General features: G+C 37.1%; 6 protein-coding genes, 2 non-coding genes and 1 pseudogene across 11 annotated transcripts in view; 5 read left to right on the forward strand and 4 right to left on the reverse strand.

Annotated features, from left to right (window-relative positions):
* Positions 1–1,153: 1,153 nt before the first annotated feature.
* On the reverse strand, positions 1,154–4,058 carry LOC137722506 (protein ABA DEFICIENT 4, chloroplastic). 2 transcript variants are annotated; one of them, XM_068461521.2, is made up of 6 exons: positions 3,771–4,058; positions 3,177–3,405; positions 2,195–2,295; positions 1,731–1,859; positions 1,555–1,643; positions 1,154–1,476 (listed from the first exon to the last, which is right to left on the reverse strand). In XM_068461521.2, exons 1-6 carry the CDS (start codon positions 3,819–3,821, stop codon positions 1,323–1,325), a joined length of 753 nt encoding a protein of 250 aa, XP_068317622.2. In that variant the 5' UTR covers positions 3,822–4,058; the 3' UTR covers positions 1,154–1,322. The 2 variants fall into 2 exon arrangements, with proteins under 2 accessions (XP_068317622.2, XP_088548506.1); XM_088692380.1 differs by having other exon boundaries at positions 1,731–1,880; positions 3,771–4,020.
* A 1,202-nt stretch (positions 4,059–5,260) lies between these two features.
* LOC148697329 (S-protein homolog 5-like) lies at positions 5,261–5,698 on the reverse strand. The gene has a single exon (XM_088693206.1). It carries the CDS (start codon positions 5,696–5,698, stop codon positions 5,261–5,263), a length of 438 nt encoding a protein of 145 aa, XP_088549332.1.
* A 1,660-nt stretch (positions 5,699–7,358) lies between these two features.
* On the reverse strand, positions 7,359–11,813 carry LOC137722496 (calcineurin B-like protein 1). Of its 2 annotated transcripts, none has more exons than XM_068461512.2 (9): positions 11,519–11,813; positions 10,705–10,851; positions 10,152–10,234; positions 9,691–9,750; positions 9,126–9,234; positions 8,950–9,002; positions 8,185–8,265; positions 7,817–7,929; positions 7,359–7,721 (listed from the first exon to the last, which is right to left on the reverse strand). In XM_068461512.2, exons 2-9 carry the CDS (start codon positions 10,781–10,783, stop codon positions 7,658–7,660), a joined length of 642 nt encoding a protein of 213 aa, XP_068317613.1. In that variant the 5' UTR covers positions 10,784–10,851; positions 11,519–11,813; the 3' UTR covers positions 7,359–7,657. The 2 variants fall into 2 exon arrangements, with proteins under 2 accessions (XP_068317613.1, XP_088548507.1); XM_088692381.1 differs by having other exon boundaries at positions 11,523–11,782.
* Positions 11,814–33,008: 21,195 nt separating this feature from the next.
* Positions 33,009–36,946, forward strand: LOC137722541 (serine/threonine-protein kinase SAPK3). Its single transcript, XM_068461569.2, has 9 exons — positions 33,009–33,705; positions 34,736–34,810; positions 35,068–35,169; positions 35,295–35,348; positions 35,460–35,552; positions 35,722–35,814; positions 36,002–36,106; positions 36,214–36,312; positions 36,451–36,946. The coding sequence occupies exons 1-9, from the start codon at positions 33,583–33,585 to the stop codon at positions 36,727–36,729; spliced, it is 1,023 nt and encodes a 340-aa protein (XP_068317670.1). The 5' UTR covers positions 33,009–33,582; the 3' UTR covers positions 36,730–36,946.
* Positions 36,947–37,648: 702 nt separating this feature from the next.
* Positions 37,649–37,720, forward strand: TRNAG-UCC (transfer RNA glycine (anticodon UCC)). Its single transcript has one exon. It is a non-coding gene; the product is annotated as a tRNA-Gly (tRNA).
* Positions 37,721–41,016: 3,296 nt separating this feature from the next.
* On the reverse strand, positions 41,017–45,612 carry LOC137721686 (TMV resistance protein N-like). Its single transcript, XM_068460712.2, has 5 exons — positions 44,967–45,612; positions 43,760–44,864; positions 43,386–43,661; positions 42,169–43,266; positions 41,017–42,051 (listed from the first exon to the last, which is right to left on the reverse strand). The coding sequence occupies exons 1-5, from the start codon at positions 45,482–45,484 to the stop codon at positions 41,494–41,496; spliced, it is 3,555 nt and encodes a 1,184-aa protein (XP_068316813.2). The 5' UTR covers positions 45,485–45,612; the 3' UTR covers positions 41,017–41,493.
* Positions 45,613–64,116: 18,504 nt separating this feature from the next.
* On the forward strand, positions 64,117–67,028 carry LOC137723282 (phospho-2-dehydro-3-deoxyheptonate aldolase 1, chloroplastic-like; annotated as a pseudogene). Its single transcript, XR_015961968.1, has 4 exons — positions 64,117–64,671; positions 65,820–66,165; positions 66,312–66,557; positions 66,667–67,028. The product of XR_015961968.1 is annotated as a phospho-2-dehydro-3-deoxyheptonate aldolase 1, chloroplastic-like (transcript).
* A 2,612-nt stretch (positions 67,029–69,640) lies between these two features.
* Positions 69,641–69,712, forward strand: TRNAW-CCA (transfer RNA tryptophan (anticodon CCA)). The gene has a single exon. It is a non-coding gene; the product is annotated as a tRNA-Trp (tRNA).
* A 128-nt stretch (positions 69,713–69,840) lies between these two features.
* The window catches only part of LOC137723284 (uncharacterized), a 1,871-nt gene continuing 886 nt past the window's right edge, over positions 69,841–70,825 (forward strand). Inside the window, exon 1 of the mRNA XM_068462440.2 lies at positions 69,841–70,825. This exon is cut by the window's right edge and continues 416 nt beyond it. Coding sequence (XP_068318541.2) covers positions 70,150–70,825 — 676 coding nt within the window. The 5' untranslated portion in view covers positions 69,841–70,149.

Consider the following 70,825-nt stretch of genomic DNA (forward strand, 5'->3'; position numbering starts at 1 on the left):
GAATGCATATCAATTATTAACGAGTGGATGAGTGAGTTAAATATCATAATGGCTAGTAGACTTAATAATTTGGGTTGAATTTGTTTTTAGCTAGAATCGAATCTAAAACTTCTTATTCACAAGTGAATAAGAATTCTAGTAGTACTAATTAAGTAGAAGAAGAGTTGCACTCACAAATTTAATTAAGTTGATTAGAACAGTGTGCTCTAAAAAAGAATTTAAGAGTGGCTCCCTCTCCGCTGCCTTGTCTTTTGACTCGTCTCGAGGTGAACTCTATCATCCGTAACATTGTTATAATAATATTATTTCTTGAAAGAAGCAAACGATTGAAATTAATACATTTTATCCCAAGAAAATCGTAAGAGGCTTTGGCTATAGAAACATCAATCTCTTATCATAAGATGTTATGAGCTATGGCTCTCCTCCAAACTCCAAGTCGGAAACAGGGAAGCACAAAAATGCTTGCCACTACAAGTTTTCTGACCTTCTTGTTCATTCATGGACTACTACTACTACAACTGCTAGTAGTAACGTCGCAGTCCAGTTACATGGCCGTGGCCGTGGCCGTGGCGATGGCGACGGCGACGGCCACTCCTCAAGGTTTTTCCAGCCTTCCCATGGACGAATTTAAAGTATCAAGAAGAGCTTACAGAAGAGCACCACCGCCGTCACCAAAATCTAATGTTCCGTTTCATTTCCTACCTCGACCGGAGCGGTCTCCGCCCCCACCGCGACCGAAATCTAGTTTTCCTGTTCAGTTCTTGCCACCACCAGAGCGATGTCCGCCGCCACCACCACGGGCATAAATTCTTAAGAACTTAGCAACATTATATTTCCCCATCAGCCTGTTCATGACTTTTAATATGATTCAGCATGCAATGTCCGTTTTGCTGTATGCATGTTATGTTGTTTTCTTTTCGTTAGTTTTATGGTTTTCTATTTGCAATGGAGTGCGTGCATTTCCTTTTCGGTATCATCTAGTATGCTTCGGAGTGTCCTACACACTGGTATTTTTGGCCTTTAGATCCGCGGTCAAGAATCCAATGACCAAGATCTAATAGCCGAAAATTCAGGTGTATGGTAGACCGGAGCATAGTAGAATGTTTGCTCCCCACGTGAAATCTAAAGTAATAATATATGCCAATCACACAAATGAATGACTTGTCAATGTATATGATCAAAGATTGTATAAGCTCTGTGCTTTCAAAGAAAACATATATGTAAATTGCTGACGAACTGAATCTTCATTCGTTCGTTCATTCAAATCAGGTTTTCTTTTCAACTTCCTAAAAATCGTGACTGTCGCGGAAAAACTTCGACTGTCAATGCATATTACGTCTGCTGGAACTTCCAGCACTTTTAGTCAGTGCTTTCGTAATAGCATGAGTAGCGATTCCAACAGGACAGCAAAAGAGGCAAAGAGAAACTGAATGTCGCGTCTCAATTTCATTGTCCAGTCCATCGCGAAAAACCTGCCTGGAAAAATGAATGCACTGAGTGTTAGAACCGAGAAACTCTTGGACACAGACAGCAAAGTGAGAGGAAGAGAGCTACCTTGCAGCAAAGAGATCAACAACCAATAAGTGAATCCAAGCAGAAGCTAATGTCATCTCGTTCGAGAACATCCTTCCTATACCAGGCAGCTGCAAATAATAGACAGGCAGGAAAGAAAGTTTCATGTAAGAGGTTCATAACTTATCAGAACTGAAAGTATATATGCTAATGCATACCTCAGGAAGCCAGTATTTACTTGCAAAAATCAACTGTAGCGTTTCGGGAGTCCAAGAGAGGTATAGCAGATAAGCATAGAGAACTCCCAGCACAATATACGGTATACTACTTTCCATGGAAATTTTCGTCTGCATTTCAAGTGACTTGAACTAATTAGGTGCATCAGTTTAAGTTCAGCAAATCATGATAAAAAAAGGGATCTTCAACCTACCGAAATAAGAGACGAGGAATTTAAAAGTCACAAAGACTAAATTTGAGATGAAATGTGCCATCAGTACAAGCATGTATGTCAGGGAAAGAGATGTAACGATTTGGGGAAAACACACACTTACACACAGGATTGAACACAATCATATAACAGCTTTCAAATATAAACGAGAATTATGATAATTAATCTACATGTTGAACAAAAATTGATACATTGAAAGAGAACCAGAGGACTGAGATAAATACAGAAACATACTAGTTCAGCTTTAGGTGCCAGAACCATAAGGGCATAGAATGGGAGAACTGCGGTTGTTCCGAAAGTAAAAGCAGTGCTAGCAATTTGAGAACTTGCCAACCCTGAAAAAAAAATAACAACATTAAACTTATTTTATCAGTAATATTTGAAACTAAGCCTACCTCCAGCCGCCCCATCCCCTTATCCTTGCACTAACATGAGGGGCACGACAGCAAACATGTTAAGTATGGATCACAAGAACATGAAATGGCTGAAAATTTTATTACAGGTTAGACAAAACTAATTAAGAAGATTTTCAACTCCTAAAGTTATCAAACCACCGTATGACACTGCTATTAGTAACTATTTATACAAATTATTCCAGGAGTTTCCGATAGAGAGAACAACAAACTTAAAAGGTAGGGGCGAAGTGTTAATATCAGATGTACCCAAATGCCAAAGGCATAAAACTAAAACAAAGAAATCACCAATCAATTAGATGGAAGGGGCTTGTAGAACTGGATGTTGCGGTCTCATGCAACATAGAACAAGTCATATGGGCAATAGATGATGGTTTTGTGTCTGGCTTTGATCTAGTCAGTTAGGCAGGCAACACTCACATTCAGCAGCTCAAACCTGGTGGTCTCTTAGTCACAGATTTTCTCTGTTCATAATACTACTCCTACATTGTTTTGCACATATGGGGCTACTTCAATGTCAGTACTCCCAAAACATGCTACGGACTTTCCAATCTGCGTAGTTTCGTTGGACTTAGGCATAGCATAAGTTACTTGCGCATTTTCATCCCAAAATTTGTACCTCAAAAACCTCTCTGCTAGGACTTCGTTACTAGAAACGTTTTAAGGAATAAACAAGTTACTAACAGGCATAAAACTACTTTCAAACATTGCAAGATACACATAAAGTTATATCAACCACGCAACGTTACAAATGATATTAAGAATAAACGACTAAAAGGAATTAAAGTTGCAGAGGGGGTCACATGAAGCATATACTCCAGAGACTTTTCGAAGCGGAACGAATCTCTCATGCTTTGGTCTCACAGTAACTCTCGAACCTCCGACAAAACTCCAGTTCATGTGTAAGTGAGCTCCCACGGTCACAAGCTGATGACCAAAGAGTTCAGTGTTACTACTTCTGAGCAGAAAAGGGAACCTTTGTTTCCTTCCATCAATACTCCGAGGTCCTACACTCTTCTTAGCGTAGTCAATCTATAAGAAACGAAGTTCAATCGTAAGAGAAGCCCCCAAACCAAACATGTTATGAATTATTTTACAGCAGAAGCACAATATAATTACACGAGCGACCCATCAAGCCGCAGCAGGCAGCAGAAATTAATCATATAAGCAGCCATAAAAGAAGAACAATTATGTAGCTTTAAGGTCAAGAAAAACAACGCTCAGCTGCAGCCAAACTGCAAATCCATGGACAAAACATAACTACTTTCAACCCGATATGCAAGATTAGAGATTACCCATTTCAAGAGAATCATAAATTCATCCAAAACTACCCAAAAAAAAAATAAAAAAGTTCTATAATTTAGGAAGAAAAGATTACAAGAACAAAAAAAGGATACCTTGGAAATGGAAGAGAGTGGAGAGAGGGAAAAGCAGGAAGAGAGGGCCATGTGCTCGTTTTGTTGCGAGAGCAGACAACCCAGGAAGACAACAATAATGGCAGATGCATTTCCTTGGGTTTTATTAGGAAAAGAAAACAAAAGAAAGGAAAACGGAACGTGGGAAGCTGAGTTGAATAATGGAGGTAGAGGAAAGTATGGGTTGGTTTCCACTGAGAGAAGCGCAGGACGGACAGCAAACTTGGGAGAGAGAGAGAAGCAACTACAAAAGGAAAGGCGGCAATAGCAACAGTGGTGGTTCATGTCATACATCAATCAATTTTGTATATTTCTCTTACGCTACACACTTTATTTTTCGGAAGTTATTCGTTTTTTTAATTACGATGTGATTTTATTTTACAAAGATTATATTCACACATCTTAAATTACTTCGTTCATACCTTTTTAACTTTTTAATATTTTTCTATCAACTGTTAATGGTTTGTAGATAATATTAAAATTTTAAAAGAGTGTGGAAGAAGAAGTGATTTGGGATGTGTGAATATAATATCTCTTATTTTAACGTATATAATGTTATAATGATCATTTAGTATTGTTAGTGATATTTTTTCTTATTTGTATATGAGAGGTTGTTTTAGGTTTAATTTTCGTCAAAGACGAATTTAAACTGTATTATTGCTAGTTTGTTAAGAACCTAAGCTCACATCTGTAGATAATATCGTTTATAAAATAAAAAATAAAAAAAACCTTCCACATCATCTTTTTTGAAGTTATTCTTATTATTATTTTAGTGTCCAAGTAAGCAATAAGTGAGATCCATTGTTGCTACATATATATTTAAAGTTGAAATTAATTGGAACTTAACGGATGTGATATTTTTAATAAATTATATACATGTTTGGAATGTTTAAAAAAATTAAGATCAATTTAAAATGATATTAAAAAATTAGAAGATTTTAAGTACTTAATTCTAAATAATAAAGTAATACAATAAATTGATTTTCTAAGAGTAATCGGGGCGCCTGACCAAGAGCCTTCTCGTGTGTATGGATGCGCTCTCATGTCCTCAATTCATTTTCAACTAAGGAGTACGTATATTAACCATTACCCTCCTCTATTAAATAAATAGGTAAATTAACATTCACACGTGCATTTATAAGAATCAAGATTCTCGTCGAATTCTCTTTGTAAGGATTCTAGAGATCTGTGATCATGTCTGTTCATCGTATATCATACGGTTAAAAATTATTTTAATTATTTTAATTTAAAATTAAACACAAATAGTACCTGACAAAAACTGATCGCACAATTTACGATAAACGAATATGATTCACAAATCTCAAGAATTATGAGAGGATCCTGTTGGCATTTATAATCAAGAAAACCTCAAATTAACTCAAATAAGCTGAACAAAAAAACGATGTGTATTAAATTAAGGACCAGTACTCATCATCGACGAATGAGAAAAACACAAAGTACGTAGTTTTCATTTAGGTCCAATTGTAGAGGTTTTCCCAAACGTCGTTCTTTATGCTGTAAGAAAAGAAGCCTTCTTCTGCAACCCGCCACTGGCAATGATTCATGCAACGTTCTTGATCCCTCTTGGCGTCGTATATGTCATGGGAGGTTTGGATCCATTTTCCCTCAGGATTTTTCCACTGAAAGTAGCAATAGAAAAGGGTTGTGTCCAGAGCGTTATTCTCGAATTTGAAGCTGTAAATCTTGCCATAGTCGAGTACATGGTTTTGCAGATCGTCGTCCCCGGACTTGCAATGAACTTCGATTTTAGCCTTCGAAGGGTCCATAACGTTTTGTATCTCGAGAAGGACCTCCCCGGCCAGCCATGCCGAGACCGGACGTGAAGATTGGCCCAGTGTGAGTACCACCACGGCAAAAAGAACGAACATAATACGGCTACTCCCAACCATTGTGTGACCAAACCTAATCGTTAATGCTTCCCGAGAGTGATGATTCTTGTTCATGTTGTATGTTATATATGCACGCACACATATCCGGACTACTCTTTTCCTTTTGGTTGGACATTAACATACCATGTATGGTTTTGGATTGAATCGGGAACATTAATCGGGTAAATTCAGATTTCATGTGTGCAGACTCAAATTTGTCACCGAAAAGTTATTACTTATTACCATGTAAAATTCTGATAAATTTGGGAAAATATATCCGACTGATTCATCCCTTTTCTTGGCATTCCATCCATATGCATCATCGCATGCTTGTTAAATTTTTAAGGTAGGCAATCAAGATTTATTGATTTGTCAATTTGGAGAGTACGAGATATTTAGGGTTTTTCAACCGTTAAATCTTTTGTCAAAAACACAAAAACCATAGAATTTCTCGTGACAGTTTCTCTCATTTAGTTTAAGGCTTATTTTTTGCTACACTCTCTAGAACTCGATTTCAATCCCACTTTGCCTTTTAAAACTCAAAAGTCATCAACTTACTCTCTGAAACTCGATTTTGATTCCACTTTGCCTCTTAAAACTCAAAAGTCGTCAGCTTACTCCTTGAAACTCGATTTTGATCCTGCTTTACTTCATGAAATCCAAAACTCATCACTTTACTCCTTGAAACTCAAAATTCGCTCAAAATTGTCTTTTTTTTTTAATTTTTATTTTCTATTTTTTAAAATAAATTCATCCATTCAAATTTTATAATTGGTAATATGTCAAATCACCCTTGAAATAATGAACAGTAAAAGAAAAAAAATATATATCTTTCTCTCTTCACCAGCCACATCCATTGAGAACACAAAAAATAACGAAATCAGTGGAACTTTGGTAAGATTGTTGGAGATGGAGCGAGAAGAGATGAATGTATGGATAACAACTAGAGAGAGATGGGAGAGAGAGGTCGGAGGGATGAAACCTAGGAATTGTTTTTGCTATTTTTTCTACTTTTCTTTTAATTTTTTAATATGTTATACAATGCTTACAAATTAATTATTATTATTTTTTTTTCAATCTAAACGAACTATTATGGCATGGAGTAAATCATAAAACCAAGCCAAAGTAAACTGAATATTGAGTTTCAAAAAGTAAAGCAATAACTTTTTGAGTTTTACAAGGCAAAGAGAGATCGACATCAAGTTCCGGAAAGCAAAATAATGACTTTTGAGTTCTAAGGAGCAAAGTAGCAACTTTCGAGTTTCAGAAGACAAAATGAGATCGAAATCAAGTTCCAGAGAGCACGGCTAAAAATAAACCTTAGTTTTTCAATCATCATCCTTCTGTAAGCCCCAGAACACTGGATGCTTTTATGGGAGGTGGATTGTCTACCCTCCCATTTCCATACTCTTCCCATGCTCTCTTGTGATGTGTGGTTACAGTTAAGTCACGTCAACATTTTATATTAATTTTTTATAGAATAATAAAACAAAAAGTAATAGGAATATAAAATGTTGACGTAACTTAACTGTAACCACACAAACAAAAGAGCATGGAAAGAGTAGGAAAATGAGAGGGCTAACGGGTGTTTTGAAAAGACATCTCAGAAATTCCAGGAGGCCGATAAACAAACTTGTCAAACGTCTTTTCGGACCCAAAACAAAGAAACAACCTACAAATCTACAGTTAAAAACATTAATCCGACTTCCCCAATCAAGTAAAAGTCGCCAACACCAAAAATGGCTAGAAATTTTCCATCATATGGATGGTGCTTTACAATCAATCACAAAGAAACTACTACCGAGGTGACTTTCCTTATGTCCGAACGCAGATAGCAGCTCTCTCCCCTTTCATCAACATACCACTTTCATTCCGTTTCTTTTCTTTTTTTTTTTTTTTTCTTCTGAACACTAGTCGATTAGTAAATATAAAAACTACAAGGAACTAAATTAAACACTATCCTTTCTAAACGATTGCCTCTCATGTAGCAATCTCATCAACCTCGGAATTAAATACAAAACTTGGAAATGTGGTAGTAATATCCCTGCATTCAGTCAAGAATAGAAAGATTTCAAAACTAGTGAATTTTTTACCAAACAACGACTTCTATGCATGAGATAGAAAAAAACCGTTCCATACCGAAGATAGGGGAGGGTCATGATCTTTAACAATGACGGATTCTTTGAGACAAAATTATTCCATTCATACTTGTCTATCTTCCCGTCTTGATTTACATCAGCTTCCAAGAAAGTCTGTCCACAAACATGAGAATCTAATAAATTTGTGATGCCAAATGGAAAAATTGGAAGAAAAAACATTGACAACTCTAAAAGGATGACTCTAAAATGTGTTTACTGTGAATCTCCACAAAATGCACCGAAATTGGTGTATAATATTTAGCGGATAAACAATCTGGAAGGCTTTGATGAGTTTCAAAAGACAAATGTATACACTTCTGTGTCACCTGAGGTGGTCAGGCATTTCATCGACGACAAATGACAACATACCTTATCGAGAATTATCTCAATGGTCTCATCAGCCAGCTTCATTTCAGATTCACAAAGAAGTGCAATTAACATTTGTTTGACCTGCCAAAACCAAAAACAATGAAGATGCATACAGGGAGGTTTAATATTATCGTAGGTGAATAGATTGCATTACCGTAGTGGAAAAGTGTTATAAGGGGAAAACACGTGAAAAGAAAAATTACAAAGACACTCAAAAACTTTAAAAGATCTGAAAATCTATATGGGAAGAAATTTAGCAGATTTGCGTATATTCATAAGGAGTTTCAGAATATGGAAGTGAAGTGGTACAAATTATAGTATATGCTCAAACATTTCCAGTGTATTATTCTCTTTTGGCTCAGATCTTTTTGCTCATATTCTCAGAGCTATAAAAAGAAAGAAAAAAAAATCAAAGAGTTTACAAGCTGCTGAAAATTTTGACATCCATTTTGTGAGAATTCTAACAAATTATCTGTCGATATCCTCATCCTTCTTCTGGTGTTTAATAAGATTAGCTTAATATAGTTTAATTTTCTAACCCATGCGTGCTGCTCAATCACCCCTGCAATAGTGTAATGTGTTGTAGTTTCACTCAATGAATGACAGAAAGATACTGATTACAGTCCCACTTCCTATGGGAACACAACTTTTAACCAGCCCTGCAATTCTGATTGTTTTATATCCTAACCCACTTCGGCATACCCAGATGAAGCATACAATGTAAAGAAAGGGGGAAAAAAAAGACGAAGATAAACACCAATATACCTCTTGGCGCTCAATAAAGCCCGTGCTATCCAAATCATAAAGCTTGAATGAAACTGCAACACAACATAAAAATACAAACTTTAGAATATAGTACAGGCATTAGAGGTTCTGTGGTAAATAAAGGAACTCTGTTCTTTGAAATACATTTAAGATATCTATGTGTTCATTCAACTTACAGTCAATCTTGTCTTCTAGTGAGGCATTGGGATGGAAAACATTGAGTGATCTCACAAAGTCGGTGAAGTCAATCACACCCTTCCGTTTAACATCAAACATATCAAATATCTGCATATAGAGTTGGTTCAAGAACAAAAGTCAAAACTTGAACCAAAACAGAAATTTAGAGAGAAAATGGTTAGATTCACCAGGTCATGTCATGATTCAGTGAAATATAGGAATTGAATACCTCCAATTACTCTAAATTTAAATTACATCTAGTTATTAATTTAGGCGGATGAAACTCATTTAACAACTGATGCACCTGCATAAAGTTAATTTGTTCACCACAATACAGAATGTGGACAAATAGATTGAGCATAAGTCAACAACCTATGCATAGCTGAAAGTTAAATTACTATCAGTCATCTAATGCATGAACTGTTAAAAAGTACACAAATTTCGAGAAATTAGTTTTATATGTTTCTGGAATATACTTAACAGCATGATTTCTATGTTTATACATACAGCATAATCTGCACACAATAAAAAACTACACTAATAATTAAAACTATAGATACATACCCGATTTGCAAAGAGATTTTCTTTCTTTCTATTCTTGAAAATGGCTAGCTGAAATTCTTCCTGCATATTCACCAAGAACACTCAAATGTCACATTTTCCTAACAAATATTTGCATATAAAGTTTGTAGTATTACGTTAGTAAATAAACGTTTATCAAAAACTTTTGACCAGACAGTATAAATAAATACAAATATTTTTTATGTATAAATATAATTGTAAACTGATTTTAAATATATATATTTGGAACCAAACTGTAAAAGCGAACCATCCTGTTACAACATGTAATACACTAACCAATACAGTTTAACACCGTTGAAACTTTCGATTGTAAAATGTTGTTAACATTAACTGTGATACAAACATTAGAAATCCAAGTCCTTTTCACTTTAATCAAAACTTGAAGTTCTACAATAAAGAAGGCTGGGAGAGAATTAGCATGATGGTTGCAAGAAGGTACATACCTTGTTTATCAACCCATCATCAATCACAGAACTGCTGATACTCTTATATAACTCAAAGAGTGCTTCAACTTCACTAACAGTAACTGGGGAACAAAACGAAAGCGTTAAACTGGTTTGAGAATGAAAGAGTAAGTTTGTGCATGTGCTTGAGAGAGAAAAGAGATGAAATGATCGGTTTAATTATATTATTATGTCAAAATATATTGTAGACAAATGCCTTGATTATCTTTTGAGGCCATAACCAATTAATTGAGGTAGAATATAAAGGTTCACATAGGAAACAAAGCCTAATGCCAGCAATTGAAACTCAGGAAGTAACATGAGATCAAGTGGTCTTATATTTTAGACACAAAAGATAAATATAATCGCTGAGAGAAACGAAACAAGGAGAAGAACCTATAAAACAAAAGGTCAAGATTAATAAACTGTGTACAGGGCCTTCATTGACAACCAAAAGATTACAACAAACTACGGGGCGTAAACACATGGTCATCATCGTTCAAAAGGAGAATGCAAAAAACACTAACAAGAAAGAGAACATTGAACAACTTACAAGCCGTTTGCGAAGCAAGACTCACGGGATCCTCGTGTCCAGGAAACTGCCGCCTTGCCTTAGAACTAAAGCAACCCATTTAGAGTATCTACCAACACCAAACTTCAACTCACCCTCCCCTCCCCAGGCCTTATGCCTCCTTTGAACCTAAAAAATGGAGACAACGGAACAGCACATTAGTGATCAAGGCAAAGGAGTAACTTAGAATATATCACCAAACCAGCCTGGAATAACACATGGTAAATCTTATCCCATAATTATCTTGATTTGTAGCTGTAATTGGTAAAAATCTATTGCATAAATGCACGAGGAGTAATTAGAACCATCTTTCAACTTGTTCAAAGAAAAAAACACAGTCAAGATGAACTCAATCGTAACAGACATTCAATACCTTTTAAAACAAATTAATTTTTAAATGTTTGCCAAATTGATTACAGTGAAAATAATAGGAAGTTTGGAATTGCTTTTGCATGCAAAGTTCAATGAATGTAAGTTCCATTTTTTTTCTCCTTAAATTCCTAAAAGCTAAATCAATAAATCATTTTCCATTTTCCTTTGCAAATACCAACCCAATGAAATAGTTGGATTAAAAACAAAAACATCAATGATTTTCCCAGCAACCAAACAAACAATTTCAGAGAAAAATAGAATAGAGAAACCCAAATCATAAAACCCCCCCAAGATCTTAGAAAAATCAGAACTTTCTCAAAAACACATCATAAAAACCAGAAATAAATTGAACCCACAATGAATAAGCAAAAAGAAGGAAACTTTATAGCACGGTAAAACGGGAAAGAAGGTAAAAACGACTTACCGACCAAGAATTTGGCCGGAAAAGCTTGGCTGCCAATTGTGGAGAGGGAAAAGGTAACGATACAGATTCGGAGAGGCAACGAACTGGAAGGGAGGTAGAAAAGGAGAGATGGGTTACTTCCGAAGAAAAAGAATAGGTAAATCGGACGGCTGAGGTTCAGTTTGATCACGAACGTCTCCGGAAATTCACGCTGATTTGTCTAAATAAAAGCTCTTTCCGAAAGCCAATGCGCGTGAGGGGCTTTTTGATTTTTAAAGAAGGGGACATTCTTCTTGGTAGAAATGAAAGGGATGTTAATTATGAGCTGCATACTTAGTTAAATTTTCGTTAAAAATGAATATGAATTATATAATTACTAGTTTATTATGAGGTTAAGTTTATTTTCCTCACATTTGGTATAAATAATATTGTTTTTTCAAAAGAAAACTAGCATTTGCCTACACACTTTGTGTGTATGAACACATTTTTTTTAGAAAATGAGAAGGAGAGAGGGGGGAGAGAGAGAGAGAGAGAGAAAGAGAACGTGGGGGGAGTGGAAGATTTTTGTTTTTGGGTTTTTTTTATTTTATTTTAAATATTAGATATATTTTAATATCATGTGACATCCCACATCGTCCAGGGGAGTGATTCTTAAATGTATATTCACATCCCTACCTAGCACGAGGCCTTTTGGGAGCTCACTGGCTTCGGGTTCCGTAGGAACTCCGAAGTTAAGCGAGAAGGAGGCTAGAGCAATCCCATGATGGGTGACCCACTGGGAAGTTGCTCGTGAATTCCCAAAAACAAAACCGCGAGGGAATGGTAACCCCAAAGCGGACAATATCGCGTGAATTCCCAAAAACAAAACCGCGAGGGAATGGTAACCCCAAAGCGGACAATATCGTGCTACGGTGGTGGAGCGAGCCCGGGAAGTGATCTGCCCCGGGCCGGGATGTGACAATCATCTGTAGGTGAGGTTTCAATAAAAAACAGTAAAATTTGAACCTGTGAAATTACATTATTGCCCTTTTTTGTGTGATAGAAGACTAAATTGTCTTTTCACCTTTTATTGACAAGGAGGGTTTCATTAATTAATAGAGATCATTTGAGTTAGGTCCTTTAAAAGGGAATTGTTATTAGCAATTTAAAATATAATTCATTAGATGTTGGTCCTGAAAAATCATGATTTCGAAACATAAACCCACATATAATTAAGCATCCAACAAAAACCCAAAAGTCAAATAAACTGCCGCATAAGAATATAAGTAACCTACTAATACAAATTATTTACAATTTTTGCCACACCAACACTTGAAAATTAGCTTCAATCGAGGGCCTTAAAATCTAATTAATCATCCTGACGTTTTTTCTATTTATTTATTTTTAATTTCTACAACAATCTAGTGCATTACTTTAAATAATAACTACATTATTATTTGGTGTAATTATTCTCCTTATATATAATAGTTAAACGTCCCTACTCTACCTATATAAATAATAATATTCTCATGTTTTGTTGGCATTTTCCCTAAATTATGCAAGTAGGTAAATTAATAGAATAGTAGGTAAATTATGCAAGTAGGTAAATTTCAATAATAGTATGTAAATTATGCACACGTGATTTACCTACATTTTTTATGTTAATCAAATATCTAGATTGTATATGTAAATAATTTACCTATAGTTGATTATTTTCTTTTTCTTTGTCCTAAAATTAATTTACCTGCAATTTTTATCTCCTTTAATTTATATATTTTTACTTTGACAACAATTTTTTATATATATTTTAAAGTACAATAACTTACCTATATATAATATGGACACGTTGTAATGGTAAATTGGAATTCAAGAGCCAAACTAACCAACAAATCCCTAAATTTATATGCAAAATATTTTTTTTGTAAAATCATTAATTCTGCCTTACAATTTACATAGAATTAATTGTGTACATTAACATTAAATAAGGGTGTTTTAGGCATCCGAAAATTTTTAAATGGGTAAAGCCAAACATAATTAATGAATTTTCTTATGTGGAGTCTAGTCAATGGATTTTATTTGAGCAAAAAAATTTACGTCGGATTTTATGTGAGTTTCACTTACTCACACTTTCTATTTTTGCACCCCTCCAAGTTCTAGTAGCAGAGTTCCGTATTGATGAGGATTTGTGGCACTTTTCAGTACATATGTTTTCTTATGATGGTATAATCATTATCTTACCTTACTATACTATACCTATGCTCTATATCATGCGTAAAATGGGTCCAGACCCGCCCATCGCGCACTCGTGTACTTAGGCACTTTTAGATTTTAATTTATTCACATTTTATACATTATCACACTTTATGGCTTCGTTACCTTCCTGATGTCTGCCAGCACGGCTCGATTCGGGGTCCTAGTGAACATTCCGGGTCGGGGTGTGTCTCGTGTCACCTCCATAATTTTCTTGATTATTTTTGGCTCCACACTAATAGCATATTATATTTGTTTATTTGCTTAAGTTTTAAAGAGTGTCAAACGCATTATTGTTTGTTCCCATGCATTTGGTATGATGATATGCATAGAAGTATGATTAGTTGATGTCCACTTTGTATAATTATAGCATATAAAACTTTATCTCAGTGACATAAAGTAATTATGCTTGCGCACCCTAGTGCGTGCGAGTTCCATCCCAATCGATTTGTCTTCCCTTAATAAATAACTAGTCATATGTGCACACGTTATACTTGTGTAATTAAATTTGTCTATTATTTGTCATAAAAATATTTATATCACTTCTTAAAAAATAAAATAAAATAAAAAATAAAAAAAACTCGAAAAAAATTTGGGCGTGGAACTTTGAAGAAGGGGGGTTAGGGGGTGGTTTTGAAGTGGGAGAAGTGGGTTTAAAAAATTTAAAAAAAAAAAAAAAAAAAACCCTCGTCCATTTTTTTTTTTTTTAAATAAGATATGTTTATTTGGTTGTGAGGTTCGTGTAAAAAGCAGAAATTTTGAGTGGTATGTAATTACTAAATTGCCAGGCCTTTTAACTTTGTTTATGACACACCCCGACCGAGATCAGGGCGTGCTGGCTACGTCACCTTCGTGTGACGGCCAGCACGCCCTGATCTCGGTCGGTGACGGCCAGCACGCCCTGATCTCGGTCGGGGTGTGTCAGTTTAGCTTTGATGAGAAGGTTAGAATAGTAATATCATGGAGTTTTGTTTGACAAAAAGAGTTTTATTAATAAGCAACTTAAATTATTTAACACACTAACGCTATCATTCTATTAAAAAATAAAACACTTTTGACCGACCAAAAACAAAATATTGTTTGTAAAGTAGTGTTTAATTATCTTAAACTATTAAACTAGGAGCTTTAGCAGTTAAATAATCAATGAGTATGTTTTCAAGCTTATGCTTTCCTTAAATGTCAATTCAAATTTTGTCACCTTTACATTATACGTTTCTAATCTTTATGCCAGTCTACTTTGTCACCTTCACTTTTCAAGCTTATTCCTAGCATGCATTCAAATTCGTTACCTACTTCTACTTTACGTCCGCATTTGCGTTTCTGTTTTGTTTACTTGAGAGAATATGCTACTAGGATCCTCTATAGGCGGTGTCTTTTGTCGGTTGGAGATCCATTGGCTTGCCAATGTCAATGTCTCCTAATCAGTTAGGGCTTCTTTTGTAAAAGAGATTCATATTATGAGGAGATTTTTTTTTTAACAGTTTTGGCATAATATTTTATAATATTGGTACGAAAATTAACGTTAAACTGTGAGGTCAAATAGAGTTCATAGAGAGTCTCACTTTGAGAGAGTTTTCTTAGCATCTTCTTTTGTGATTAAGAAGTCAAACAATGACAACGAATGAGAAGTGTTTGTTAGTTCATGCCGGATTACTAATGGAGTTTTTGAACATTAGTCCTTGCAAAAAATTATAATTATAAAGAAAAAACTTGATGCTAAATTACATATTCAATTTAATTCTTTGAAGTGTACTTTTATTAAAATGTATATTCTATTTTTGTTATTTAAAGTTTATTTTTATTTAACGTCTCCACATTAAAATTTTACTTTTATTAATATGCACATATTAGTTCTTTTAATTATAAATGAACATAAATGAGAAAATATTAAAAGAAATTAGTGACACACAAATATGTGTACATAAATGACTATATCGAAATGTTTGTACCGACATATATTATAATGAAACCTAAATGTATGTACCGAAATGTATTATATTGAATTTAATGGACCTATATATTTATCAATGCACATACCGAAATATATCAAATGAATTAATATATAAAAAAAATTAGTTCACCTAAATGTAGACATCAAAATATATTATGATGAATGAAATGAAATGAAAATGAAATGTAATTAATACATTAAAAATAAAGTAAATTGTAGCAATGGTCCCTTAACTTTAACTCAATTGGAGCAATGGTCCCCTCAACTAAAAATCTATTACCATTGGTCCCTCAACTCATCAAAATGTGCATATATGATCCCTCAACTAAAAATTCATTACCATTGGTGTAATACCTTGAAAATTTAAATATATGAATATGCGGAGAAAAATCGAAAATAAATCTATTTATGGGTATGAAAAGTTAAATTGAGAATGTAACATCCCACTTCGCCCAGGGGAGTGGATCCTATAAGCCTTATATGTATATTCTCATCTTTACCTAACACGAGGCCTTTTGGGACATCACTGGCTTCGGGTTCCATTGGAACTCCGAAGTTAAGTGAATTTGGGCGAGAGCATTCCCAGGATGGGTGACCTATTGGGAAGTTCTCGTATGAGTTCCCAGAAACAAAACCATGAGGGCGTGGTCGGGGCCCAAAGCGGAGAATACCGTGCTATAGTGGAGTCGAGCCCTGTATGTGGTGGGGGTCCGAGCCGAAATGTGACAATTTGGTATCAAAGCCCATCATTGGTCGGCAGTGTGCCGACGAGGACGTCGGACCCCTAAGGGGGGTGGATTGTAACATTCCACATCGCCCAGGGGAGTGGATCATTTATGCCTTATATGTATATTCTCATCTTTACCTAGCACGAGGCCTTTTGGGAGCTCACTGACTTCGGATTCCATCGGAACTCCGAAGTTAAGTGAGTTTGCATGATAGCAATCCCAGGATAGGTGACCCACTCGGAAGTTCTCGTGTAAGTTCCCAGAAACAAAACTGTGAGGGAGTGGTCGGGGCCCAAAGCGGACAATATCATGCTACGGTAGTGGAGTGAGCCCGGGATGTGGTGGACCCCGGCCCGGGATGTGACAATTTGGTATCATAGCCAATCCTTGGCCGGATGTGTGCCAACGAGGACGTCGGGCCCCTAAAGGGGGTGGATTGTAACATCCCACATCGCCCAGGGGAGTGGATCCTGTAAGCCTTATATGTATATTCTCATCTTTACTTAACACGAGACCTTTTGGGAGCTCACTGGCTTGGGGTTCGACCAGAACTCCGAAGTTAAGTGAGTTCGGGCAAGAGAATTCCTAGGATGAGCGACTTACTGGGAAGTTCTCGTATAAGTTCTCAGAAACAAACCGTGAGGGCGTGGTCGGAGCCCAAAGCAGACAATATCGTGCTATGGTAGAGTCGAGCCCGGGATGTTATGGGGACTTGGGCCGGGATGTGACAGAGAACTTTTAAAGTTTTGTTTCCAGAAATTATTATAATTTACATATTTGTATTATTGAGATTTTATATTATTTTTTGAGGATTTATATTACTTTATTTGAATTTAGATTTTAATTAAACTAGTTACGAAGAATGAAGTTTGGAAATTAATTATTTAAAATTTGTAGACCATTCGAGGTCACAATTTATATTTTTGACTAGAGATTGATCTCACGAATGCGTAGGCACAAACCGTTCATGAAACGAAGTTATAACGAAAGAATTATTAACGTTTAAAGTTGGGGACATTTTTGTAATTTTGGCTTGATCTAGAAGGCTCCAGGTTTCAGAAGCCATTATCTCTGATGACACATGGACGGCTGAGATGAAAAGAAAAGAAAAGAAAGGAGAGAAAGGATGGGGGGGGGGGGAGGACGAAATAGAAACGGAAGAAATGAAGGGAAATGAGGGGGAAAATGAGGGGAACCGGACGCCCCTTCGACTCGGTTCTATTGTTCCAACCCGACCCGTCCTTCTTCACCTCCTCCAATGGTTTTTCATTGGTTTTTTCGGGCGAACTATGTTACCAAACCACCTGAAAAATGTTCCATGACCTTCCCTCTACCTATTCCACCATAAATTAGATGAAGATTGGCCTTGAAATTGGGCAAACTACACCGTGGGTGCGTGAGTTCATAGGTGTCGATCCACCAAATCTGAAACAAATTCCTTCAATCACCACCAGATATAGCATCCTCTTGAGGCTTGGAACAAAGCCCAAACAAGTTTGGGGGCGGCGGATTTGTTAAGGAGTTGAATTGAGGACACCCAAATTTTAGGGTTTCGGCGGGTTCATGGCGATTTGAGGCTTTTCCCGACCAAATTGGCCTTGGCCACATTTATGAAACTTGCTCCACTCGAGATCTACATTTCTGTAAAATTTGGTAATTTTTGAAAATTTGGTAATTTTTGAAAATAGTGGACTTTTCTTGCGAGCCAGGGCGGCCGACCGCTACCTACGGCGGCGCGTGGCCAGTGAGCCGATGCCGTCTTTTTAAGCTAATTTGATGTTTTGAAACCAAATTTGATAAGCATTTGGTGTGACTCACTTGTTTGAAGCTAGTTGGTGATTGTTAGTCACTTGTATGAATTTCGAAATTTGATTGAATTTGAACTGGTGAACTACGAATGGCTTGATCCCTGTTCAAGGTATGTAGGCAGTCACGAGAAGTTTGATGTAGCCATAAAATAATTGAGGTTAATTAATCGAAAATAAATCTTTAGTTGGAATTTTGATCTAAGAGGAGAAAATGGTGATAAATTGAAAATATAATCGTATGTGTTGGTAAGAGAATTATGGTTTGATCATGTGTGGGATTAAGGAAATTTAATTAAAGAATCGCGAATAATAGTAGTTAAATAAACAAGAGTTTAGTTTGGGCTTATCACCGATATTACTTCCCGAAATAAATATTTCGGGGCGGGGTTTTACAATTGGCCCTCAACTTTAATCCAACTAGAGAAATGGTCTCTCAACTTTAATCCAATTAGAGCAATGGCCCCTCAACTTTAACCCAATTGTAGCAATGGTCCTTCCAGCATAACTCATTTTGACAAAATTCGGACGAAGTTGACGAAAATGACCATAGCTATACGTTTTGATGAGTTAAGGGATCCTAATTGTAGCAATGTTTCTTCCAACATAACTTATTTTAACAAAATTCTAACGAAATTGATGAAAATGACCATAGCTACACATTTTAATGAGTTGAGGAACCAATGGAAATGAATTTTTAGTTAAGGGACTATTGCTCCAATTTGATTAAAGTTGAGGGACTATTGCTACAATTTACTCTTAAAAATAGGAAATAAAAGAAATAAAATATCAAAATATAATTAATAAATGAGATGATTAAATGTAATAGGGACTCAAATTAGATTTTAATCTTACAGAAAATTATGGTCTAAAATTCATCTTTTTTAAGGATTAAAATAAAATTTTCTAATTACTAATTCACTGACAACCAATGAGCAGTTCTATTGAAAAGATGGGTTGCCTGTACAATCACGTAGAGTAAATACATTAAACAAGGACGAAAGAAGAAACGCTAGAAACTCTTCAATCAGCACACCAACACCTTACATCATAGAAAGAAAATTGGAAGGGCTTTGAATTAACATGTATATTTACTTAGACACGATAAGTTAAAACATGAGTGCACGAAAACACAACAATTCATCATTTTCGGCAATCATAAATTGAAAGGGTATATGAGAAGAGGTGTGTAATTAACATCACAAAAAAATATTATTTGCCTTAATCGGAGGGTTGGATGGTGTTCTATCTCAACCCTTTACACTGATTCTTTTGTAATCACAATATGATAGTGTTTTTTTTTTTTTTTTTTTTTTTTAATGGAGAATAATGATAGAGTTCGTTGTGGGATAAAAAAATGTGGAGACTGTTTGAATATAATTATGATAACATGATTTTTATAATGTGTGAGATTATGTGTGAAGGTATGCCATAATATTGATGTGGCGATATAAACCCAATCGTAGTGGAAATAAGTTAATTAATAATAAAATATATAATTGATTAATTAAATCTAAATAATATATGTCTTATGGAATGTTACTGAAAGGTTAGAACTCTCTATATGTAGATATCAACAGAAAAAGGATGAAAGGGAGAAGGGTTGAGAATCCGTCTATGGAATATAACTCAAAGGTTGTATATCCATTTGGAGAAGATATAACGTGTTCGGTGAAAATGCAACTTCTTCTAAAAGGGTATGAACTCTCTATATGCATTGAAGCCCTTGTCAGAAAAATATATTCCAGCGGATTATCTCTTCCATTGACTCATATCTTCCACACCACATTATGATCGATAAACGACATTGGTTTTCAATCCTTTTCTATATCCGTTTTCTACCAGAGACTTGTAGTAATCTAGGTAGACAAATGGGTTCCTTAGTCCTTCTTCCTTTTTGCATTTTCTTACATGTGTAATGGACAAAGTCATTTTCAATTCTATTTAAAATGGCTAGGGAGGTATTTTGCCTGTCAAATTGAAATGCATGCACATATCCTAACCTAGGGTTTCTTTGCGTTTGCATTTATTTTGAAAGAAATAATAAACACACATTTTTTTTTCAATTTCTCACACATTTTTTGTTTAATTATGTGCATTGTTTTCGTGTGATTTACTTCAACAATTAGAATAGAGAGGGATATGTACAAGGACGAAGCTAGAAAGTTAGTTGACCAGGGGCACACAATTAAGTAGTGGCTGATGCAAAACTCTATTCTCGTTGTGGTGAGGCATTTTGTCAAGCACTTGGCCATACCATTGTGTGCTTAGCGTACATCATTGCCCCTTAGTGTTTTTAATTGTGTCTTTATGTCAATATTGATATAGTCAATAAAACAAAGAGTTCAATCATATATGCATAGGTCCGGGAGCTCCAATTTATAAGACAATTAGGATAAAGGGTTAAAGGGTAAATTTTTTTAGAAAAATGACTAACTTTAAACTTTTCTCAAAAAATGTTGTCACTTATTTAAAAATATAAGGAAAACTAAGGAAAATAACTTGAAAACTTTGAGTTTTAACGATAAGTACAAAATAAAGGGTAAAATGAATAATACCATGATTGACTTTTTTAGTATAAAAATATAATTTTTCGTTAAAATAAACAATAATGGGAACTTTTCGTTAAAGTTCCCAAAAATATATAAGGTTTTCCTCTGTTCTTCTTCGTGAGCTTCCATAACCAACTCTGATAACCAACTCTGGTGGTATTAGATGAGAATCCAGGTTGCACTTAAGATATGTCAATGTTATTTAGTTTTTGTTGAACTTGTCTATTTCACGGAGAAAATTGAAGGAGAGATATTTTGTAAAATTGTTTAGAAATAATTAAATTTTTTCCAACAAAAAAAATTGAGATGGGGCACGTGCTTACTGGCCCTTCATCAGATCCACTACTAGGCCCTTCATCACCTTGCTTACTTGCGGTACTTCCATTTCATTTTTTTCTTCTTTGTAGAATTGTTTCTTTCCTTCACTTTTTATCAAAAGGGAAATCAGTTTTCAAATATCTACAACATATATTTTTATTACATACGATATTATCAACATAATTGGGTAAGGGATTTGGTTAAGTCCCACAATGGATTAACCACAATAATTTAGTTCAAATTCGCCTTTGATGAGAGTAAGACCTATTGTTAACAAGTGAAGAGAAACATTATTTGACCGTAATACTAAGTGAAAACCTTAAAACATATAATATTTGTTCTAAATTTTGTATATTTGTTACTGTTAGGGCACCCATTCCTTTGTAACCTCGTAATGTCTCCAAGTACTCGTAATATCACACGGCAGCTAAATTTTGGTTGGACACCTTGCGCGCCTTTGTTTTTTGGCACCCTGTTTCGTTATCACGGTTCGCAAATCCACAGTATTTATCCACGTAAGGAGAGAATAAAAAGGACTTCTGTGGTGTTTTAGGGGGTGGGAAGGTGTGGGAGGCTACTAAAAGAAGGGACTTTCTCTCCACTTCAGGAACTCTGGTTGAGGGAAATGGGCTTTTTAGTCTAAATACAAATTCTAACAAAAAATTTAGCTAAAATACCAGTTTAGGTACCAATGGAAAAGTCAACTAAAATAATCCTACAGATACTATTGACACACCCCGACTCTAGATCAGGGCATGCTGGCCGTCACGTGGAAGTGACGTAACCATGTGCACAGTGCGGAAGCTAATAAAATAATAATAGAAATAGTAATACGAATAAATAAAAAAAAACTAATTTTACATAAAGTAATAACACGTGCAATGTAAGTGCGACGCCTAGGTCAGAGCATAAAGCCTAAGCAGTCCAAAAGAAAATGATGCGACAACAGTACATCCGAAGGTGGCCCTACGCTGGTGATCGTCTGTCAGAAATGCCGGAAAAGTCCTCTGGGAAACCACCAAACCTGCTAATCAACTAGAACATGGAGGGGCGCAAAACAAAAGTGTGAGTGGGCAAAAACAAAGCTTTTCGAAAATCATTTAATAAATACGTTCTAACCCCTTGCCGTAAAACCTGTATACTTCCCAGAAAATAGACATACGTATATAAATATATACCAATAATGATCAAGAATACGCCATGCCAACACCTTAAAATGAAATGCAAGTGCTCAGGTATAAATCATATCAATAGCATGTAATCTGGCAGCCGGAGTCACCTAACGTGACCTGTACGGCTGAATCTAGAACTCAAATCTCAATATCAATAACTAGACCTGCACACGAGTCGGAACCACCTAAAGTGGTCTGTACGACAGGCCTGGGTGTAATACATATAAACGCTCAAGTGCTACGATCACGTAAAGGCTGGGTGAATAATCGCGGGTCACCTACGAGTCGGAATTACCTATAGTGGTCTGTACGACAGGACTGTGCACCTAACTTAGATCCAAGCTGAGCGTGTGGTGTAGGAGGTGAACATCACGTGAAGGACTGTGTCCTACTCTGGGCGGGAGCACTAACACCGGGGGTGCAGGTTATGAGCTCTTTATGCATCTCAAACCACTACTGAATGTAAACATGAATAACAATTACCTGGCACTTACCTGTGCGTCCACAGCACCAATACACACACATATATGCCAATGCAAGTAATTATGCATAACAAACGGCAATATAAAATATGGCATATAACTATTAAACATTTAAATCAATTTCTGGGAAAATATAAGTATATAGGTATATACAGAAAACCAAAAGCCCACTCACTGGTATGTGGAAGGGTCGTAGCCCCCCTGCCTCGAGTGACCACGCTCGTCCTCGGGATAGGTATCACCTATATGCGAAACAACTACAAAAACGTCAATTTTAAAGCACATAACCAACCTTTAGAAATAACTTCTCATACAATGCTCAAATGGGGTGTATGAATACACCAACGTGATCTACTCAACCTCAGGAACATCCCCATATTTTTAAAATAATTTTTCACCACCGCACGCGCCCCCACTCGCCGGCCAAGGCACGGCCACACGCGCCGGCCACGCGCAGACACATGCCTGGCACGCTGACGGCATCAACTGATGGAGTTAGGAATATTCCGTTATCTATAACGGTTTCCGTCAACGCTGTCAGGAATATTCTGTCGTCTTCTCCGGCAAGCCTCCGGCGCCGTCGCCGGTGTCGGAAAATTGGGAAATTTTCAAACTTTGATATCTTCTTCGTTTTTCACCCAAATTTCACAAAATTGGTACCAAAATGAAGCTTAGAACTAGAGGAACACAATCATACTACTTTCAAGGGCTAAAATCCACAAAATCTCACCTGAAAAATCAACCCAACTCCGGCCAACTTCGAAACTAGTGATCCCGAAGTCCAAAACCTTCAAACGAACCACTCCGAGCTTCCTAGGGACCTCACCAAGCTTCCTACAAGCTTGAAATTCCCTAAAACGTGAGAAATCACGTGTGCATGAACAGTATCAAAATCGGGGCATCGTGAGTTCGACGTGAAAACGAGGGTATTCTCACCTGAAAAAGGTATGGTTGGACTCTTACAAGCCTCACGAGCATGAATGTGGTCTTGGTTTCTTCGATCTGTGGAAGTTCAATGGGTTTGTGGGTGTGTCCGTACGTTTCAATGGAAATGGGAAAGGAATGGGGCTCGGGACAGTGTGCAGGAATAGGGAGGAAAGGTTGTGGGGTGTGGGAGAATGTGTGTGGCCTAAAACATGCCAACAAAACTCAAAAACAACCACAAAATGAAAAGGAAACGCACTAGGGGCAAAACTATCTTTTCACGCGTACGTTTTTAAAATTCTCGGAACGGGCTGTCATACTATTATGATTAAAAATAATTAAAAGATTGTCACTCAATAGTACTATGTTTTTCGACAAACTAATTTTTTTCTACGATCGACCAATCAATTTTCGCGCGACCAACTGATCAATTTTTCTGGTGTAAGGGTCACTATCTAACAATGACTTTCAAAAAACCCATGTAAAGTGATGAATTCTCTCATAGGGTTTGTATTGTTTTACGTGTGCATGTGAGGATATAATAAGCATAATGGAAGATGAAAAAGTTGAACCTATTAATTTTTTTTATGTCACTGTTGAACAATGACTTGAAATTTTTCCAACGATCGAAATATTTTTTTATCTCCAATGATGGTGGCCGACGGCAATTTCTAGCATTGGTGTCGGTGACCTGTAAGTGACGTGCAAGGGGTAATATAAAATTGTCCTATGCTTAAAAATGTCTTGGCCACCAAATTGTGACTTAATATAAATAAAATGGGTTGGGCTTGGTAATTTTCCTTAGAATTGAAATTTTTTCCTATGTTCAACTTGGTATTTAATCCTATTTACCTTAAAGCAAAAGCCGAATTGAAAACTAGTATTAAAGAGGTTTTTACCTACATATATCGAAACCGAATAAACCCTTAATGTCATTTTATCTCTACATTATTACTCGAAAATTAAATCCTTAGACTATGTTTTTTTATCTTCAGAAAAAATAAGCCCTTAAACTCATTAAAAATTGTCAATTTCCTCCCTCTTATAAGATTTAAACTGTTCCACCCGATTTTCATCATTTTAAGTCATGTGGCACACTTAGATAGTAATATTGTCAATTTCTCGCTCATAAACGCTTAACATTGCATGTAGGTTGTGAATCTAAATTTTAAAAAAATAAAAAAAAAATCTCCAAAGCGTATCACATGCAAATCATGTGACTTAAATTGATAGTGAACTAGATTATTTAGCTTCAAATCTTATATTTCGTCCCACAAACAATTTAGCTTCCAATCTTACAACAGTAGATTGCAATTTTAATGAATTTAATAACTTATTTTTCTACATAATAGTTTAGAGACATAAACTTAGGTTTGACAATAATTAAAGGACCAAATCAACACTTTACTCTATAAAAAAAAGTGTAAGCATAACCAAAATTTAAACAATGAGAATAGTGCAGGCCCTAATGAGGTACATGATCCAATTTGGGTCTATAAACCAAATAAACAATAAGTGGCCCAAAAGCAACCATTGGGTTGAGAATGATCCATGACCATTGGGAGTTTTGGATGGCCTTTCACAGCCTTACTTTTAGAATTCATTACTATCACATCCCTTTTCTTGTTTATTCAATTACTTCGTCGTCCACTTGTTACTTAATAATAATGTCTAGTGGTATTCTTCTTTATTTGTAAGTGAGAGATTTTAGGTTCGGTTATTGCCAAAAACAAATTTGAATTACATTACTGTTAGCCTATTATGAGGCTGAGCCCACCTCCCCGTTAATGTAGATAATATCGGTTTTTTTTTTTTTAAAGAAAAGAAATAAAAAGAAAGAAAAACTCTCACTTCATCATTTTTAGATTGCTTACGTGAAGACTAAAATCCAAATGACCCAACCAAGCATAAGACAATATGAAATTAAGCTCCTTTTCTTTTATTTCTTTGTCATATATTTTCGTGAAGCAAATTTTCTTGTCGATGTCATTATCAGTGTTGATCACTCTAAAAAAATATTGATATTTGGGAGAAGTCTTTATTTTCTATTGCCGAAAATACTTTTTCATTTTATTGTATTGGACACAAGTGTACTAAAAACTTCTCTTTTTAAATAAAACTATTTTTTCCATAAAAACAAAGCAAGACGTGACGAAAATTTGGCACGCAGGACCCTTCAACCCTTGTCCTCAAGATAACATTCGATCAACATCAGATGATTAAGTAAGAATGCCCCTACTAATTAAACGGGTCATTAAATCAAAGAACTCTCTCTTTAAACAGTACTTGGTGGAAGATGGAAGGCTTGTGGGAACTCTGCAAATGACGTTTTATACGGTGGCAGAAAATATTTATGTTAATGTACTCAGATGCGGATTCAATCTTCATTGACTCTACTCAACTAATAATTAACAATTTAACTTACTAATACTATCATTTGTCAAAAATAATTTGAGAAAAGATTAATACGCTAGACATTTCGTTATTTAACTCACTAGTACTATCCTTTGTCAAAAATAATTCGGGACCCACCGGCATACCTTGTAGATTTACTGATATGCGCACCCCTTCTGTTTGCCAAACCATGCCAAAACCAAAATTGTCCTCCAAGTACATACACATTCTCGCCGACCCATATAAAAATAATTGTATGTTTGAACTTTGATCAGGTCATGATTTGATAAAAATAAATAAAAAATAAAAAAAACCTTCATCAATCATTTTGTTGAGCATTTGGTGGACACTTGGGAGTTCTACTGATATATGTCGACAATTACTGTAATCTTCGAGGCTTGTCGAGAGATGAGTGTTGAAAAATGTCGAGCAATGTTGAAGGCTGCCAAAACTTGTCATTTAAGGCACTTGGTGCGTACAATAGAGTTCCATACAAAACGAGAGAAAAAGAAGACAGAGCAATGATAGGAAAAAAAAAAAAAAAAAAGAAATAGAAGAAGAAAGAGGAGGAACAAGTTGTAATTCATTGTTGTTGACTCGTATTTAGTTTGTCCAAACTGTGTGTATGAGTTAAATCTGAATACATAGACCAATATACATGGGGATTTTAAAAATGTTAAAACAGTCAGAGGCAACCAATAAGTCGATGTTGGCTCCGCTTAGTGGGACCTTACATTGTTGTCTACAAATATCAATAGTTGTGCTATTATCACATGTGCTCAACAGATTGATGTTAGTATATTTCTTGTTTTAATAATTGGTTACCATCTTAATAATTTGTTGGGTAAAGTACAAAAAACTAACTTAACTATTGGTGTCACGAAACTTTCATATCTTATCTTTTAAAATTGACAATATCATACCTTATCTTTAAAATTTGGTCCAATGTTATACCTTCCATTACTTGGCCGTTTACTTTTCAGTTAAATGCTAACGTGGCTTGATTTGTGACCCATTTTTTATTAAAAAATTAAAAAAATATTATTAAAAACTAAAAAAAAATTATTTAATATTTTTTAAAATAATAAAGAAAAGTAAAAAACAAAAAAAAATTAAAAAAGTCCCTCTTTAAAGTTTCTCCCGCTCTGTGCATATCATGTGCAACGCCCTATCCTGAAAATTTACTTTTTTTTGAGAAAAATTTCGATGATAAGCCAAATTAAACTCTTATTGCTTTAACTACCATTAATCACGATTCTTTATCTAAATTCCTTAATTCCTCACATTTCTATTACCATATTTTAAAACTTCTAAAACATACGATTCAATTATCAATTTTATCCTCAATTTTTTCTATTAAAATCACTTCTCAACAAAAGATTAATTTTCGATTATTTAAGGCTGCATCTAACTATGTTAGACTGCCTACATACCCTTGAGCAGGATCAAGCCTTTCGTAGTTCACAATTCAATAAGCAAACCAATTCCAAAAAATATTCAATTAATCAAAATATCCAACATTTGTGTTAATAATCAAAACACGTTAAAAAGATACCAAAAACATAATTGGAATAATGAAATTTGCATAAAAACGCAATGTCAGCTCACTGACCATGCGACGCCGTAGGTGGCGGTCGGCCGCCCCAACTCGCCGGAAAATTTCACAATTTCTAAAAATTTCCAAATTTTACAAAAATGTAGAGCAAGTAAAAGGGAAAAACTTTTATACTTGAGCCGAAGTCCAACTTGGCCAAGAAAAGCCTCAATTTCACTCAAACCTGCTAGAAACCCTAGAATTTGGGTGGTTCAATCTATCGCCCTAACCAAGGCTTGAGACATGTTCTTGGGTTCACTAAGAGTCCATTGGTAGTGGTGGTGGTCGGAGTTACCTTCAAATTTGGTGTATCGCCACCACGAACCTGCCGCACCCACTATGCGGTTTTTTGTATTTTCAAGGCCAATTTCCATCGTTCCATGGGTGGACAACGAAGAAGAAGAGTCGTGATGATGGATGTAGGTGATGGGGTGTACTAATTTGCCGGAGAAATGACGCAAAACCGTTGAAAAATCATACGGGGAGGCCGAGTCCTAACCGGGTCACGAAGGACAAACGGGTGGAAGGGAAGGGACCAATTTCCCCTCATTCTCACCTCCCTCCTTTCCCCCATTGGTCCCCCTTTTCTTTTTTCCTCTCTCATTGTTCCTCCCCTTCTTTCAGCCACTCCCGTAGCTAACTTTTATTTTTTATTTATTTTTTATTTTTTATTTATTTTTTATTTTTAAGAAAAGGCTCCCATAATTATGGAGCCTTCCATAATTCATAGAAAATGACCATTTTGCCCCTGTCTTCGTTCATTTCTATTTCATTCGTTATAACTCCGTTAGGCGAACAATTTCTGCCTACACGCTCTTGAGATCGAGTTTCATCCAAAAATGGCAAGAAATAGTCCGGAATATATGAGGATAAAATCTGTCCTCGTATAATTACATTAATCTTTTAAACTTAACGATAAATTTCACAACATAATTTATAATAATTTCCGGAACAAAACTTTAAAAGTTCTCAATTCAATTTTTCATACCCATAAATTGATTTATTTTTTATTTTTCTCCGCATTATCATATATATAAATTTGGGTAAAGTACAAAAAACTTGTCACATCCCCGCCTGGCGCGGATCACTTCCCTGGCCCGCTCCACCACCGTAGCACGATATTGTCTGCTTTGGGCTTACCATTCCCTCACGGTTTTGTTTTTGGGAACTCATGAGCAACTTCCCAGTGGGTCACCCATCATGGGATTGCTCTAGCCCCCTTCTCGCTTAACTTCGGAGTTCCTACGGAACCCGAAGCCAGTGAGCTCCCAAAAGGCCTCGTTGCTAGGTAGGGATGAGAATATACATATAAGGATCACTCCCCTGGGCGATGTGGGATGTTACAATCCACCCCCTTAGGGGCCCGACGTCCTCGTCGGCACACCATGGCCAGGGTTAGGCTCTGATACCAAATTGTCACATCCCGACCCGGGCGAGACCACTTCCCGGGCCCGACTCCACTACCGTAGCACGATATTGTCCGCTTTGGGCTTACCATTCCCTCACAGTTTTGTTTTTGGGAACTCACAAGCAACTTCCCAGTGGGTCACCCATCATGGGATTACTCTAGCCCCCTTCTCGCTTAACTTCGGAGTTCCTACGGAACCCGAAGCCAGTGAACTCCCAAAAGACCTCGTTGCTAGGTAGGGATGAGAATACACATATAAGGATCACTCCTCTGGGCGATGTGGGATGTTACAAAACTACCTTAACTATTGGTGTCACGACATTTTCATACCTCATATTTTAAAATTGACAATGTCATACCTCATATTTAGAATTTGGTCCAATGTTATACCTTCCGTTACTTGGCCGTTTACTTTCTAGTTAAATGCTGACGTGGGTTGATTCGGGACCCATTTTTTATTAAAAAATTAATAAAATATTATTAAAAACTAAAAAAAATAATAATTTAATATTTTTTAAAATAATAAAGAAAAGTAAAGAAAAAAAAATCCCTCTGCGTTCCCCCCTTCTCTCTCTCTCTCCCCAACTTCATCTTCTTCCCTTCCTAATCTTCAACCAAAAAACAAAAAAAAAAAAATTGAAAACACATCAACACCCCCCTCTGCGGAAGAAGGAGAAGTAGAAGGAAAAGGAGCAGAGGAAAAAAAAAGGAGAAGAAGGAAGGAAAAAAAAAAAATTTTTTTTTTTTGAAAACCCATCAACCCTCCCAGCCGAATAAGGAGGAAGAAGAAGAAGAGGAAGAAAGAAATTTTTTTTTTTTTGAAAACTCATCGATCGCCCCTTGCGGAAGAAGAGCAAGAAGAAGAAGAGGAAGGAAAAAAAAATACACACACACACACACACACACACACATATATATACACACACACATCCAACCCAACCCAGTTCGCCCCACCCCCCCCAACAAAAAAACCCCCTTGCAACCCAAAAAGAAGAAGAAGAAAAAGAATAAAAAAAAAAAAAAAAAATCAACCCAACCCAGTTCGTGTACCCTCTGGAGCCCAGAAAGAGGAAGAAGGAGAAGAAAAAGAAAAAAAAACAAATCTAAAGTGAACCCATTTCGTCACCCCCCCTCAACCCAACCCCCTGCCAACCCTAAATCCACCACTCTCATCCATTCTTCACATCCTCTTTCGCACCCATCCTCCACCTTCTTTGCACACCCATCTTCCTGCTGACGGGATCTGGGTTTTTTTTTTATTTTTTTTTCTGGGTTGCAACAGGGAGAAGAGGGGATGGGGAAGGAGGAAGACAAATTGAGAGTGGGTGCGGGGGAAGACAAATTGGGATTTTTTTTTTGGGGGTTTCCAGGTGGGGGGAAGAAGATAAAGATGGGGAAAAGAAAGAGGAGGGGGATCGGGAGGGACGAATTGAGAAGGTTAATTTTTTTTTTTTTAACTTTTTATTATTATTTTAATATTTAAAAAATATTAAATATTTTTTTTTAGTTTTTAATAATATTTTAATGATTTTAAAATAGAAAGTGGGCCCCGAATCAAACCACGTCAGCATTTAACTGAAAAGTAAACGGCCAAGTAACAGAAGTTATAACATTGGACCAAATTCTAAAGATGAGGTATGACATTGTTAATTTTAAAAGATAAGGTATGAAAGTGTTGTGATACCAATAGTTACGGTAGTTTTTTGTATTTTACCCTATAAATTTTTAAGGTATTACATCATGTGCATGTACTGTACAAATTATATGCATGTGGTGTGCATATAGTAATACAAAAAAAAAAAAAAAAAAAAAACCGAACAAGTTCGTGAAACAATTTCATTTGATTCAATTGGGTTCTTTCGTGCCCATTCAAACTGCAATTTTCAAATCCTTGATATATTTGAACCCAATCAAATTTGATACCAATTTCAAATTAATGAATCTTCAATTTGTCAAATAATGTTTAGGGTCATTTATCTGATTACGTCATTTTTCTGATTTCGAAGAGAAAGTTGTGAGCTATGAGTTTTTGGGTTGAGCTCAGATCTATAAGCATAAGATGTGCATGCCATGTGCATGTTGTGTACATATAGTGTATGAGCAAGGTTAAACGAAGAGAGCAAACGACTACGCGAAACAATCTCGTCCATATCTTTCTCTCTTCCTTCTTTCCACTATGATTTCTCTCTTTTCCCACAAATTTATCTATTCTCCAAAAGGCAACTGACCTTTAATACGTTTTTTTCACTTAATTGTAGCAAAAGCCAAACCCTATTTTAGTGCTTCTAGATTCGGATAGAGAGAGAGAAAGAGAGAGAGAGAGAGAGCAAAGGGAGGGAGAAGACAGAAGAAATGAAAACCCACATATAAATCAGAGAAATGATAAAAAATAAAAAATAAAAAATGAAGGATTTGGGTCTCCTCCAAGAAACACCAAACCAATTACTTCAACTCTAAAAATCCATCAATCAAAATGCAAAATTAAGTAAACTCAGTTCACAAAACCTACAAATGAAAAGGTAAAACTTGAAGCAAATGGGTGGGTTAGAGAGAGAAAGCTATTGTGCATATTCGAAATGTAGAGAGAGGAGAGAGAGAGAGAAAATAAAATAAAATAAAGAGAGATAGCTTGGATGAAGAAGATGGGTGGGTCACAGAGAGAGCTCTTGGATGAAGAAGATGGGGGGTTAGGGTTCTTAGAATTGGAATTGGGCAAGAGAGATTTTCTCCTTCTCCCCTCTTTGTTTCTCTCTCTACAAAATGAGAAATGAATATTGGAATTTCTGGATAACTCATTTATATGAGAGGATAATTTGGTCATTTTTCGATGTAAGAAAAATCCTATTTTTGTCCAGTTGTTGTGCATGGTGTGTGCATGATGTATACATATTCAAAATGTCATGCTTCTGTTCCAAGATTAAGAAATTGTCCCATTTTGGAGTATTTCCCGAAATTATAACCTTGCACTATTTCTGACTCCTTAAAGTGGGACTCTTTATGTATTATTTGTCATCTCACAGTATAACGTCAATTCTTGTACAAATATTATATAATATTATGTAAAAAACATGAAGTAACAAAAAATCTATAAAAAGTCTCACTTTAAAAGTGTATCATTATTTAAGGATGGTGGCTAAATATAGCCAAACAATTAGAATGGCCTAACAAGATTAGATGGTACTTTATCACATGGAATCTAATATTATTTTTAATTAAACGTATGTAGTTGACGACCGGCCTATTGGTTCGAGACCCAAACGCCATTTTGCCGAAACAATTTGAAGGGCCGGTGAGACTACCGTGGTCCATGGCCATGGCAAGGAGGGAAAATGCCAAACTTGGGGATTATATATTTAAGACAAAATGTATGTAGAACAAAAAAACTCAGTCTACGAGTCGCAATTTTACTTACCGTTTTGTACTTTTCTCGTAATATTTTTCATCTTGCAATTTTACTTTACACGTTGTATCTGAATTTAAAAATGTAATACTAAAGAGATTAATTTTGTAAATAAAATTTATAAATTAAATGGTATTGGATTAATAAAAAATAAATACGTTCATCAATACTTGAATAATTATTCAATCATCAAAATTTATATTATTTAACTTATTAAATTTTATTTACAAATTTTATTTTTTTAATATTATTTTATAAACATTTTTACTTTACGTCACTGATAAATCGAATCTTTAATTAAACGGATCATAAAATCCAAGCTCACCACCAAACAAATGGCAGAAGCAGCAGCAGAGTGTTCCAAAAGTCCCGACGTCGGCATACGTGACAATGTCCAAACAGCCCCTCATGATTGGATAATATTCTTTACAAACCTCTAATCTTCCTTCCACCATGGTTCTTTAGTTCTTGACCAAGCGAACTTACACTATGGTGGGACCCACGGCGGCGTACGTTAGCCCCTTCGGACAGTGAAATGATAAAGAATTGAAGCTGAAGTACCTCGGACTAAACTCTAAACCTACGCACCCCCTCAGGGGCCAAGAACAAGGTGCAAAAAAAAGGGACGACGTTCTTCCCAAAAAAAAAAAAAAAAAAAAAAAAAGGATGATTGTTACGGTGTCAGAGTCAGCAGCAGTGTGTTTATCGTAGGATTATCATAAGCCCCACTTGAAACAACGATATTGTATTTAACTCGTGAATTATTGTAATATAATTAGTTAAGCGTGAAGTTTTGTTACATAAAATCTCATAACAATAAAATAAAATAAGGTGAAGATATTTACCCACTGCATTTTTCTTAAGATACGTCGATATTTTAACGTTAAAGAGCGACACTTTGAAGGGACCCCTTCTCTTGCAAGACGTGCCTTTTAATTTGGGTTTGTAATTTAGTAGGAGCAGCTCTTCTCTTTCCTCTCCGTTTTCTGATCTGGGTGTCGTCTTCTTTCTTATCACCAACCAAATTTTTTTTTTTGATTTGGGTTTTTCCTTTTGCTTTTGGTATTTTTGTGTCTCTCTTTTTTGGTGGTGGGGATATTTTGTGCTTGATTTGTTGGAGGGTTTGGGATGGAGGAGAGGTATGAAGCAATGAAGGATCTTGGTTCTGGGAATTTTGGGGTGGCGAGGCTGGTCAGGGATAAGAAGACAAAGGAGCTTGTGGCTGTCAAATACATTGAGAGGGGAAAAAAGGTCATTGCTTTTCTCTTTTGCTTTCCCTTTTTAGTTCCTTTATTTGTTGCATATTGTTTAGAAATGTATGAAATTTTTGGAAGTGTTAGTGCTAAGAGTTGTGGAGGTTGTAATTTATTTTAATTTTTAGATGATTTGGGAGAAAAAAGTCACTGGTTTTTTGGTTTGGAATTCTGTGTTTGTTTTCCCATTTAAAATGGTGGTAAGAGAGAGGTCAAGTCTGTTGGAGTTTTGGGACGAGACGGTGCCGCGGATAATATCCCCCGGGGATGGCTTCAACAAAGTCCTATGTAATTATTTGTTGTTATGCTTTGTAAATGTATGATGCTTCTTTCTAATTTCAGCCGCTGAATATATATTTTTCCGTGTTTATGAGAGAACTAGTTTTAGACTTTAGGGTTTAGAAGGCTGACCATTTCTTACTAGATACTTTTAGCTGGAAATGCAGATCTTGAATCTCATATATGCGAATGCCGTTCTTGAAGTTTGAGTTGTGTGATACTGTTTTGTTATTCTGATCCATAAAATGTTCAAGTTCATACCTCAAGGCTGCATTTTTTTAGAGAGGACTAGCTTGGATAGGAGAACTTCCAAATTTTGTCCGAGTTAAAGGCAAAAGATGGAGTATTTGAAAAATCCTGCCATATTTCTGTGAAGTCAATCATGCTTCTAAAATGTTTTTAAGTAAAGATAGTGTACTACTTGACTAATTCCGGTTGAATTTTAGACGTTCGGTTACAGTTAGGTTGTGCCTAATAATTTTATCATACGGAGTTGTGTCCTCAACTTTTTTTGGCACATGATTGCGTGCTGTATCACTGTAACTTCTTAAGTGTATAACTGTATCCTTTTTTTTCACTAGTTAAAGCTGGATATGCAAATTAGGGCTATAGATATTGCGTTTATTGTCTATTTTGGATAGCGATAAGTCATCTGATATCATTCCTAGCATTTTCTTCTCTTTACATACCTATCATGAATGTATATTTTAGTAGGGATATAAATTCTGTTTTGCCTCTCTGAGTTTCAGATTGATGAGAATGTTCAGAGGGAAATCATAAATCACAGATCGCTGAGGCATCCAAATATTGTCAGGTTCAAAGAGGTAACAATAACTTTGTATTGATTCGATTGTGTGTTTACATGCATTTCCGGGGGTGCATGTGTCCGTATTTTCTTTTTCGCCCTTTTACTGTCTTCCCTTATCAGCGTGTCATTGAATTGTACAATTTTCGGTTACCATCATGTAAAGATAAGCAAGTGTCAGATGATAATCATCAGTCAAACTGAAAGTGACTGCAAAGAGCTAGGATAAGGCAGTCTTGCATTGTACATTAACAAAAGAATCACTTTTGGCTGCAGCTCTGGTTGACTCCAAGTCATTTAGCAATTGTCATGGAATACGCAGCTGGCGGTGAACTTTTTGAGAGGATATGTACTGCTGGTAGATTTAGTGAAGATGAGGTTAGCTTGTTTAGTTTATTTGGCACGTTTGATTCAAATTCCTTTATTTCTGGCGCATATCAAAATTATATGTAAGTGTTAGTTTTCCTGACTGATTGTTTAACGGTAATTCACCTTCATGACAGGCAAGGTTTTTCTTCCAACAGCTGATATCTGGAGTTGGTTACTGTCATGCCATGGTATATTTATATTTGACAAACACAGAAAGACATGCACATACGTAACCAACTGTTTCTTGTGAAGAATTAGTATAATTTCTCTTCTTACAGTTGGCTGTAATTTTACCGCAGGAAATTTGTCACAGGGATCTGAAACTGGAAAACACACTTTTGGATGGAAGTGCTTCACCACGTCTTAAAATATGCGACTTTGGATACTCCAAGGTTATTATGAATTTCTTGTTGAATAAAACTTTGTTTAGGTCAGTTTAATACGCAGATTATTCTGGGTGCTCTGTAGTCTTTTTTACCCGTTTGTTTGTTAAAGAAATTTTTGGGTTAGCATCTACTTGCCTGATATATCTGTTAATCTGTATTATTTACTACCTTGCAGTCTGCTATTTTACACTCACAGCCAAAGTCAACTGTTGGAACGCCTGCATACATTGCTCCGGAGGTTCTATCACGGAAGGAATATGATGGAAAGGTATCTAGTTTCTATATTGTTTCCGCAACCAGCCTCAAAATTTAAATCATATTGTGGGATTTTACTCTATGTTGGACATGGTAGTTCTAACCACGTAGTAGCTTACACATAATATCATCAAAACTGATACAAGCCAATCGTACTATGTATCATATTATTTAATTTGTAAGTTGGTACAACTTGGTAGATTGCAGATGTTTGGTCATGCGGTGTGACGCTGTACGTGATGTTGGTAGGAGCATATCCTTTTGAGGATCCTGAAGAACCTAGAAACTTTCGTAAGACCATTGAGGTGAGCTTCACCTTCATCCACACACACACATGGTAGTTGTACGTTGTGATTCCAAGGAGTTATGGTTTTTCATTCCAACAATTAATTGATTGCAACTTCTGAAACAGAGAATTATAAGTATCCAGTACACCATTCCCGACTATGTACGTGTTTCTGCAGACTGCAAGCACCTTCTTTCTCGTATTTTTGTTGCCAACCCTTCTAAGGTAACATCAGATCCCATGCTTTCTTCATGAGTTTCTATTGTTTCATTTTTGTTCACTTGAGGCACAAGAACAATGTATGGACTGTGAAGATAAACGCACAAAACAGCACTGACAGTCCTGGTCATAACGTCATTGTAGAGGATTAGTCTTCCTGAGATAAAAGAGCACCCTTGGTTTCTGAAAAATCTGCCGAAAGAGCTAATTGAGGTTGAGAGAACAAACTATGCGTCAGTGGAGCGTGACCAGCCTAAACAGAGCATTGAAGAGATAAATAAGATCATACACGAGGCAAGGACACCAGGGGAAGGATCCAAAGCAGGTGGTAAAGCTGTTGCTGGGCCGTCCGACTCTGATGATCTAGAGGCTGACTTGGACTCCGAAGTTGATTGCAGTGGTGACTTTTCAGGCCATCCTTGAGGATGATATCGGAAGGATTTGTTCTTTTAGAGTTTGTTTACCCACAAAAAATACTTTCTTTGGACATTTATGGTGTTGAATCAACACTGTTTACCCACAAAAAACACTGTTGATGATATTGTATAGCAGACTATGCTATGCATATTTGTACAAAGAATTTGAACAAATTGAAGTGGGGATTGAGTTATTTCCATTGTATGTAGATTGTATTTGAACATGTTTGGATCCTTGATGCAATTTTTTGATATTTTGTTTGAACGTACTCGCACAAGTCTTCGACAGCATGATCTGCATAATTTAACGTATCTAGTATTTGACAAAATTTTCATACTCATTATCTTAATGGATCATGTCATGTCAGACTCGATAACGATTTTTTAACGGGTAATCTGATGACTCGAAACCTGTTATTTTTGTGACATGTCAGCTGGAAGGTCTAAAATAAGGGTTCAATCAAGGTGTAGGCTTTCCCATCACTAGTGGGTCTTGTAATTGGAAGATCAACGGAAAAATTTGTGAATTGAACATCGTGATCACGTGGTCGATCATACCACAGTTACAAAAAAAATTAAAGTCCCAACGTTTTAGTCTCATCTGACGGAAAGAGAACCTCTCCTGATCTCTTCCATCAAGGCCACCGGATCAAGTGATCCGGTCTTCTAAATTTTATCCAACAGTAAAAACTTATCACAGTTTTTAAGGAATCAAAATAGGTGGGCCGTTAAATGAAATTTGGAAGGCCTGGATCACTTGGTGCCCTAGGTGCATCTGACCTCAATTCTGGCCCTGTACTATGTGAGAGTCATCCTACCAAATTTCTGTCTAGCTCTGTGCTGCTGACGTGTAAGGGTTCGAGAGCTGTACCAAATGTGCTCATATTAAAAAAACAAAAAAAGACAGCAGAGAATTTATAGCAATAGCGTTTGTAGTCCAACGGTTAGGATAATTGCCTTCCAAGCAATAGACCCGGGTTCGACTCCCGGCAAACGCATATGACTTTATTTTAAAATTTAATTTTACTTCTGGTGCCTAAAGTCTTATGTTCGATTTCCCAGTCCCACGATGTTATTGTAAGCATCTCTCCAAAGGAAAATACACTAGATTAAAGTCCTTCCAATTAGTTAGTCAATTGAGTGATTAGAAATGTAAAATCGTATTAAGATTACAGTTAAATTATATATATTTTTAGAATTACAACATTAAATAGGTAATCTACTTCTAATAGGAATATAAGATATATTCCCAGATTCCTTAGGATTTACACAATCACATTCTTATTCTAAATATAACTGCAACACACACACACACATATATCACACGATGTAAGTGAGGGAATAAATTTTTAGAATTACAACATTAAATAGGTAATCTACTTCTAATAGGAATATAAGATATATTCTCAGATTCCTTAGGATTTACACAATCACATTCTTATTCTAAATATAACTACAACACACACACACACACACACACACACACACACATATATATATACACACACGATGTAAGTGAGGGAATAAATTGGTTGTGAGCTCCACAATATTCGAATATAAGATTTTTTTACTTACAAATAAAATTGAATAATACTAGACCATACTATTAAGTGATGATAATACATAACTTTTAGTTATGACCATTGGATTAGATCTCACGAGTCACGACTAAACCCTAAACCCTAATCTAGCTACTTACAGGTTATGTAGTGGTGGCGTAGTACTATTTCTCTATATGGTTTGTGCCACATGCCTGTCATGACGCAAAACTGAAGGTTAAGCTCCATTGGTCCTCCATTTGCACTGGTTCAAGGAACAGTTGAAGCCCCTGCCAAGGCCCAACTGCCAAGGAGCCACATTCAAGAAGATTCAGCCTGAAGTTTGCCCAACAATAAGAAGGGGTTCGGTTACTTCGGTAGCATGGATTGGTTCTGGTCCGGGAGTTTTTATAAGCCTTGCGAATCACACACAGTGGAAAAAAGACTACACTGTTCGCTTCTGTTCTTCCAGAAGACATGAGCATCACCAAGAAAATTGCTCAACTTCCGGCTGCTCCAGATGTTTAGAACAAACAGTATCAATGTGACTGTCTTGGAAAAGCCTGTTCCCTTGTTTCTGCGAAGAACTAACACGAGTCATGGAGATCTCACTGCAAACATGAAATCAAATTAAAAGAATCTATACAATACCAGTATGTAACACGATGAAATGAGTCCCTTCCAACGTGGTTTAACGTGGTTTTCTTTCCTTATTCTGAGTAAAATATCCTGATTCTAATCGTAGGAACCCAACTCATTCACTGAAAGCGGATGAATTCGCATGACCAATTAGACAAAGAGGAGGGAGGAGCATTCTCCCCAACCAAGAGAGGGAGGGAATGGGCGGGAACATCCAAAATGGGTATTAGGTTGGACCTTATGAGATCAAACATCAAGCTGCAAGGGAACATTTGTCCAAGGTAGATCATTTGATCATGGCAATGTTGAGTAGCAGGTTTTTGTTTATGTTGTTGTTTATCTTTTCCTGCCTTCTCTCTTATTTTGTCAAAATTTGTAAGTATTGCTTTTCACTTCATTTGAACAAAAAATGTAGTGGTTCCTTGTTAAACAAGCTTAGATGACTTCCATAAAGCTTTTGCGAAAATTAAACTTCGAACTAAAGTCAAGAATTCAATCAAGAAAGATCAACGAATCGATTCTATTTAAAATGAAATGGACCCATCACTTAATATTATGGCCTATTGATATGCCTTTTCACTTGTAAGTGAAAGATCTTAAATTTGGATCTCATGGATAATGAGTTTCGATACCAACTTAATCCTAAAACTCTGAGTGATTTTCAAGATTGAGGTCGAACTATTAAAGTATGAACGAAGGATTAGAAAATTTCTCACGTGAGCATTACAAAGACATGGGGAATCTTTTAGTATGTTATATCAACTGTGGTTACCCGACACCATAACCGTTGCTCATCCCTATACATGGGTATTGCTAAAAGGGTAATGAGTTAGTCCTGGTGTACGACTACATGCCCAACGGAAGCCACAACAAATTTCTGCACAAAACCTTCAACTCAGCAGTTCTTCTATCATGGAAAGCAAAGACTTTTAACATATTTCTCGGAGTCGATTTTGCAGCTCTGCTCTTGCATATCTTCACGAAGAGTGACAGGCAAATAATTCAGAGGGATACTAAAACTTGCAACATAACGCTCGATGCAGATTTTAACGCCAAACTAGGGGATTTTCGTCTAGCAGAAGCGTATAAGCATAGTTCCATCATTGCAAGAGAAGCAACTATAACAGCTGGAAGAATGGGATATGTTGCTCCGGTACGTTTATTCAGGTGTTCCAACAGTTAAAACTGATGTTTACAGTTTTGGTGTGGTGGTGTTAGAATTGGCAACGTGAAGAAAGTCGGTGGAGGATGATGGAACGGTGGTTGTTGATTGGGTTTGGAGCATGTGGGAAAAGGAGAAACTGCTTGAAGCTGCTGTGATGAAATTGGGGTTCCATCATAAAATCAATTGGTCATATGAGAAGTAGCCCAAGATCATATAAGCCCATATCAAGGTATGTCCCTCACCGATGTGGGACAAACTTTTCCTCACATCATCAAATCTCAACATGCTGATCTGAGGTTGATGGGGAAGTTTGATATGGTAAAGATGGAGAGGATGCTGATGACTGGACTTGCTTGTGTGCACCCAAACCATGTGAAGAGGCCAACGGTGAAGGAAGCTGCTAGGATTCATAAAGGCGAAACGCCTTTTCCTCTGCTGCCACCAAGAAAACCAAGGGTAAGCCATCCCCCTAGTCTTCCAAAATTGACGTTTGGAAGGAGATTGACATTAATTGAAAGCGTAGGAGGCTCAAAACTAAATTAAAAGTTTCAAAGTCAAATGTGAAACAAGGTCCAAAATTCATGGGGCTTAAGACTTTCTGTACATTATATTTTTTCCTGCCAACAAAGGGATTTATACATGTACATCCCCGAAAGCTGCAAACGTTGTTACAAATACAAATCCCTTGGATTATGTCTTTAACGCAATAAAATCTGTCTCTTAACACCATTAACGATTGCACTAGTTCATTCATTTATCCATTCTTAGTGCAAAATAAAAAGCTCATGAGATAGTTTACTGATCACAGAAACAAAATCTACCGAAAACTTATCACGGTAGAATGATGGCGCTACACTGATATGTCCTAAATCAGGGATTTGCAGATGTCCGATGAATCCAACAAACGTATGACTAAAAAAATATCGTGAAGCACAAAGGAAGAAGCAGATTAAGAAAGAATAAAGGCTGGGAGTTAGATGGTGACTTGCTAACATGAATTCTGAGATGGTGAGAATTAGAGCAATATCATTAGCTTCATTTATTTAAAGACACTGGATATTCAACCAGGTACAACTGTTAAGAATTCAGATATGGTCGCTGTCTCTACAAGTCAACGGGGAAAGCTCCTCTGGTTCGAATATGATCAAGAATCCTCCTTAGGCCATGTTTGAGCCCTGCCTGATTACCTGTCCTGAATCCTCGCCCGAAAGCTGTTGCATCCGTCTCGGTTACTTGTTTGAAAAATTCACCAAGCAGCTTCTCTTCATTAGACATTGTCAAACAAGACCCAGAAGACGTCTCAGAGTCTAGCCACGTATGGGCTAACTTGGCAGATGCCATTTTCCACCTTTAGGCTCAAATTCCGGTAACCATTAAGCTGATGGAATAAATAGATAGTGAGTTACCTGCATTTATTATAAGATGGTGACTAGTAACAATGTTTTTTGCGGATTTGTTCTGTGTTGTTGAAGCTAGCACTTCCAGGCTCACTTGGAGCTGCCTCGTCACGATATTCATGTGTTCGTTTCAAGATTTTCAGTGTTTGGTTGAGTTCTTCCAAATCTTGCTTGTACACCAAACGAGCCCCACACTTCTTCACCTTATTCAAGTCTGCTTTTACTCTTCCCACTCCAATACCACCAAAGTAATTTTCGAATAAAAACGGTTTGTGATGACAAGCTTCACGAGACAAATAAAATACCCAAAGGTGTTCTGACACAAGAGGTCCTATTATTTTTGAACAAATCGCAAGGTAAAAAGGTTCTGATAAAAACTCAAATTCGAAATTACTATGACAATGAAGGGCAGCTGGATTGGCCAAGTTTTCCTTAGGATTTTCAAAAACAACACAAAAGGCAATCCCCAGCCAGTTGGTACGTGATGGTGGAGGAAGCTCCACATTTACTGAATGTCCCACACTCTGATTACTGAACCACTCTGGAATTTCACTTCCAGGGATTACAATCTGTGGCATTCGGTAATAATCCTGTAACCAAAGAACTATTATATGGATATTTTATATATATATATATATATGTATGTATAGAGAGAGAGAGAGAGAGAGAGAGAGAGAGAGAGAGAGAGAGAGAGAGAGAGAGAGTACCTTGTTCTGAGTGGCAACTTTTAGAATCCTTGAGAGTATTGTATTGGTCCAGGCTTCATCTTGAACCAATGCAATGCAATTCCGGCAAGTGAAACTAAAATCATACAAATTGGTGAATCTGCTGCTCAACTTGGATGTATCTGACAAACTTCGTAAGGAAGTACAATCGTCTACATTTACATGCAATTTGCCATTAGATGGAAGAGGTGGCAATTTTTGAAGGCTTTTACAGCTCGACAGACCAAGATGACAAAGCTTAGAAAGGCACCTAATGCTTTCAGGTAGACTCACGAAATTATTTCCACCAAGATTCAATCTTTCCAAAAAGGACAAGCAGCCAATATCATCGGGAATATCCCCTTCACAGAGTTTACAATCTCTTAGATTTATGGTTCTTAAAGTGCATAAACGATTTAGAGAAGAAAACATCAAACCCGGACAAGGAGGAGGATCAGGAGCACTCTTTCCAAGTCCTAATATGCGGAGAAGGCCCCACCCGTCCCTTGCCTTAGCATATGATCCGTATAATTGTAGATGTTTGAGATTTTTCATACCCCCAATCGGCTCTGTCAAAGTGGCTCCCAATACAAGCGTCTCTAAGTGATCCATGTCTCCTGGGAGTTTGTCAATTTTTGAGCATTGTCCCATACAAAGGCGTCTAAGAGACTTCAAATTACAAATAGCCCTTGGAAGGTTCAAGAGATTTTTGCAATTAAATAGATTCAATTCCTTGAGGCCAACCAAATGTTCAATTGATGAAGGCATTTTCTCAATCGCAGTCCCACCTAAGTGAAGCTTGGATAAGTTCTTCATCTGCTCCCCAAATTCTGGAATCTTTTTCACATTTGAGCAGCCATTAAGATTTAAAGATTCTAGGGAATCCATTTCAACTTCACTTGGGAGGCTCTTAATGCTATTACAGCCAGAAATATGCAAATGTTTAAGTCTTTTGAGGACTGCAATAGACGGGTGTATCTCAACTAAAATTTTACAATGCCCAAGAGCCAACTCCACAAGATTTGGAACACCACTGAAGTCTGGGGTATTAATCAATTTTTTGGAGAAGCCAAGATCGATATATTTCAAGTTGGGCAAGTCCTGTACAACAGTGATATGGTTCAGATCGTATATTTAGCTTCTACAATCTTAAAGTTTATTCAAAATAATAAATAAATGATTATTCTGTAAATTAAATAGCATTTATTCAATACTATTACCAATTTTCCCTTCCAAAGCCGAACAAGTTTGCTCTTGCGCATCTTTAGTTGAGTAAGCAAACACAAGTGAAAGCCGGTTGGAAGAAATTTGGAAGGATAGAAACTCCAATTTATAATTCTCAAAGAACATGGAAGAAATTTGGGGCATGAAGAAATGATCAAATTATTGAATTCCAGAAACCTCAGTTCATGCATATTAGAGAAGGCTTCCGAATTCCAGTGCACCTCTTTTGATTCAGGTAACTGTAAGACTATGCCTTCAATAGCACGTGTCCCCTAATAACCAAGAACGTAGGAAACATCAATTTCACATGCAAATATTATGTTAATAGAAATCACATCCATTTTTGAACTTGGTTTACATAATTTCTTACCGTATTGGTCATGAATACATGAAAAATGTCATTAGGAAGCCACAACCTACTTCGTAAACCAGGCTTTTCAGATTCTTGACGAACAATTGTCCATGCCATTTGTTGTATGAAATCATGCATCCCTATTTTGTTTTCGTAATCATTGAATAGAAGAGATCTCTCAATTAGCAATTCTATTAGAATACAACTAGAAATTCCGAAAGAATTGTCTAGTACTTGAATTACTTGCTTTGTGTACTTCCCTTTGTGGAAACATGCAACATCAAGGAAAATTCTCTTCTCCATCAGCCGGAGTCCATCATAACTAACTTTGAGCGAACAAAAAATATTCTGATTGGGAATTTTATGTAGATTATCCAACTCACTATTCCATGCATCTCGCCCTCTCCTATACAAAAAAGACCCTAAAACTTCAAGAACTAAGGGAAGGCCTCTGGCATGGTTTAGGAAACGGTCAGAGAGTTCCAAAAAGTCTTCCTCGGGTCGGTCTTTTTTGAAGGCATGGAAGCTAAAGAGCTCAAGAGCTTCTCCATAATTCAATCCCTCAACCTTATATGATGTTGCTATACCATGCTGGACGAGCAGACCTTCATTTCTTGTTGTAATGATGATTCTGCTCCCCATACCAAACCAACTTTGATTCCCAGCCAGTACTTCTAGTTGGTTTAATTCATCCACATCATCAAGTACGAGAAGAACCTTCTTATTGCACAAGCACTTCTTACTGTAAATTCTTCCGCACTCTTCATCCCAAATTTCTTCCTTCTTGTCCTTCAAGATTGGGAAAAGAAGTTGTTTTTGAAGGCTAACAACAGTACGATCTCTTGCACAAACCTCTCTAACATTAGCAAGAAAACAGTGAACTTCAAAATGATGGAAGATTTTATCAAAAACTAGCTTAGCAAGGGTTGTCTTGCCTATACCACCCATCCCAGTTATCCCAATAAAGCGAACATCATTTGCATCAAGAGCTAATAACATAGTTAGTTGCTCGAGCGCGGAATCAATTCCGACTAACTTCTGTGAGGAATCTGACAAAGTCATTGTAGCTTGCACCTTCCTCCACACACATTTGACGATGTCATCAATCAGCTCTCTTTCACACCTGCAAAGAAGAAAAATTGAATAACAAAAAAGAGAACATAAGTAAGCAATCAAGTATGCATGACTATATTAAGACATGGGCAAGTTGTTCATGCTTGCTTACTTAAAATTCTTCGAATCCCACCCAGAAATTTTCGACACTGTTTTTAAAGCAGCTTTCCACTGAGTCACCTTCATTTGGTCTTCAGTGCTAGTCAACTTTCCTTGATGCTCGGCGAAGGCTTCAGCAAACCTCGCCCTCTGATTTCCCACGTCAGAGGGATCGACACCATAAAAGACTGGGAGAATTGAGTTCCTGCCTTCCATGCACTGAATAATGTTTGTAAGTTCAGTCAAGCACCATTTGGAAGAAGCATAGGTTGGCGAGAGAACAACAATTGCAGTATGTGATTCTTTGATCGCACTCGGTAGCTCCAGAGGAATACTTGTTCCACCTACAAGTTCTCGATCGTCCATGAAAGTCATAATTCCTTGGCACTTGCACAATTCGTGGTATAGATGGGAGACAAAACCCTTGCGGGTGTCTACACCTCTGAAACTCAGAAACACGTCATACTTCCATCGAGGAGCTGATTCAGATGAAAGAAGAGATGCAGAGGCCCTTTGCGTGCTCAACGCCATTGCAAAGTGGCTCCTCACAATCTGAGAGGAATGGTAATTGTCGATAGAAAATCACTCACACCAAAGTAGGAACCGATGATGAAGAGAAGCTTTTTTTTATTTTTTTATTTTTGGGTCTCTTTCACCAATGGTCTTCGTTCTCTCTCTTTTATTATTTGGATGATCAAACAATATTTAATTATTAAATTAGATTATCAAGACGTTAAAGTAAACAAAAGATTAATTACTTGATCATTTAGAACTAAAGCATCTCACCAACTCTAAATAAATAAATAAACAGATTTACGTAGAGCCAAAACAAAGAGCTGGATGAAGGGACAAAATTTGACGACTAAAAATGTGTAAAAGGAGACTTGATTAAAGAGATACGAAATTTTAGGGAAGCACACTCTCAACGTGTTGAGAAAATTCTCGAGAAACTGAAGTATAATTTGAATGAAATTTCAAGGAAGCTCACTCTTGACATGTTGTGAAGAGTCTTTCTAAGTAACAAAAATAATTAAATAATCATGTAACAAGTGCATGTTTGTGAATGAAAGTCCGGATATAAATTGAAGCATACTCGTAAATTTTCTGAATAAAGCAGACAAAATTGTAGGCATCATCCATATACCAAGAACCATCATCAGAAGATTCACAATTCTCATTAAATAGTTTAACTGAGACTTGTGCTGATACTTTTGGTGCATTCATATATAAGAAATGATGAAATGCTGATTTAGTTCTTAAATTATCACCTCAGTGAAATTCAGAAATGATTCATACTTAAATTGTGAATTGGATCTTCTCTTGAGCACAAGCTCAGAATCCTGATGACCAGCCCACGTGAGCCGTTGGATTTTGATCCAACGGCTACAATTATTATAACTTTTAGAGCGACCCCTTGTTTGTAGCCGTTGGATCAAAATCCAACAGCTCACTGTGCTGGTCAGCAGGATCCTGAGCTTGTGCTCAGGAAGGGATCCAATTCCCTTAAATTGAGAAGCTGATTCAAATGAAAGAAGAGATGCAGAGAGGCCCTTTGTGTGCTCAACGCCATTGCAAAGTGGCTCATAATAATCTGAGAGGAATGGTAATTGTCGGCAAAAAATCACTCACGCCAAAGTAGAAACGGATGATGAAGCGAGGTTTTATTTTATTTTATTTTTTATTTTGGTCTCTTTCGCCAATGGAAAAGGATCCTCGTTGGATCCTTTTTCTAGGGACACTAGAGATTTCGTGATCGTGACTGTTCATCATATATCGTGCGATCAGAAATCATTTCAAAATTTAAAATTTAAAATTAAATATCAATAGTGCCTAACAAAAACTGATCGCACGATGTACGATAAACGATCACGATCACAGAATCCCTAAGCATCTCATCTCACCAACTCTAAATAAATAAATAAACAAACAGTTGTATGTAGAGCCAACACAAAGAGCTGGAAAAAGGACAATACTTAGGTAGTGACCGTGGAGTACACAAAACATTGACTGTCTGAAGTGGTGTAAATAAGACACCTGTTACAGTTTAAGTTATATAAAACATGTAACTAAACAACGATAATAACTCATCCAAACATCCCCCTCTTCATTCTTAGGACCTCAACGCCTCCAGCACTGCAGTTTTCTGACCATGGCTTGAAGATCGGGATTATGACTACACAACAGAAGATTGAATAAATCAAGGGCATCTATCAGGGATCAGCAGGTAAAAGCCGGCGGGGAACGACAACGTCCATCGCGAGAGGCCGTCTATTTGCAGTTGCCAGAAAAATTAGGTATGGTTTGGGGTTGAGGTGATTTTAAAAAAAGTTGGTATCAAAAAAAGTTGGGGGTCATTTTTGTGTTTGGTAAACTTCCAGCTTCAGCTTTTTTTTTCACAGTTTTGGGTGAAAAAAATCCAAAAAACAGAAGCAGCAAAATGCAGCTTTGAAAAGCTAGCTTTTCAGCTTCTGCACAAACCTCTAAAACAGGGTGAACAGTGACCCTTTAATGAAAGTTTCTAGCAATCCTACCCTGAGTTCTCTTTTCCGCCTCCATACTCCTCCGTCAAACCCACCACTCTCCCACACCTCTCCGCACCCTCTCCACCTCTCCTGCTTCTTCAAACCCACAAAACCACCCAAACCACCTTCTCTATCCGCCTTAACACCGCCGCTTGCCAGAGACAGAGTCATCGACTTCGAAAAATACAAGGGCAAGATGCTGAGCACCTTTCCTTCAGCCTACCTCAAGTGGGTCTCGAAAAATCTTTGTGCTAGGGACTTCGAAGATTGGGCGAAGCTTGCCGACCAGGTCCTTGATGACGCTGTTTACCGGGATCGGATCGAGTGGGAGATGGAGGAGAATGTCTTGAACGGAAATCGGAGAAAAACAGACCCAGCCTCTGACGTCGTTTCATCCACTGAGCTATGGCGGCTCCAAACCCATCAAGAACCCTAATTTCCCAAAACCAATTTCTCCATTTCACCGATACATTCACTCAGCTTAAGCTCAGGCGGTTGATTCTGAGGATTCCGAGCAGGAGGAAGAGGGAGTGTAGAGAGAGTGCAGAGAGAGAGAGAGCTGAGGTGAGATGGTCTGAGATCGAAGGTTTGTGTGTGGGGTTGTCTCGATGGAGGATAGAGTGCAGAAAGAGAGAGAGCTGAGAGTTTTCGAGAGTGTAAAGGGAAAAGAAGACACAGGGATAAGGGAAATGGGGTGTAGGCCCCACGGCCATACAAAATCTTCACATAAAAATAATAATATTAAATAAAATATCATAATAATAATGTAGTATTATACCCTTTTTGGTTATTTCACACAGTCACATCTGTTTTACATAAAAGTTTACCAAACACTATCATACTGCTTTTTTTTTTTTCCAAAAGCACTTTTACAAAAAAGTTTACCAAACACTCTGCTACTTTTTTTCATAGCTTTTTTTTCTCACAGCATAGCAGAAGCAGCTTTTTTTTTTAAGCACAGCAATACCAAACCAGCCTTTAGAATCGGAGGCAGTTGCCGGAGAAGAGAGGGATTAGAGGTGGTCACTGGAGAATAAAAGGAATTAGGGTTAGGGTCATCGGAGATAAACGATCAGAGCGGACGGAGAAGAGATGGGTTGAAAGTGAGGAAGAAGAGGGATATTTGTGTATGAGCATATCTAGTGTTTGGACATAACTGGTGTAAAATTTTAATTGGGCCACTTCAAAGAGTTAGTTTTTTGGGTGCTCACCAGTGAGTACCCACGTATTATCCTTGGAAAAATAATGAAAGGACAAAACTTAACAACTAAAAATGTAAAACGTGTGAAAGGAGATTTGACTTAATAGTTAGGAAATCTCAAGGAAACAAACTCTCAACGCGTTGCGAAAATTTTCGAGAAACTAAAGTATAGTTTGAATGAAATTTCAAGGAAGCTCACTCTCGACACTTTGCAAATAATCTTTCTAAGTTAGAATAATAATTAAATAATCATGTAACAAGTGCATGTTCGTAAATGAAAGTCCGGATATAAATTGAAGCATACTCGTAAATTTTCTGAATAAAGCAGACAAAATTGTAGGCATCATCCATGTACCAAGAACCATCATCGAAAGATTCACAATTCTCATCAAATAGTTTAACTGAGACGTGTGCTGATACTTTTAGTGCAGTCATACATAAGAAATGGTGAAATGCTGATTTAGTTTTTAAATTATCATCTCAATGAAATTCAGAAACACTTCATACTTAGATTGAGAAGCTGATTCAAATGAAAGAAGAGATGCAGAGGCCCTTTGTGTGCTCAACGCTAATGCAAAGTGGCTCCTAACAGTCTGAGAGGAATGGTAATTGTCGGCAAAAAATCACTCACGCCAAAGTGGAAACAGATGATGAAGATAGGTTTTATTTTATTTTATATTTTATTTTGGTCTCTTTCGTTGTTTTCTCTCTTTTATTATTTGGATGATCAAACAATATTTAACTATTATATTATATTGTCACTCAGTACTTGGAAGTGAGAGGTCTTATGTTCGAATCTCGTGGATGACGAATTCGATACCAGATTAGGCTGTCTATTGTGTGGCTTAACTGAACTCCCTCTACTCTTAGTGTAAAAATATCGATGTACTAAAAAAAAAAAACACTTTGATATTACATTATCAAGACGTTAAAGTAAACAAAAGATTAATAATCATTGAGAACTAAAACATCTTACCAACTCTAAATAAATAAATAAACAGTTGTATGTAGAGCCAAAACAAAGAGCTCGAAAAATAATGAAGGGACAAAACTTAACAACTAAAAACGTGTGAAAGGAGACTTGACTTAATAGTTAGGAAATTTCATGGAAGCGCACTCTCAACGCTTTGCGAAAATTCTTGAGATACTGAAGTACAGTTTGAACGAAATTTCAAAGAAGCTCACTCTCGACACGTTACGAAGAGTCTTTCTAAGTAACAAAAATAATTAGATAATCATGTAACAAGTGCATGTTCGTGAATGAAAGTTTGGATATAAATTGAAGCTTACTCGTAAAATTTCTGAATAAAGCAGACAAAATTGTAGGCATCATCCATAACGATCATCGGAAGATTCACAATTCTCATCAAATAGTTTAACTGAAACATGTGTTGATACTTTTGGTGCAGTCATAAATAAGAAATGTTTAGAATCCTTCACGCTGTACCAAATGATGCAACAGATTCTGATCAGTCATCGTCTTCATCATCTGGATTACCATAAAACACTAGAACTAGAACTAAAATTCTTGTCAAATAAAAGGTTGAATTGGAATTAATTCAAATGGGACTCCAAGACTAATGGCAACCAGCACGGCATTTTGTTCTCAGGATCCAGAAAATAGCGTCCAAAATTCTCACGATGAATATAACCATTTTGAGTTCCCACCGTCCATAAAGAAAGCAAATATCTAAATTAGAAAGCAACTAAGCAAAATGTTTTGAATCAATTAACCAGAGTGTTTGATGACAGTAGATCCTACTTATTGTGCAATCCTAATATCAATTTTTTCTTTCTAAATATACAAACTTTTGAAGTATACAATGGAATTTTTGGAGTTTTGATAACAACTCCAATTCAAAATATATACTCATATTTGGGGTAGTTCTATCTTCTCTACCTATTACTGTTAGAAACGCTTTCTTATTTGAGTAATGGAAACGGAAGTACAACGATATATTTTATACTAAGAGGAAAGGGAGTTTGGCTAAGCCATACAATAGGTAACCTAATTTAGTAACGAATTCACTATCTACGAGATTCGAACTAAGATCTCTCACTTACAAATAAAGAGAAATACCAATAGACCGTAGTATTGAGTGGTCATCTTTTAAATCTACCACACTTTTAAATATATTCAAGTGACATCGCATGATTGGTTTTGAAACCGCCACCTTAGCATATGTGATGTGTCTCTCAGTAGGGATGCCACTTCATAACTCGGCTATTGCGAAGATGAAGAATTGGATTAGGATTTAGGATTGAATAAGAATTCTTAGGATATAATATTAGGGAACATTTGTGCTCACCACGCTTAACTATAAGGTATGCTCATCACCCTTCTAATAGCTTGACATGTCATTTAACTTGACTCTAGTTAATTTTTTATTAATTACCTTAAATGAGTGAAATGGTGCACTTCACTTGGGGAGGCCAAATTTTTGGGGTGTACTATCCACACACCCTTATTTCTTCTCACACACATTTTTGTTAATTTATGTACTTTGATTGTCATCACTTCATTCATTCCGATAGTCGAAAATTAAGTTCGTGAGTGCAACTTGAGTTTTTGTTAATTTCTGAAAGTATGCTTTTATATTACCATTGGATTAGTTTTTGGTGACTTTTTATCACTATCAATTGGGTTTTCATTTCATGACACAAATTGTTAAGTTGGCGAGTGCAACCATCTCCTCAATGCCAATTTTGGTTGCTGACAATATAAGGGAAACAATTCAGAAGCTTTAATCTTGTATTGGTTTGGGATGGAGAAATGTAGTGGTTGCTGCAAGCACTCAAAAACAAGAATGATGGAATTCAAGGTTCCGTACTAGGTTCTTTAAATATTAGAAAAGAATCCTTTCTTGGGGATCCTAGAGATCCTTCGATCGTGATTGTTCATCGTATATCGTATATCGTACGGTCATTTTCGTTAGGTATTATTTATACTTAATTTTAAATTTAAATTTGATTTCTGACCGCACGATATACGATGAACGATCATGATCACAAAATTCCTAAAATCCCCAAGAAAAGGACCTTAAATATCGGCTCCTCACCATCTGAGAGGAATGGTAATTGTCGGCAGAAAATAACTTACACCAAAGTAGGAACAGATGATGAAGAGAGGTTTTATTTATTTATTTTTAATTTCTTGGTCTCTTTCGCCAATGGTCTTCGTTCTCTCTTTTTAATTATTTGGATAATCAAACAATATTTAATTATTAAATTACATTATCAAGACATTAAAGTAACAAATGATTAATTATTTGATCATTGAGAACTAAAGCATCTCACCAACTCTAAATAAATAAATAAACAATTGTATGTAGACCCAAAACAAAGGAAAAATATCATCTCCAGATCTTTTTCACCATAGTCTAAGAATTCGAAGATCTGGACTCTTGAAATTTGATTCAACGGTTATGAACAGGAGACCCCTCTAAAAGTTATAATAATTATAGCCGTTGGATTAAATTTCAAATGTCTGAATCTCCTAATCCATAAACTTTGGTGGGAGAGATCCGAGGGAATCTCTTTCCTAAAACAAAGAACTGGAAAAATAATGAAAGTACAAAACTTTTTTTTTTCTTTTCCGGACAAAGAAAGGACAAAACTTGATAACTAGAAACGTATGAAAGGATACTTGACTTAATAGTTACGAAATTTTAGGGAAGTACACTTTCAATGCGTTGCAAAAATTCTCGAGAAACTGAAGTATAGTTTGAATAAATTTCAAGGAAGCTCACTCTCGACACATTGCAAAAAGTCTTTCCAAGTAACAAAAATAATTAAATAATCATATAACAAGTGTATGTTCGTGAATGAAAGTTCGGATATAAGTTGAAGCATACTCGTAAATTTTTTTAATAAAGCAAACAAAATTACAGGCATAATCTACCAAGAACCATCATCGGAAGATTCACAGTTCTCATCAAATAGTTTAACTGAGACATGTGTTGATACATTTGATGCAGTCATATATAAGAAATGTTTTGATTCCTTCATGCTGTAGCAAAATTCTCACGATAAGTATAACCCATTTCAGTTCCCACTGTCCATAAAGAAAGCAAATATCTCAAATAAAAAGCAACTATGCAAACTGTTTTGAATCCATTAACCAGTGTTTGATGATAGGAGGTCCTACTTACAAGTACGGTTAACAGTTCATAAACAGTTATGGGTATGGATATACATTTTTATGCAATTACTTAACGTGCAAATGGTTATGCGGGTAATAGCTAAAACAGTTATGTATAAACAATTGCGGTTACATGCCCGCCATAACCGTTATCCATCCATACCTTATAGTTTGATGAGTATTTTTAAGAGGGTGTGACTTTTTTTTTTCCACTATTTTTAAACATGTAGAAAAATATCACGATGATGGAAGGCAATCACTGAAGATGGGTGGTGGCTTGCTGCTGCTTTCTCTAAAGGAAAATGCAAGGGGACTACATTTAGTAGATCACATCCAAAATACATTTTTAATAGAACTGGATCCTATCTCTATTAGAGATGTCATTTAGATGCGGTTTACCAAATGTGATCTCTTTAGCATCACTAATCTAAAAAATTAGCACTAGAGTCGTATTTTTCTTGTTGAGTCATTACAAATTAGTATATTCAAATGGTCTTATTACTGACACTTCCAAAATCTTATTTTTATATCAATTTTTTTCTTTCCAATATATAAAATCTTGAAGTGTACAATGAGATTTTTGAAATCCTAATAACAACTACAATTCAAAATTGTTGGAAAATATTAGGGGAACTTTAACAAAAAACTCCCAGTATTGTTCACTTTAACTAAAAACTATATTTTTACACTAAAAAGTCAATCCTGGTACTATTAACTTTACCCTTTGTTTTGTCCTTATCATGAAAACTCAAAGTTTTCAAGCATTTTCCATTAGTTTTCCTAAATATTTGACACACCCCGACCTGGAAAGTCCATTAGGACTCCAAATTGAGCTGTGCTAGCCGACACCCAGAAGGTGACGAAGCCATAGAGTGTGATAATGTGTAAAGTGTGAATAAATTTAAACTTAAAAGTGCCTATATACACAATTACGCGGTGATACCCATTTCACACGTGATACAGAGCATAAGACAAATACAGTGAACAAAGATAATAATTATACCATCATAATAAGCCACCAGAACTGGGAGTGCCACAAGTCCTCGTCGATACGGAACCATGCTACTAAAACCTGGAGAGGTGCAAGAATAGAAAATGTGAGTGAGTGAAACAAAACCTTTCAACCCAAATTCAAATACCAAAGACAGTAGCCCCTCACCGTAACACTTGAATAATTTCCCAGAAGATATAATATATATATATATATATATATATATATCTCAAAACCAGGCTTAGAATGGCGAAATTCATAAATATGTCATGCCAAAAATCTCAATAACACAGAGTAAGTAACCCAGGTGAAATAAATTAATACGAAATGGTATGTCAGCCGGACCCACCTTTTTGTGGCATGTACAGCTAAATCAATATCTCATCAATATGCTAACCAATCAATATCTCATAAATATGCTAGCCAATCAATATCTCATCCCTATGCTAGCCAATCAATATCTCATCAACATACTAGCCGGAGTTACCTCACGTGACTTGTACGGCTGAATCTAGAGCTCATCCATCTAGCCGGAGTCACCTTATGTGACATGTACGGCTCAATCCATAACTCAACAATATATATATATATATCTCATCAACAATATGCTTGCACACGAGTCGGAACCACCTAAAGTGGTATGTATGACAAGCTGGGTGTAAATAAATACGCTCTAGTGCTACAATCACGTGAAAGCTGTGCGAAATATCGCAAGTCACCTATAAGTCGGAACCACCTAATGTGGTCTGTATGATAGGCTGGCACCTACCTTGGATCCAAGGTGAGCGTGTGTGGTGCGAGAGGTGAACGATCACGTGAAGGCTAGGCCCTCAACTCTAGCGGAACACTAACACCGAGGTGCAAGTTAATGAGCTCTTTAAATATCTCATCAACATACTAGCCGGAGTCACCTCCCGTGACCTGTATGGCTAAATCTGTATCTCATCACTGTGTTAGTCAATCAATATCTCATCAATATGCTAGCCAATCAATATCTCATCAGTGAAGTTCTGCACACGAGTCAGAACCACCTACAGTGGTCTGTACGACAGGCTAAGTGTAACAAAATATGCTCAAGTGCTACCATCACGTGAAGGCTGTGCAAAGTATCGCAAGTCACCTACGAGTCGGAACCATCTAAAGTGGTCTGTATAACAGGCTGGCATCTACCTTGGAATCCAAGGTGCGTGTCAGGTACGAAAGGTGAATGATCACGTGAAGGCTAGGTCCTGGCCTCGGGCGGAGCACTAACACCGAGGTGCAGGACAATGAATTCTACTCACATCCATTTATCACTAATTACCATTCAATCATACCAACATTATATACTCACCTAAACTTATCTTGGCCTCCGCATTGGTGTGCAACATTGTGCAAGGTTGTACTAAATCACATACTAAAATGTAAACTAATTATGGCATGCATTTATAAAACATAAAACCACAACTTCTCGTTTCCTCACACATTGATTTATAACCAACGTTTATTCACCCAAAACATAGGGTTAAATCTCACGTTTTTCACTAGATTCCTTGACATTGCTCATTTTCCCAAACAAAGCTTTTGTCTCGATTATTTAATCTCACTTATTGTATGGCTGCATCTAACGTCTCGTTAGACTGCCTACGTACCCTAAATAGGGATCAAGCCATTCGTAGTTCACATTAGTACTTCAAGCATTCACATTAATTATATGAAGGTAATATACCTAAATCAATTTAAAAGTGTCGATGGAACTATCAATAATATGAACGATAAAAAGGAAAAGATCCACTCACCTGAAGTCTACGCTATAATTCTCTAGCGCACGCATCGAGGCGTCCTGAATGATTGGCGCCTGTGACCAATTATCGAACCACATCTCAGAACTCTTACTAATAGAATACATAATTCACATAAAACACATCCTCAAGGACATTCTAAAATAGTTCGAGACCCATTGACCACAAGTCAACCGTCGATCAAAGATGGACGGTAGGGTCTACAACCCTGTATAACTTGACTCGAAAGATCCGCATATCAGATTTCCAATCCGCAACTCCCAGAGATCCACAATATGCTTCTAGAATAACATATTAAAATTTCATTACGATCCAACGGTCGGAACTCCGCCAATTGCCCAAAACCAAGTGGCGGTTAACATTTATTTTACTAACTTACAAATCCAATTCAGGAAGATCCGTATGTCGGATTCCCGATCCATAAATTCCTATGATCTTTAAATATTACGTATTATAACGTATCCAGGTTTGGTGACGATCCAACGGTCGGATCGTCAATTCACACTTTTATCAAGTAACGTATCGTAATGAATTTAGGTTCCAATGATCAACCTACATCATTCTAATATCAAAACTAAATTCAAGACATTCGACATAGCCTTAAAATAGCATTGGCGGCCCACTGGCCACACGCCGCCGTGGGTGGCGGTCGGCCACCCCGACTCGTCAAAAAATCCAACTATTTCCAAAAATTCTCAAATTTCACAGAAATGAAGATTTTAGTGAGTGGAGAAACTTTCATACTTGCCACGAAGTCCAAAAGTGGACGGAAGATGGTCAATTTTTGCCCACAAAGCCAGCGGTGACTAAAACTTCCCGACGTCGATTCGTCGTCTATGGTGGACCAACGGGGTCAAGGTTGGTTGGGATTTGCTCCTGGGATGATGAGCTACAAAGCCCAAGTTGTGGTATTGGTCATCGCTTTGCCGTTTTGCTGGAAAATAAAAAAGGGTGGCCGGGGCACTATGAGAACCATCAACTTTCGTGGCCTCAAACCGCCCCATATAGAGGTTAATCAAAGTGGTTCTTGGGTGGATTTTATAGAGGGAAATGAGAGCTTCATGATGGTGGTGGTGGCGTCAAAAAACTCCATCGGAGTTGGCCGGAATCGGCCTTGGAAGATAGGTGGTCGTGGAGGTGTACTGACGAAAAACCCACGGGAAAAGCTCCCAGCTTCCCCCTCTTCCCCCTTTTTTTTTTCCTTTTTGATTTCTCATTGGGCTGCTACCCTTTTCTTCTTTTTCATCTAATTGGTCCTTCAAAATTTTTAACTAACTCTCAATAACCAACTTCAAACGTCCATAACTATACTGTTATATTCCGGACTCGCAACCGGCTTTCGCCTATGCGTTCGCACCAACGAGTACTACGAGGATATGCTAAAAGAATAAGTCATACATCTCTCTAGACAATGGTCAACGTTAGTCAAAATCTTTGCCCTAGGGCATTTTTGTAAATTCACGCTTTTAAAATTAATAAAAACGTAAAATTTGGAACGGGTTGTCACAATATTAGTATTTAGGTTTTGCTTGTTGGTTTAAAATTAGGGCCTAACCTATCTGAGTTAGGGTTTCTTAGGTTTAATTCTCTATAAATATTGCTAGTAATATAGTTTGAGAAGTAAGTTAGTCACAATGCAGTCTCTTTGAGTTTTGTTGTCGTTTCGGCATTCTTATTTATTTAATAATATTCTTATTATTTTGTAATATTGTTGATCGCACACTCTGATATTCAACTTGATATCAAAACAGATTTTATCCCTTGGGGTTGACTCTGCTCATTTCATATCAATTTGTTAATGTTTTCCGCTGTTTGATTGTTTCAGTTTAGATTCATCGTGAAAATTGTAGCTGTTCATTCTTCGTTCTAAGAAGAAAAAAAGTTATTCGTTCATTTTTGTTAACCTTTGGCTTCAGTGGTTTTGTATATTTCAGCATAAGAGACTTTACAAGAAGGAAGACAACTTTTATAGAGAGCCGAAAAAGTGGACTACAAGGATAGTAAGCTAACCAGCACTACACAATCCCATGAATTAAGTCCTAACAACTGGACAAAACTAATAATCATTTACAAGAAAAAGAGATCCCAAAAATAAAGGGAAAAATTTTACAAAATGGTAAATATGAATGACAAGGTATGGGATGACAGGTAGGTAAGGTTGTAAATACCACTTTATCTCATGACTTAGCTAAAGTGATGATTACAACTTATCCTTGAGATCCAATAATCGGTTTCAATACTCCCCATCAAGCTGGATCAAGGGGATTGATTGATCCAAGCTTGCATAACAATCGTTGGAACCTAGTAGAGTCTAGGGCTTTAGTGAAGAGATCAACAAGTTGATCGTGACTTCGTGTGAACACCATGTCTATCACTTTAAATTGAACTTGAGCACGAATAGAATGGCAATCAACTTCAATATGTTTCGTCCTTTCATGGAAAACAAGATTGGAGGCAATGTGCATGGTAGCTTGGTTGTCACAAACGAAGACATTGGTGTCTTGCCGGTGAAACCAAGGTCAGGAAGAAGACCTTTCAACCATATTAGGTCATAAGTTGTTGCTGCCATGACCCTATACTTAGCTTCTGCATTGGATTGTGCAATTACATTTTGTTTCTTGCTCTACCAAGTGACAAGACTGCCTCCAACAAAGGTGCAAAAACATGTGGTAGACTTTCAGTCCAGTGCATTTCTAGCTTAGTCAGCATCGGTGTAAGACATGATGTGATTGGAACCATTGTTCTTCATGATTATGCCCCTCACCCACTGAGCTTTTGAGATAACGAAGTATTCTTTTGACGATTTCCCAATGAGCTAATGTAGGAGAGTGCATAAATTGATTGGCTAGGATCACTGAATAATAGATATTAGGCCTAGTAATGGTGAGATAAATGAGTTTCCCAACCGTTCGTTGATAAACATTAGGGTCTGAGAGAGGTTCACCTTTATCATGTAACTGAAATGTGCTCACTAGGGTCGTTCGAGTAGGTTTACACTCCATCATGTTTGCTTCATTTAAAAGATCCAGAATATACTTCCTTTGATTTAAGAATAATCCATTTGAAAAAGTAGCCACCTCAATTCCAAGGAAGTATTTCAATGCTCCCAAGTCTTTAATGGCAAATTGTTAATGAAGAAATTGCTTAAGGGCCTTGATTTCATTCACATTATCTCCTGTAATAATCAGGTCATCAACATATATAAGCACAACTAGTTTGCCAGCTTTACCACTTCGAACAAACAAAGAAAAGTCAGCATGGCTTATTTTAAACCCTATCAAGGGCTGAATTGAGCTTTGGATACCAAGAGGAAATCCAACGAGGTTTGCAAAGCTCAATAATGCAAAGAGGAAATCCATCTAAGAAAATTGTAGCTCCATTTGAAATAAGGGTCATTCATGATTGACTGCCATAGACAATAATGCCCTTATAATGTTCATTTTGCCAACAGGACCAAAGGTCTCCTTGTAATTGATGTTATAGGTTTGTATAAAGCCTGGAGCTACCAAATGAGCCTTCTGTCTCTTAATGGTACCACTGGAGTTGAACTTTGTCTTATATATCAACTTACTCCCTACTACCTTCTTGCATTTGGGAAGATCAACCGCACTTCACATTTGGTTATCATGTAGTGCTTCAAGTTCTTTAGTCATAACATATTGCCACTTAGGTTTGCACACAGCTTCTTGAAAGTTCCTTAGCTTAAAGTTGCTGGACAATTTACTGAGGAATGAGACATGAGAGGGTGACAATCTTTGATAAATAATGACTGTAGAAATAGGGTGTCTTGCAGTGTAAGTAATGTACTATTGTAACTTCACTTGTGGATGTCTATCTCATGTAGGATTTCTTCTTGGTGCAATGACATTTGGTGGGGCTGGTTCTGGTGATCCCTGAGTGCTAGGAACTTCTTCACTTGCAATCTCAGTGGAGTGAAGATGCTCAGTGGTGGTATGTGCAAGAGTGCATTCATGTATTTTTGCAGGAGTAGGTAGTGGGAAGATTTCCATAGAGTTTTCCTTATTAGGGTCAAGTCACCAAATCTGTGTGAAAGTAAGGAGAGGATTCTTCAAATCGAACATCCCTTGAGACTGCCAGCTTCCTAATGTGAGGGTTGCAAACTTTGTAACCCTTTTGAGAGCTAGAGTATCCCATAAACACATATTTGATAACCCTAGGATCAAGTTTATCATGATGAGAAGCTTGGATGTGCATATAACACGTGCAACCAAAGGTCTTGAAATGAGACAAGTCTATGGTCCTACCTTTTATGGCTTTAAAAGGAGATTTGGCATGCAACACATGAGTTGGCAGTCGATTAATGATGCATGTGGTAGTGAGGAGGGCTTGAGACCAAAACTTCTTGCATGCATGCATTTGGAACATAAAAGATCTAGTTTTCCCCAATAGATCCCTATTAATTCTCTCAGCCACACCATTTTATTGTGGTGTACCAACACAGCTAGTTTGATGCAAGATGCCATGATTGCTCAAGTAATTACACATGTTATTGGAGGTGTATTCAGTGCCATTATCTAATCTTAACATATATAACTTAGAGGAAAATTGATTTGTGATTAGGTTATGAAAATTCTTAAAGGCATCAAACAAGTCACTTTTAAGCTTTAGGAGATACAATCAAGTTACTCTAGAATAGTCATCAACAAAAGTAACATAATATTTGTAACCATCAAATGATTCTACATGAGAAAGACCCCAGATGTATGAGTGAACAACTTCATAAAAGCCTGCTGGTTCTAGACTTAAAGGAAACAATTAGAAGTCTAGTGGCTTTTGACATTTGACAAATTTCACACTTAAGTGTGGTTATACAAAAAATTGGAAATAACTTGGTCATCACTGGTTCTGAGGGATGAATAAGACATTGGTGCCAAAGTTGGTATTCCTAAACATGACTTAAGTTGGCATTGAGATTTTTGACAAAATTGGACTCATTTGAGAGATAGTAGAGTCCATTTAAGAAGAACCCTTCACCAATCTTCTTCTAAGTAACTCGATCCTGAAACACAACATTATGAAGATAGAATATGGCAAGTCAGTCTAAAGTGTTTGTGATTTTTCCTATGGACAAAAGCTGAAATGGAAGGGAAGGTACGTAGAGAGTAGTGAACTCAACATCATCACTCATCAATCTAATTTTCCCTTTTCCTAGAATAGGTTCCAATTTCCCATTTGCTACTGACACATGAGTAGGATTGATTAATTTTTGAAACTCATGAAGACTCGAAGGTTTATTAGTTATATGATCAGTGGCACCTGAGTTGATAATCCAAAAAACATGACTAAGACTTGCATTAAGAGTAGTGGAAATGACATTGATAATACCTATAATATTGTCTTATGATTTGTTCTCTGAGCCTGCCAAGAAACCAACACATTTCCCTAGCATTAAATAGGATTTTCATTGACCAACTCTTCATTCTCAGTGATTCTTTTCTTCTTTTGGAGAAAAACAGCAAACTCATTTATCAAGGCAATAAGATTTGATGGGAAATTTGCCATCCCATCAGCTGAAAAACCAATTGTGTGAAAGGCTTTTGGAGCAATCCCTTTTTCCATCTTTGATCATCTTGTCTTCCCTGTCAAACTTAGGCTTTAACTCAAGATGCAAAATCCAACATTTTCCCATTAAGTGCCCTTTCATGTTGCAATATGTTCACTTCCAGTCAAATTTCTTCCCAAAAAATCTTTCATCAGTTATTTTGTGGTTAGACGTGAAAACCCTAGCCTTGGAGGTAGAATTGGGCTTAACATGCTTCACTTTTTTTCGAGTTTCCTCTCTTTGGACTGCATGCCACACACTAATGAAAGATGCTAGCTCTGGTGTCATTAATAAATGATTGTGAAGATCTTTATGCTCAGCTCCCAAGCTAGCCAAGAGTTGAAACTCTTAATCTTCATCAAGCAACTTCAACAGCACAGCGGAGTCAATTGTGTATGAACGGTGCATATCAAGCTCATTCTCCATGGATTTCATGCTTCTAAGATGTTGAACGAAGTATTGGTCACCTTGCTTCAAACCAGCAATGTTCTTCTTTAGTTATAAGATACACGACACATTGTTTTGGTTGCCATACATTTCCTTGATAAATTCCTATAGAAGATTTGAGGATTTTGAGCAGCTGAAGAGCTCAGCCAATTTGGGCTCTATGGAGTTAAGTATTGAGGACATGACAAGCTAATCAGTGGAGTGTCATGGATCATAAGTTTGTGAAGAGAATTCTGGAGGCATAATGCTTCCATTGACATACCCTAGCTTCGGCCTTCCTCCTAAGGCAAGTAAGATAGCTCATGACCAAGGGAGATAATTGAACTTGATCAACAACACTGAGCACAATCGTTGGTTTGGATTGGTCTCACCATGAGTTATGCTGGGAGATGAGGTTGAGGAGTTTTTAGCCTCAGAGCCAAAATGATTATCTTCTGTCATCTCAACAGAAGAGAAAATTGAACTAAAAAAAGGACAGAGACAAGACTATACGGTTCCTGCTTTGATACCATGTTAACCTTTAGCTTCAATGGTTTTGTATAGTTCATCATAAGATATTTTACAAGAGAAAAGGCAACTCTTATAAAGAGCCAAAGAAGTAAACTACAAGGATAGTAGGCTAACCACCCATACACAATCCCATGAATTAAGCCTTAGCAACTGGACAAAACTAATAATCATTTACAAGAAAAAGAGACCCTTGAAATAAGGGAAAAGGATTGACAAAAGGTAAGTATGAATGACAAAGTATGGGATGACAAATAGGCAAGGTTGTAGACATCACTTTATCTCATGACTTAGCTAAAGTCAACCTATCCTTGAGATCAAATAATCAGTTTCAATAGTTTTTGTCCCGTACTCCGTTGTTTGACCTACATCCACGCAACCTGTATGATTAACCTGCACCTGTTCCGTATACCCGCACCACTATCTGCTCGTACCTAAATGTGTTCTACCACCACTGCAATTTGACCTACTGTCAAATAAATTTGTGAACCACGCTGCACCACCCGTATCCCCAACTGCTCTGGTCTGCACCTCCCCAGTCGCACTGGATTTGGTGAAACCACTTGCACTGACATTGCTTCTGAACCCTTGAATGTTGTTGTTGTAACCTGCGGGAATAACTCGTAAGTCTGTGTCGCTATAAACCAAAAAGAGGAAAAAGGAGAACGGAATAAAAGGAAAAAAAAAAAAATAGGAAGAAACAAGAAAAAGGAAAAAGAAAAAATTGGTTTGAGGCCCATACAGGTAAAGGACAAAAAAAAATTGGTTGGCTTTCTAGTTTTTTGGGCTACTTGGTTTGTTTGAAGTCTTTGGGCCCCACTTGTTGTTTGAAGCTACTGCTGGGCTTGGTTTAGAGTCCCATAATGAGTTTGTTGATGTTGTTTGGTTTGTCTGTTATTGCTTGTCGCAACAATCGTTCAAGTGCTTGGATTGGTGACCACTCGAGTGACGTTGCGAAAGTTGGGTTTTTAGCTTGTTTGTTCATGTTCGTTCACAAGCTCACAATTGGCATGGAAATCTTGCACTGGCACTGGCATGAGAATCTTGCACTAGCACTGGAATCTTGCATTGACATTGGCATTTGGAATCTTGCACTGACATTGGCATTTGGAATCCTGCACTTGCACTGAAGGAAATTTGGATTAGAATTGGCATCAGAAATTAGCATAATAAAGCTTGCATCCACATCTGCTCATGTCGTGTATCAAGGTTTTGCTTGTTAGTTTAGGATTTGGGCCTAGCCCATCCGAGTTAGGATTTCTTAGGTTTAGTTCTCTATAAATATTGCTTGTAATATAGTTTGAAAATCAAGTTAGTCACAATGTAGTCTCTTCAAGTTTTGTAGCCGTTTCAGCATTCTTATTTATTTAATAATATTCTTATTATTTTGTAATTTTGTTGGTCGCGTACTCTGATATTTAACTAAAATATATACTTATATTTGAGGTAGTTTTATCCTTTACCTACTGCTGCTAGAAACACTTTCTTATTTAAATAATGGAACGAAAGTATTAGAGATTTTGCTCTTTAATGCATATTCATGGGAAGGAATGCTATGAAAGGGGAATACCAAAGTGGCCTTTTAAATCTACCACGCGTTGTTACATATTTAAATTTTTTACGTGGCATCACATGATTGGTTTTGAAACTACCACCTTAGCATACATGATGTGTCTCTCAGCAAGGATGCCATGCGGCAACTCGACTATTGTGTGAAGGTGAAGAATTGGATTAGGATTTAGGGAAATAGATCATCTCTAGATCTCTTCCACTGAATCCATCTAATCAACTAATTCGGATCTTTGAAATTTGATTAAACGGCTAAAATTATTATAACTTTTAAAGGGACCCTCTGTTTGTAACTGTTGAATCAAAATTTAAAGGCCCGAATGTGTTGGTTTTGTAGATTAGGTGGAAGAGATCTAAAGAGGATTAGGGTTTAGAGGATCTCTTTAGGGTTTAGGATTGAAGGAGAATTCCACATGAGGATATAATATTAAAATAATAAATAGATAGACAAGAGGGATGAATCTTGTATTAATCCAGCAGCATCATAGTCTGATTGAAGCACAGAAGAATAAACCTGGTATGGCTCTGACACCTACAGCCACAGGCTTTGCTGATCTCGCCGCCCCAAACCCCTTCCTCCATCGTACCACTGCCTCCTCACCACCCATAAACCTTCTCAAACTCCTCCACCTCACCAGAAAGCCCAACCCCACCACTGCCACTCATTCATCACTCTCTCTGGGCCTTGGACTCGTGGAAATCCAAGCAGGCCCATCAGCTGCCCGTTTACCTGGACACAGACGAGCTTCGGGATGTTCTAACGACTTTGGAGACGTTCCCGCCAATCGTGTTCGCCAAAGAGGCGAGGCGGCTAGAGACGTGGCTGGGAAATGCCGTAATGGGAGAGGCGTTTCTGCTGCAAGGCGGAGACTACGCCGAGAGCTTCAAGGAGTTCAATGCCAATAACATCAGAGACACCTTCGGGGTCTTCTTGCAGATGGCCATTACTCTCATTTATGGTGCCCAAATGCCCGTCATCAAGGTCCGCCTTTCTTAGCCTTTCTTATTCTTTCTCTCCAATTAATTATTGTTTGGGTTTTCCTTTTAATTATCTGAGCATTTAATTTTCCCCCTTTTGAAATTTGCTCTCTTTTATGTTTTGATTTTTGACGAAGCAATATTCTATTCTAAACTACGTTGGTGCAAGGAATGGGAATTGAGTTTATGTTACCATTGGATTAGTTTATGTTTTAGTTTAAGTTTTCTCAGCAAGTGTGAGTAAAATGACCCAAAAAAAAGAAAGATGTAGTTTTGACTTTTGGTCACTTTATTAATTGGGTTTTCGTTTCATGACACGAATTGTTAAGTTGCTGAGTGAATCCTTCTCCCTAACGCTACTTTTGGGCTTGATGTGTGCACAGTGATATTAATGGAATTCCTTTAAACTGAACGAACTTAAACTCTGAGGATTTCAATTTGCGGCTACCCTTGTCATTAGAAATTGGTACTGTAATTCCCAGGATGTCACTCCCTTGTGCAAACCTGCCTTCCCATTTTCATGCTTCTAATAATATCAAAAGCCAGTTTTTAGATCGTCTTATTTGTTTTTTTTTTTTTTTTTTACCAGGAAACTCCCCATTGAATGGGATAAATGTTCCATAAATACTACTGTAACATTGTTTTGACATTTCCTCTAACGAGCAATTGCCACTGGTGGATACGCTGCCATGCAAAGAGTCTCAGATTGGAATCTGGACTTCTTAGAACATAGTGAGCAAGGAAACAGGTGTGTATCTGCAACAAATCACATCTTGACTTCCATTCCATGTGATACTTCCAACCATAACTATTGGCTTTCTACAAATTAGCCTGCACTTCTAGGCATCTTGTATTTCCATCCAACGCAGAAAGCTACATACACGTTAAGCATGCAATTGTCCTTTTCTTAAGCAGTTAGCATTACCATATGAGTGGTCTCAAATATTATCAATTTTCCTCCTCATGTTCTGGAGCGTGCGACAAGTTGCCAAGATGTGGTTCTTGTAATTAAATTACAGCTCTCTTGTGTAGTTTGAAAATTAAATTCTTTATCTTCTGGAAGTGATTGATGGAGTCAAGCACCTAGAAATTTGCTACAATGTTTTACATGACCAGATGCAAATCTTTTTTATTCTCATGCTCTACTAGAAATTTTTGGTGTGATATAATACTTCAGTATCCACATTGACAAGGTTTATTTCTGGTTGCAACAAATTATTCCCGGATGAGGATAAGTACATGGAACTTGCACAGAGAGTAGATGAAGCTATTGGTTTTCTTGATGCTGCTGGGGCTACTAGTGACAATCCAATAATGAACACAGTGGAGTTTTGGGTATCTTATGAATGCCTTCATTTACTATACGAGCAGGCCTTGACTCGAGAGGATTCGACAATAGGACACTACTATGACTGTTCCGCACGCATGCTTTGGGTAGGCGAGAGGACTCGACAATTGGATGGAGCACATGTTGAATTCCTTCGAGGTGTATCCAACCCTCTTGGCATTAAGGTAATTTGGCTGTTACTTTAGAATTCAAAGAAACAATAAAATGCGAGTTTTATTTGTAGTTAGTATGGTTTTGTAAGATGAAAACAAAGGTTGCAAAATAGTTTGTCTCCATTAATAATTAGGTAATGATGTTTGAACTCGTGCAGGTGAGTGATAAAATGGACCCAACAGAGCTTGTCAAATTGTGTGAAGTTTTGAACCCTCATAACAAACCTGGTAGACTGACAATAATTACCAGGATGGGGGCGGAAAATATGAGGAAAAAACTCCCCCATTTGATTAGAGCTATGCGCCAGGCAGGGCTTATCGTTACGTGGGTCAGTGATCCCATGCACTGCAACACCATAAAGGCTCCATGTGGGCTTAATACATGACCATTTGATGCAATCAGGGTAAGTACTCAACTAGTGGATAAAACTCTGTTCATCCTACACATTTTATTACAATGCAAGTTGCTAGTCCGTTTTACTGATTACTTGGTGGCGGTTTGCTTTGGCTCAGGCTGAATTGAGAGCTTTCTTTGCATCTGGAGATGACTGGGCAGAATGTGACAGAGTGCATCGGAGGGTCAAAGGTTGTGACCGATAGTGACTTGACCTCTCGCTACCACACACATTGTGACCCCAAGCTGAATGCATCCCAGTCTCTTGAACTGGCCTTCTTGATAGCAGATTGGTTGAGGAAAGACAGGTTAAAATCTAACAAAGATTTTCAGGTCAATGGTAGTTCTAAAGTCTGAGAAATATATTTGTCACTTCTTGGAGATAGTTTTGTGTCACTTCTAAGGTCTCAGAAATATTTTTGTGGGATTTTGGAATTTTTTGCACTTTTATCATGGGAGGGGAATTTTCTTCTTTTCCTCATGTGTTGTGTTATTACGTTAAGCTTGACAAATAAATCACTAGTTGCAGTTACCCCACCTATTTTTGGTGTGGTTTGTAACAAAAAGAACACAATTTGAAATTAAGAATGGACATGAATGCCGAATATGGGGTTCCATCTCCATCCTAGCTTGTATTGAAAAACACATGGCTTGTACTTGTACCCTGTGGCCTTGAGTGGTTGTACCAAAGACGACGACTATGTTGTACTCCTTTAGAGTGGCGTAATATGAAGTTAATATGCCAAAAAACTCGTAACCAAATTCCCATTATATTTGTATTAAGACCATCTCCAATGGTCGAGCTAAAAGCCAAATATTTTAGCCCGGAAAATTTAGCTTTTAGCCTAGAAACAACTTTTCTACTCCAACCGTTTTGGCCTAAAATTTTAGCCCGGGATTATTAAAGAATGAACTTAGGCTATTTTTTTTTCTTAAATTAAATTTTAAAAAAAAATAAATAAATACGTAGATTGTCGTAAATTAATTTTATAAACATTTGAATCTAAAAAAATTTAAATTCCGATAAATATTGAAAAATCACTAAAATTTTACATCAAAGTGGGGAATCATAAGACATAAATTATTGGATAATTAATAAGACATAAATTATAATTCACAAACCACAATTAATAAACTTAATTAATAAAGCACATAATTAATAAACTTAATTAATAAAGCACATAATTCATACACTACATAAACTTAACAATCATATCCACCATCTTCACTTGGTGATGGACTTCGTTGAAATGTTGGGATATAGGGTTCAGAAGATTCATCATCTTGAAACATACTCCTTGAGGCAGACTTTCGCATAATTTCCTTTTGCTTACCACGTAAGAACTTCTTTCTCTCTGGAGTGTATTTGCTGAGGTCCTTCATCATGAATTCAATTTCAAACCTATTTTCCTCCCTATCCGAGATTTCCTTCATTTGCAAACACATTCGGGCCGTTTCTTCTTGGCGAGCGCTATGAGTTTCATTCAATTTTGCCATTCCGGTATCAAAGTGTCCACTCATCAGATCTTGGGACTTCCCTTTTCTCTTTGCTTCATTTTGCTTATCTCTTCCTGGGGGCCTTGCAAAAGAAGGAGATGGGGTCATTTCATCGACACCTTCATCAACACCTTCATCTCTGGCATTTGTCTGTGCAGCTTCACGTTGAAATAATCTTCCTCATTGTTGGTCTGCATCGGTTCCCCACCTCGGACAATCCTTGAGGATGTTCCAAGCATGTTGCAACTTAAAAACTTGATTTTTTGGTGTTACTCTTGTCTTGTAAATTTCCATTGCTTTGTCACCCTATGCAAAAAATACATAAAAATAATTAGTTGCAACATAATATTATGTACATGACAAATAAAATATCAAGAACAAAACTCACAATTTCTATGGCGCTCCTCCCACTAGCCATGTCAACCACGGCTCTCTCCAAGTTTCCCTTCCATAAAGTGCATGCTTTGTTGATAGTCTTCCACCGATCATAAACACCACCACCATCCCGCCTGCTACCATTGCAGTTTTCTTGAAACTTTGCAATGATTTTATCCCACAAAACCTTCTTATTTTGATTAGTGCCAACTGCACCATATTCGCTAACAGAAACCCATGCCAAGCATAGAGCAACATATTCCTCACAAGTCCAATTACGACCTCTAATATGCTCTCTTGCCATGTTGAACAATTTGGAAATGGAAAGAAATGGTAGAAAGATAAATTGGAAGAATTGTAAGAGAAATTTGAGTTTTGTGTGGATGTTTGAACAAATACATAGGTATTTATATAGTTTTTGGGTGAATTTTGAGTTAAATAATTTTTTTTAATTATTTTACCCGTTAGATTTAAATTTGGGCCGTTAGATCTTTTTTTTACCGTTAGATTTGATTATATTTGATCTCAGCCGTTGGATTCAATGTATTTTAAAATAACATATTTAAAAAATCAAATTTGAATCTGGACCATTGGATCAACCAACAGTTCTTGAAACGCAACCGTTGGATTGCAAAAATAGCTGTTGGAGTTCATCTGGGTGGCCGACAACCCGCTGACAGCGGGGCCCACCTTGTCGGACACGGATTGCAAGCGCTCCGCGTGGGGCGCGTTCGCGAATGAGCGGGCCGAGACTGGCCTTTGGGCCAACGAGTCCAGTCGCGCGGGGGGGGGGGGGTGGAAATCTGGGGGGTATTTGGCCCAACTTTAACATTTGACATTTAGCCCAATGTTTTAGCATGGGTTGGAGATGGTTTGGGAGGGAAATTTGGAGGGAAATTTGGCATTTAGCCCATTGTTGGAGATGGTCTAAAGGAAGCAAAAGTATGCAAATAACGACTAAATTAGTTGATCGCATCAGTTAACTTTGCACTTTGGTTTGATAAGTCAGTTCAGTCAGTTCTCTTATCCATGAATCCCATGCACTAGGCTCATCTCAAATCTCATGGAGGGAAAATTACATTGTTGACAAAAGGAGGCAAAATACTACAATACAAGAACATTCTAACCGAAAAAAAAAACAAAAAAAAAAAAAGGGAAATCACTACAAGAGCACAAACAGAATTTGTCATTTCCAAACATGTGCAGATAACTGTCAACATCGGATCCGTGGCGCAATGGTAGCGCGTCTGACTCCAGATCAGAAGGTTGCGTGTTCGATTCACGTCGGGTTCAAACCGCGCTCTTTTTAACTTTTTCAGTCTATTTTTTGAGGCCCATCTTAAGGCCCAATTCAATTCAAGTGAGAGAAAGAGTCAGCAAAAAGGTTGTAAAACGTCAACGAGAGAGAGAGAGGAGAGAGAGAGAGAGGCTGAGGCACCACCGCCTGTCCCCCAACTTTTGGAAGTTGACAGTAGTGGGCTGCCTCACCCTGGAGGCGCAGTGGCTCCCTACCCTCTCCAGTTGTAACTTGTACGTAGTAGCCTCGACGGACTACATGCGTACTGCTTCCACCTGCGCACATTAGCATTACCCACTCGCACCGAACTAATTAATACTACAATGCCCTCCACAACCACCACCTCTTCCACCATTCCTTTCACCTCCCCCACTCTCCTCTTCCTCTTCCTCCTTATCCTGCGCCCCAACCCGGACCCAAACCCAAACCCACCATGTCCTCACTCGCCGAACCCAAATCCCGCAAGTTCCCAACGCCCTGCTGGACCCACGACGAATCCCACGCCCTTATCGCCCTCTACAAGGACCGATGGTTAGCTCTCGGCCGATCCAATCTCAAATCCGCCGACTGGGACTCCGTTGCGTCCTCTGTCAATGACCGATGTCCGCTCGTCTCCCCGCCGAAGACCGCCATACAGTGCCGTCACAAGATGGAGAAGCTCCGGAGGCGCTTTCGTACTGAGAAAGAACGCGTTTCCATACACCCGGGTCCGGCTCCCTTTTTCTCTGCCTGGGATCTGTTTCAGCCCATGATCGACTTGGAATGCGACTCTCCTTTGGTTTTCGGGTCCAACCCAGATCCGGAAATCCGCATTGGTGTCCAATATGGAGGGGGGTTTCGGGTCAGAAATTATGAAAGTTACAGGTACTTAGCTGATTCTGATCAAAATTTGAGTGACCCAGATGAGACAACACCAAAATGTGCCGGATTCGGAGGTGGGTTTGGGGTCAAAGATCCTGTTCGAGGTCCGAATTCAGGAGTTTCAGCTGGTTATGATCGATATGGTAGTCGAGGAAGTGATGGTGGTAGCGGGTTTCCTGTAAAATCATTGGGGGATAGGAATTTGGGGCCTTCAGATTTTAGGATCAAGGGTTTTGGTAAAAGTAACG

Source organism: Pyrus communis, chromosome 4 (assembly GCF_041283825.1).
Source record: "Pyrus communis isolate YQ-2024b chromosome 4, ASM4128382v1, whole genome shotgun sequence".
Taxonomy (NCBI): Eukaryota; Viridiplantae; Streptophyta; class Magnoliopsida; order Rosales; family Rosaceae; genus Pyrus; species Pyrus communis.

Bases quoted from the DNA above. Each gene is read 5' to 3' on its own strand.
- LOC137722506 (XM_088692380.1), bottom strand. From the start codon at position 3,821: ATGGCCCTCTCTTCCTGCTTTTCCCTCTCTCCACTCTCTTCCATTTCC. The intron at 2,296-3,176 runs GTGACCCCCTCT...TTTTTTTTTCAG, and splicing joins CTCTGGAGTATATGCTTCAT to GGTTGGCAAGTTCTCAAATT. The intron at 1,644-1,730 runs GTATGCATTAGC...TATTATTTGCAG, and splicing joins GTAAATACTGGCTTCCTGAG to CTGCCTGGTATAGGAAGGAT.
- LOC148697329 (XM_088693206.1), bottom strand. From the start codon at position 5,698: ATGGTTGGGAGTAGCCGTATTATGTTCGTTCTTTTTGCCGTGGTGGTA.
- LOC137722496 (XM_068461512.2), bottom strand. From the start codon at position 10,783: ATGGGTTGCTTTAGTTCTAAGGCAAGGCGGCAGTTTCCTGGACACGAG. The intron at 10,235-10,704 runs GTAAGTTGTTCA...TTTGTTCCCCAG, and splicing joins TCTTGCTTCGCAAACGGCTT to TTACTGTTAGTGAAGTTGAA. The intron at 9,003-9,125 runs GTAAGTTGAATG...GTTGTGTTGCAG, and splicing joins ACTAGAAGACAAGATTGACT to TTTCATTCAAGCTTTATGAT.
- LOC137722541 (XM_068461569.2), top strand. From the start codon at position 33,583: ATGGAGGAGAGGTATGAAGCAATGAAGGATCTTGGTTCTGGGAATTTT. The intron at 35,815-36,001 runs GTATCTAGTTTC...ACAACTTGGTAG, and splicing joins GGAAGGAATATGATGGAAAG to ATTGCAGATGTTTGGTCATG. The intron at 36,107-36,213 runs GTGAGCTTCACC...CTTCTGAAACAG, and splicing joins ACTTTCGTAAGACCATTGAG to AGAATTATAAGTATCCAGTA.
- LOC137721686 (XM_068460712.2), bottom strand. From the start codon at position 45,484: ATGGCGTTGAGCACGCAAAGGGCCTCTGCATCTCTTCTTTCATCTGAA. The intron at 44,865-44,966 runs GTAAGCAAGCAT...TCTTCTTTGCAG, and splicing joins TGGGATTCGAAGAATTTTAA to GTGTGAAAGAGAGCTGATTG. The intron at 43,267-43,385 runs GTAATAGTATTG...ACTGTTGTACAG, and splicing joins GGCTTTGGAAGGGAAAATTG to GACTTGCCCAACTTGAAATA.